Below are 72,089 nucleotides of genomic sequence, written 5' to 3'. Positions count from 1 at the left end.
GGTCCTGAAATATTCAGAACGTTATTAAAATAATTTAAAAAATATAAAAATAAAAAAAAAATACAAAACTCTAAAAATGGCAAAAAAAAAACATTAAAAAAAACACCAGAAATGATAGAACACAAAACCTCAAAAAAGGAGCCAAAATACCACTACGTTCTTGGGGTTGATTCTTAGTCACACTAAGAGCCAATTTTTCAATCTTCTAATAAACAGTCAGTTAACTGTTCGACGAATAAAGTTATTAGGCTCATAAACAATCAGATAAAAACATTGAATTTTTAAATCAAGAATAATTTATAATAATAATATAATAATAATAACAAAAAAAAATTGTCAAATTCAAAAATATTTAAAATTAAACGTCATTTTTATACATGATTGTTTTTGTTTTCTTGTTTTCCACTGTATTTTTTTCAAAATTCTTTCAAAACAGCTTTGACAACTGACACAATATTTTTATTGAGATTATTCCTTAGAATAATTTTATTCATCTCTGAAAGAAGCAGATAGATTTATTCTTAGGAATAAGCTATATCTGCCTGTTGAAAAATTGATTTTTTCTCTATCCTTAGGAATAAGTACTAACTGACTGTTTAACTGACTATTGAAAAATTGGCCCTAAGTGTGATTAGAACTTACAAATCTGTTGATTAAATAACCATTGTATAATTTTTTCTCTAGGAACAAATAAAACAAATATAATCTTTTTTTCCATTTTTGAAAAACTAGAATAGTTTTTTGCATTTATTTTTAAGGATTTGTTAAAGAACTAAGGGCCAATTTTTCAACAGTCAGTTAAACAGTCAGTTAGTACTTATTCTCCTGATAGAGAAAAAAATCATTTTTTCAACAGGCAGATATAGCTTATTCCCATGAATAAAACTATCTGCTTCTTTCAGAGACGAATAAAAATTATTCTAAGGAATAATATCAATAAAAATACTGTGTCAATTGTCAAAGCTGCTTTGAAATAATTTTGACAAAGAATACAGAGGAACACAAGAAAACAAAAACAATTATAAATAAAAAAGAAGTTTAGTTTTGAATATTATTGAATTTGACAATTTTTTTTTGTTATTCTGTAGAATAAATTATTTTTGATTGCAAAATTTAATGTTATTATCCGATTGTTTATGAGCCTAATAAATTTATTTGTCGAACAGTTAACTGACTGTTTATTAGAAGATGGAAAAATCGGCTCTAAATAGAACAGTCAATTTTGAAAAAAAAAACTTCAAATTAAAAAAAAAATTAACTTAAATACAAAAAATTATTTTCTTTTTTAATTTTGAATTTGAAATTAAATTTCTCAAAAACTATTTACTCAATTAACTTCAAATAAACATCAAATTCAAGGAGTTTATTTTAGCTTTCCAAAAAGGTATATTACATTATAATGTTCTTTTGTTTTTTGTTTAATTTTTTTCCCCCATTCTAAGTCAAATGTATATATACGTATAATGCCTGTAACTCAAAAAAGGGATCAGGTACGATTTTGAAATTTACAAATTTGGAATCCTGAGATCATATCGAACAAATCTGCAGCATTACTTTTGGGATCCATTTTTATAAAACCTGCCGCCTTTTCAAGACCACCGTGCTTTGTTTATATTTTCACAATTAACATAATTGTGAAAATTGATGTAAACACCGAAATTGAAAGTTTAGTAATTGATTTTTATAGTCAGTTTAACTTATTGCAACTTAATAATATACCAAACTTATTAAATCGTATATTGGATTTAGTATTCGTTGATAATGAATTAGAAGCAAAAATCGATAAAGTTGACTGTCCTGCAGTTGAAAATTCACAGCATCATTTTTGCCTACTAATAGAGTGTAAGATCTTAGTTTATATACCAACTAGTAAAGAAAATGTAAAGTTTTACGATTACAAGCATGGTAACTTTGATGCAATGAATGCTTATTTAAGCTCTATACCATGGGAAATTATTCTAAAGAGTCAAGATCTGACTCAAGCGTTTATGACTTTTAAATCTTACCTGAAACAGGCATCTGACATTTTTATTCCTAAGAAAATTAGCAAAAAGAATTCCAACCCACCATGGTTCAACAATAGGTTGTGTAATCTTAAAAATATGAAAAATAAGGCATATAAACGATATAAGAAAGATCCGAATAACTTAATACACAGTCAGAGCTATCTAAAAATTCAAAAATCGTTTGATGTTTTGAATAAATTTTTATATGATAAATTTGTAACAACTGCTGAATCTAAAGTCAAAAAAGATAGCAAGAGTTTTTGGAATTTTATCAACTCCAAAAGAAAATCGACTGGAATACCAAATTGTATGGAGTTTTCCGGTACGATATCTAGTGATTTGCCAACCATATGCAATCTTTTCGCTGATTATTTCGAATCGGTTTATTCAGCTACTGTTCCTATTAAGCTGCCTGATTTTTCTCCCACTAATGTGGTTGATTTAGGGATTATTCAGTTAAGTTTATCAGAAGTATTAGAAGCGTTGAATGAGATTGATGAAAATAAAGGTGTAGGCCCAGATTCCATATCTCCTAAGGTCATTCGTAAATGTGCAACATCCCTTGCGCTGCCCTTATGGTTCATTTTCAATACATCTTTAAGAACAGGTCAATTTATAGATGAGTGGAAAACATCTTACATAACTCCGATTTTCAAATCTGGACCAAAACAAAAAATTATTAACTATCGTCCGATATGTAAACTGTCCATTATTCCTAAAACATTTGAAAAAATTGTATGTGTTAAACTAAATTCTATCACCAAACAACTCATCTGTGATTATCAACATGGTTTTGTGTCGGGGAGATCTACGTCGACAAATCTCATTATCTTATGTGATTCAGTGCTCAGGGGATTTGAAAATGGGCTTCAGACCGATATCGTTTTTACAGATTTTGCCAAAGCATTCGATAGGGTCAATCATGAAATCCTGATATACAAACTGTCCAAGCTTGGTTTCCATTCCGCATTTTTGAATTGGATATGTTCCTATCTCACTAATCGGATCCAGTTTGTAAGGGTAAATGAATCTGTTTCAAAATCTATAAAAGTAACCTCGGGTGTGCCTCAAGGCAGCCATATCGGTCCTTTATTGTTCAACCTCTTCATTAATGATATTCCAGACATCTTTGAGTTTTCCAATTGCTTATTATATGCCGACGATATCAAAATATTCAAAACTATAAAATCTCCAATAGATTGTTACTTGTTGCAAGATGATTTATCTAGTCTAGCGTTATGGTGCAGTAATAATCTTCTTTTTTTGAATGTCTCTAAATGTCAAACCTTTATATGTACAAGAAAAAACGTTCCATTTGAATATGACTATGCTATAAATAATATTATATTAGAAAAAGTGTGTCAAAAAAAAGATTTGGGAATAATTTTAGATCAGCGGTTCTCATTTACTTATCACTTTGATTATATGGTAAACAAAGCGTATAAGATGTTGGGATTTTTGAAAAGAAACACTAAAGAGTTCTCGGATTCTTTTGCACTTAGATCTCTTTATATAGCCTTTGTTAGGTCAACTCTGGAGTACTGTTGCGTGGTTTGGAATCCATACTATGATTCTCATTCGCATAGGATTGAAAGAATTCAAAAAAGTTTTACTAGATACTGTTTTTATAAATTAAATTGGAATATTGTAAAGCCCCAATATAATGTTAGATGTCTGCTCTTTGGTATGCAATCGCTTGAGATCAGAAGGAGATATTTTTCAATTATGTTGGTAAAAGATTTAATCAATAGCCACATTAGCTGTCCCTATTTACTCGAGCGAATTAACTTTTACTTTCCTTGCAGGAGCCTTCGTGTAGGTTTTCACCTCACGGAGACCTTTTCAAGGTATAATTATGGAAGAAATGAACCAATTAATCGTTGCATCAGAGAAACCAATGTTGTTATTGATCTCATTGACATTTGTATGCAATGCTCTAGAGATACGTTTAAAAAGAATCTTATGTCGATATTAATGTTAAATTAGTTATTTGTTATATTTTATTTTTGTTTTTTTATTTTGATATTTTAATTGTTTGCTATTTATTATGTACCTATCTGTATATATTTTTTATTTCTTTACTCTAATCTTCTATATTATTATTATTTTAACTTAATGTAATCTAAAAGAGATATTCTCAAATTGATGAAAATAAACTAAACTAAAATGGTTTGAGTCATTTCTATAAACATAATTATCGATCTTTATTTGGTTCCAAACCAGAAATGATAAAATTACTTATAATTAACTTATTGTAAATTTAAATTTATCTTTATAATGCGACATCACCTTTGTTTTATTTGATTGTAAAAAGAAAATAGTTACACATCATCGGAATGCTCAATATCTTTTTCAGCATAAAAACTAATCTGAAAACTGAATTATTCCAAATTATTTCGACAAAGACCATTAAGATCAGAATAAGCTAAATATTACAACTATTCTGTTTCCGTTTTCAAAATATAAAGGAAGTCTTTTTTGTTCACCCATAATCAAGGCTAATCAAAAGTAATAATTTTTTTTACTTCAAGAAAGTTACCTAACAAACAAGGCAGAACCTATAAAGAAATCATAGGTGTAATTTTTCAAATCTTCACCTAAACGTTTCATATCAATCTTTTCAAATGTTTTTCTTTTTTGTTTTTTGTTTTGTATGTTCTAACAATTAGAATTAAAGTGCTGCCAGTAATCATCCTAACTAACTATAACCACGCTATTGCTAATAGAATTGTATCGTTTTATTTAAAACTCTATATAGCAAGACGCGCATTACAGTCCTGTGTAGAGTAACGATGGCGATGGAGTTCGCCCAAATGAATGCTCCACACATTCACATTTAGACATATAATAGATGCTGTCTAGCCGCCATAAGGTAGGTCTAGGTATCTGCGAGTCCCAAAGAGTGTACATCACTCCAAGAACGCGTACCTTACAAACATATTCACTGGTACATCGAGCAGCGAGCCAGTAATAAAAATGCTGATGGGTTAAATTAATCTTAACGTCTAGAATTTTATGAGACAGGCAAAAGTGGTCTTAACGATGATGATGATCGACTCTTGGCAAACATTACGTTTTTTTTTTGTTTTGTGTCGATGTTGTTTTTTTACTACAACTGCTGCTTTATATCCTTTCATTTTTGTTGGTATATCATTTTGTATAGCTCGCGTAGGGATTTCACGCAGCAGGACTGATTCTGTAGTTTTATTTATTTCGTGAATAGTTTAAGCCAGCATTCCGGCTAGCCGGCTGCTGCTGGCCAGGCCAGCCCTCCTCTTATTCATGTTCTAGAGTTTATTTGCTTTGGCGAAGTGCTGGCTGCACTTTTATATCCAATTACAGATATTTTTTTGCTGCTATTTGGTGAGTTTTGCACTGCGAAGCCCTAAAGTTACTAGACGAATAGGCCGAAACCTGCAAAGACAGACACATTCAGTTAAATAGCCTGCGAGCCGCTTTATGTTCGTCCTTCAGGGAGTTGCTGTATTTATTTTTTTTTTATTTTTTTCTTGGTTCTATCTGTCTGTCTGTCCATGATGGAATGATGATGATGATGATGATGGTGGCAAATACCGGCGAGAGACATAGCCGTTTTTCTGGCAAATACATACTACATATATATGCCTGCTAATAAAAATGGCATCATAGGACAAGCATATCAGCACAAGCTTGCGATCGCCTATTACTGGACTCGACTCTGTGAGATGCGTGGTTGGGACGGTTTTTTCGTTGTAAAATGCAGCACTGGCACCACCACCAGCGGCTTTCCAGAGGAGTCCGGCGGATCTTGAGTCAGAGTCTTGAGATGGTGCCGCAGATAATGAGCTGTTTGCAAAATGAGATTTTTATTGCAATGGCATTTTAAAGTGCTGTACTGTTTATGATCAGTCCATCACACTGGTGCGTCGCGTCGTCATCGTCATCATCGTCGTCATTGTCGGTCGCACCAAATACCTAGCAATAAGAATTATTCAATTAGGTATAATTCAGTGGAATTCACATCTTATATAAAATGGGCGGCTGCAGGTAATTGAATAGATTCGAAACGCGTTGCTTTATTAGAGGAGTTTTTCAATTCTGTATGGTAAACAATTTATAAACAATTATTGTTATGAGTTTTGTTTATGTTTTTGTAGTGATTGATTTTGAGTGATATGTGTATTATTATCACGCAATAAAATGGGTGTATATGAAATGAAAAGTTAAATTTTACTACTTAATTTATGTGTACTTTTCGATGTCATTCCCACGCTTTTGTTGGCTTAAATATATACAAATAGGCTTTAAAAATAAAAGCAACAATAGTTGGGACTATTTGCAATTTAAAGAAACTAATCTGCACTTTAATAATAAGACCACCTTTGTAAAGAGCACAAAATAATAAAAGTAAAACTAAAAATAAGGTTTTAACGTCAGCTCTTTTGTTTAAAGAATTATTTTAATAGTGAATGCATAGTTTTCATTTAAAAAAACAAAAACAAAGTAAAAAAGAAAGATTAAATTCATTTTTTATTATAATACATGAATTAGAGCAATGAACTTATGCCAAAACATCTTCGATTTTTATACATGACGAACCTAGACACAAAAGAACCTTCAACATTATTTCAAAGTTCTTATGGAGGATTTTGAAATAAAAAAAAAAAAATAAGTCGACATGTTCACCCCGACATAAATTTATCTTAATTAATTAAATAGAAACAAAGCGCGTTTAACTTAACCCACGACTGAAAGGGAAATAAATTAACGGAAATAAATGTTGAGATTATGTTAAACAAAAAAAAAGATTCTTTCTGATATTATACCACTGCGATTAATGTTGTTTTTCTATTTTCTGAAGATTATTTGATGTCGTTTTAATTAATTGTGGTTTATTAGTTGGTGGATTATTAAGTTTTAATTGTTGTTGCTAATCCATTTTATAAAACTATTGGGGCGTGTTCATGAATTAGATAATCTTTTCAAAAGACGTAGACGATTCATTAAGTTTGTTTAACTTAGTCTAAAAATTAACTATGCATGTTTTGCTCTTTTCTGATGGGAACTTTGAAGAAATCATGTATTTCATCTGACTTATGTCAAGTCTTTTAAAAAGTTTTGAAACGAATTTAGAAAAAGTGTCTATTTTTTTATTTGTTTTATAGTACAACAATAATATGTAAGAAATTTGTGTCCCTAGGCTAGGAAATTGGCTCTTTACAAAATGGTATTTTTTTTTTTTTAATTTGTTAGGTACAGAAATAGTTAAGGTTGACTTCTCGTTTTTTGCCATCTAAAAAAACGGGGAGAATATCGCCAGAACTTGACCATGAACAATAAGATTAAGAACATTAAATTTTTTTTTAAAAAATATCAAATTTGTATTTCATTTAATTATGACCATAGAAAATTTTTGATTTTACTGTTCTTCAAAAAATACTTTGTACCAGAACGAAAACGAATGACTGGACTGGCTTAAGATCTGGTTTAGGTAATTTTTTAAAGAAATTTGTTTTTAACATTTACATCTCTCAAGTAGCACAAAAGTCTAAAATACACCAAAATATTTGGGGTATTTTTTGCACTTTCGTGATATGCATTTTGAATATAAAAAATATATCTCGTATATAATAAACTCCGCTGGTTAAAAAATTAAACCGATTTTGGTATATAAATAGAGCTAGTGGTATAAAAAATGAACTGGTTTTTGGTGAAAAATTATTCCTTTGAAATTGAAAAATACACAATAAATCTATGGATAAAATACACCATTTAAATTATTCTGATTTATAATTTGAACCAAAGTTTATTTTTTAACTTAAATAGTTTGATGAATTAAAATGTACACTATTTCTTATGAAAAAAATGAAAATAAATTATTCTCTATCACAATACAATTAACTAATGATTAAATATGAATTTGAGTGCCTAATTTAAGAACGAAACAAATTCCATCTACTTATTTTAGACACTACCCCGTCTAAAAATCGAGCGTCTCAAAAATTTCAATGAATTAATGATTTTTTTTTTCGATTTTAAAAATCAGTTTTTCAAAAATAATAATTTTTTTGTTGTTTTTACATTTTCTTAGAAGCGTTCTCTTATTATAATATAAACGAATCGAAAAAAAGTAAGAATGCGGGATATTAGGCCGATATAGTACTATTAAAGTAAAATAACTAATCGCTGTTTTCATTATTTAAATGGCTGCCATGGAAAAATATGATGTCTCCCACTTATGCAGTCTGGTGAATTTTATGTTCACAGGGTGTACTTCCTACACCAAAGATAGTGTACAAAATATACCGTTTTGGTTCATTTGAGAATCGAATAATTTTATGCACCAATAATGGTGTATTATAAAAACAATTGAATATCGGCGTATTTTTTGCACGGAATCTTAAAAGAAATGTTGAAATTTTGCACAGAAAAGATGATGGTATAATTTTTATACCATCTTTTTTGATAAATACACCATTTTATTCAAATTTCTCAATTTTACACCAAAATTAATGAATTTACACCAATTTATGCACCAGTGTGCTACTTGAGCTGCTAATTAAACAGAAATATTTTTCTTTTCTTTTATTTTTTCCTCTTTTCTTTTGCAAAATGCCACTCAAATGTCTATGCAAAGTTTAAGCTTTGAGATCAAATAAATGTTACTTTCATGAAAATTTTGTTTCATCATAGGATTAAATCCTGAAAATGCAATACAACTCAATTCATACAATGCTTAGTTTTACTATTAAATGTTATAAAATTCCTTAGATTGCTTTCAACTCTAGACGCTGCACTAATAAATTTCTCCTATAGATAATTTATTTTAAGAAAAAAAAAAAAAAAATACATAAAATCAGTATTTAAAAAAAAATTGTTTTTAAACGTACATATACACAGTGTGTAGTACTACACACATACAAAATAAAAATAAAAAAAAATATTAAATATTTAAATATATTAAAAAATTTAGCGTGTATAATTTTCTCTTAATATTTTCTCATCTTTTTTGGTGTTTGGTATAGTATCTATTTAAAAATTTAATATTTGAAATCCCGAAAAAGACGTTTCAATTTTTCGAAATTTTAAAATATTTTGTGTGCTCAAAAACAGCCCCACCAACTTAAATATCGGCCGATAGAATGTCTGCAGTGTGTGGGGGCTCTAAATTATTATTTGTATTTGATAGTAAATTCAAAATATTTTAAAATTTCGATAAATTTGAAGAGACTTAAACATTAAATTTTAAAATATTACCAAACTCCAAAACAATAAAAGAAACTATTAAGAGAGAAGCTTAAGAAGCCGTAACTGGTTCATAGATTTAACAATAAGTTGAAAACTGCAAAGAAATAAGAAAAGACCCTAAGGCCACACGGAAATGGAAATAGATATCTTTTTAATAACTGCTTACAGATTTACTACTGTTAAAATTACAATTATGGTATCAAATCCTTACTAATACATGTCTCGTTTGACTAAGCTATGTTAAAATGCATATTTAGATGTGCATCAAACAATACATATTAATAATTCATTTAATTATTTTATTTTCTTAAAAGTTCTTGAAACTTATGAAATAAATCTAGGTATAGGCTTTATATCTGTGTTAAACGAATTATGTAAATGTTTTCCATTTTCAAACAAACGAAAAACTGTGTAAAGTGGTAGAATCAAAAAACAAGTTCAATTTACAAGTAAATAAAACTAATTAAAAATCATTTTCTCATCATTTCTGGTTTGAGTTCAGATAAAATTGAAGACCAACAATAATGTTGATTATGAAAACATAAACAAAGTCAAATTGACCATTTATTTCCAAAACAAATCTAATTTTGTTTTTATCTTTGACTATTAAATTCTTAAACGATGGAAATAAGCATAAATTTAAATGCTAACAATTTCATCATCTGTGTTGATATGATGGAAGCTATTTGAGAACATAATTCGTGTGTAAAGTCAAAACTAATCTTGAGAAAAATAAAAGAAAGAACAATATATTTAGAGTAAAAACATTACCACAAAACATTTAGATTTAATTTGAAACTATGTTAAGTGACTGACTGTAGCTCTGGGAAAGTTTATTTTGTTGTAAGTCTTTGATCAAGGTTCTCATAGAAAAGATGATTTGTATGAGATGAAATGCATTTTAAATACAAAATTATAAAAGATGTATCATTTGAAGCAAATTTTTTTAGTAATTGTAAGTTTATTCACAATTTGGATACTTACAAAAATATTCTACTGCTGAGTTCTACAGTTTGAGTTCGTTTTAATCCCATTCTTTGATTCCACACGTTACTTCAAGAAATCCCCCCCTAATTATAACATCGTGGGATAAGGATCCGCCTCCCTCATCCAACAAAACATTGATCCCGTCAATAATTTCCGACGCCTACCTTTATCATCACAAAACCAACCAGCACTTACACAAAGCAAGCATATACTTCTAACTTTAAATGAAAAAAAAAAAATTATAATACATCGTATCTAATACATTTTACTGTTATTTTAAAGATACAATAATACACACAGAATAGAGTCATATATACCTACTTTGTATCTAAAGCATTTAGGCTATTATACAACAACCACGCTTCGATCTGAAGAATTAAAAATTCGTCTTGCCTTCAACAAAACACCAAATCTAATTTCACTGGGAAAATTGCAGCATCACGTAGCAGTCATTGTGAGATGCATCTCGAGGAAATTAAATCAACTTTATTCAACAACATCGACCACAAGAGAGACAGAATTCTTAAAGAACATTATATTTTTTTTTATAAAAAAAAACGGGCCAACGCCAGTGTACTTGTCTATTTTTGTCTTTATAAGTTCTTAAGATAACACCATCATTTTGTCTTCATCGCGCAGCTTCATAAGAAAAAAAAAAAGATGTATTTTTGTTGCGGTACACTCTGGTATGAGAGAAGCATTGGAGGCAAATTCAAGATATTAGTATGATCTCTCTTGACCGCACGATCACGTTCTGCAGTTAATTGCTGCATCGAACATAGCCAAAGGTTGACATCGTCTCTCTTTTTCTATATAGCTTTTCATCGTGTTGGTGCAATGTGGGATTCATTCAGTTAGAACCACACCACCACCGCATTTGATTACTTGCTTTTCTGTGTGGAGAAGAAGGTTAAATGCGTTTCAACCCTGTCCCTCGAAGTTCAAAAAAATTTCAGTTTTAGATGGAATTTTTAAATAATTGAATATGCTTTAGGCTCTATACAATTTAGTCATGGTTAGCTATGGAAATATTAATATTAAGAATTACCAAGATGTTTTGACCCTATCAGGTTTATATAGCTCTACGGTGATGTTATAATAATCTTCGCAAAATGTTGGGAAACATTTTAGTAAATTGATTGCTTTAACAATTAAACTTAATTTAGACACTAACATTGGTGCAGAAATTTCTAATATTAGAGGTGTTGCAGTTAAGATGAACTGAACTGTGTTGATTTTTGGACAATGTTATTAATATAAAAATGATCAAGTCGCTTTATTGACCGCTTCGATTCCTAAATTTCCATATTTTCCGAGAGTTATTGTGGTGCCGTCAAATAACGCCTAATTTCGAAATTCGGTGGAGGTACAGAAGTTCAAGAAACTTTTGGTTTTCAGATCTTTCTTTTGATGTATCACTCGATGAATTTGGAGGACATTTTTGAAAATGCATTATTTTTAGGCAAGGGGTTAACCTTGATTTTTTCTTGAAAATCCTAAAAAATAAATTTGAAATTTTTTTACACAAATGGATAGGCATATTCATTGAGAGATCATCTCTGTAAACCAAAACTTGTTTTGAGACCTATGACATAGTGAAACAAGACCGATTTGGCATTATTTCATTTAATTTTTTTTTTAACACGTCAGAAAGCTAGTTTAATTCACATTAAACAATCAGTTAGGTACAGGAGGATTGCAGGGGTAATCATGGCGTCTCTTACCACCGGTTTTACATCTTAACCTTCATATTATGTTTCAATGCATAGAGCCTAACACCAAAATTTAATTTTTGGAATTTATGTTTCATGTGGGACATAACCCCCAAAACGAACTTTTGTATCATCGATACGTCCCCATCATCTCCAGCGAATGTGTGGTGGATCGGAGCCCTCTGCGTAAAAAAGGAAGTAGATTGGTGGCCCGTATGCAGATTGGAGGTACGTAGGTAATATAAATAGTTACCTAGGGACCCATCTAGAAGACTGAAAAGTATCTCTAATATCTATCAATCTAACTTTGTAGAATCACTAATTCAAAATGCATCGAATTCTTGCATTTATATCATTGCATTTATATCATTGCATTTATATCATTGATAAAATCCATTAAAAAAAAGAAGAAGATCATTATTTGAATCCGTCGTCAACCGAAAAATTGAACCATGTTAAAACCAAATTGATGAACTTTTTAAAAGCATCAAAGGACCTTTCTCCCAAAATTAGGCTTTGTTCTCAGTCCCTCTATTGATGCTTGAGGTGTGCCTCAAATCGGTGAACAGTGATCGCTTAGAAAGTTCAGAACTTTCATACGCGAAAAAGCACCCGATAACGCTTGTCCAATTACGATGCTTTCAATTCGAAGAGGAACCCTAAGTTTAAGAAGTGCTACCTAGCTCTGTTCGTTTGTTGTGTAACCAAAGCTATTCAAATAGAGCTTGTGGGTGATTTATCTTCAACCGTATATTTTTACTCGCATTGAATCGTTATGTATCGGGTCGTGGTAAGCCTTATAAAAGTTAGAGAAATAACAGCACACATTTTCGTGGTGCTTAACTCCTGCCAGACGAAATGCAAAAACTACTTTTGGACATCTGTACTTCATTTTAGAGGGTTATGAGATGCTGATGCACTGAACCAAATCCTTACGTAAATAAAACGAAAAAATTCGTTGAGCCAACGAAAATTTAATTAATTTTCAGCCGATGAAAAATTTAATTGGCTCAACGAAATGGGTTTCATACGTTAATGAAGAACTTCATCAATTAACGAAAACTTTCGTATTTTAATGAAATTTTTCATAAAAATTTTTGATCGAGAATTAATGAATTTATACATCACTTTACGAAATTTTTTCATCAATTAACATAAAATTTAATTAAAACTTTCGTAAGCCAACGAAGTTTTTCTTAAATTTTATGAATATTTTAATTAAATTACGAAAAAATATTCGTTAGCTAACGAAACTTTTCGTTGTATGTATTAATTTTTTTTTGTAGTAGATTATTCTTACATTCTTCTCGTAGAATTACGAATTTTTTCGTTAAGCTACGAATTTTTTCATTCATTTTTCTTTTTATATTTAATTGGACTTGTTAAATTATTTATTTAATTTAGTCCAAACAAAAAATTGGCGTTGACTTATCGTGAGTGTCTCACGACACCTTGTCAATACGCAAATATTGTTTATATTCGGCTCAACTTACATAGATTTTTAAACAAAAACCTAATGTGAACTATATCCAGCAAGATTAAGTTTTTCATCATTAAAACAGAAATGCACCCAAGTCTAGGTTTTTTTTTTTTTTTTTGTAAGCAACGATTTTTTTCGTTAACTGATGTATTTTTTCATAAGCCGATGAAGAATTTTTATAGGACAATTATTTATTTTCATAAACTTGTGAAGATTTTCGTTAGTTAATGTTGAATTTCATAAGTCAATGAATTTTTTCGTTATTTAATTAAACTTTGATAAAGTAAGGACAAAATTCTTATTTTTATTCTTTAAAATGAGTATGAAATTTTTCGTTAAGTGATGAATCTTTTCATTAAATTGGATTTTTTGGCACTAAATAGGGAGAAAAAAGTGTATGAAACGTTTTCATTAATTGATGAAGGTTTTCATATTACGAAAAATTACATATTTTCGTTGAGCCAACGAAAGTGTAGTGTATGAAACGATTTTCGTAATTTTACGAAATTTATTATTTTCAGTGTGTAGAATCAGTTAAACTGCATTTGAAACGGTTCATATGTGAATCTAAACTCACTTATGAAGAGATGTATACTCTTTGTATTTGTCAAAGATAGTCATTACTTAACTCTCGCCCTTTGTTAGTAACAGCTGACTCCGATACAATAACCCTTGTTATTTATTCCTAATTTAATTATTTCTATGACAACTAATTGGTCTCTCTTTAATACTTGTTTCAAGGTTAATGGATCATGATTCATGATTCAGAGCTCGCGCATTTAGGATGATCCCTTTCTTTCTGACCTAATATTGTACATTAAAATACCAGTTACAATTACAAAGTTTAAATAATAAACCTCAGTTAGAGCTTATTCCTAGGAATAAATGTTATTTTATATTGACATTTATTCTTCTGATAGTCTAACTGACGATTGAAAAATCAGGGCTAAAATACATTAATTAATACAAAGCACAATAAATTAAAGATGTCGTTAGTTTTATCGACAGACCAATACCTCTTTTTAGTTTATGCTATTTAACATCAACTAGAATTACTTAAGAACGGGTCAAATCTAACTGGCACCAGCAGCTATTTATTCGCTGATTAGCTGCAAAAAGTTTAACATGTTAAACGGTCTTCTAATGATAGTTGAGTATTTGGGGCATTTTAACCCTACTAGCATAGATTGTGGCTAGAACCTGTTTTCTCCATGTTTTTTAGATCAATGGTCTTATACATCTAATAGCTTTCCTCTTACCATATCACAATAACATTAGTAAAACCCAGTCTCTTCGCAGTAACCTCTTGTGGTTGTCTTCTTGATTGGTTTTGTTTGTTCAAATTTCTTATCTGTTGTTTTTTCCTCACTTCTTTATTCAGAACATCTTTTCCAGCTAGCTTTACTTACAGTTGACACAGAACGGCTTTTCGTATTCCTACATCCGGTCGTCTGTCAAATGATGACAACTGTCAAAATTGTCTTTATATCAGTTTTGATGGGGAAAAGTGACTGTGAACCGTAAAACAAAACAAAAAAACATAAGATTAAGTTTATCACTCAAGTTGCATTATGGCGCAAGCAAAAATGTTTAAGAAATTCAAATATCAAACTTAACTAGCAGTATATTTTAATAAAATTGTCAGGACTATTCAGTGCTTTCTTCAAAATTTTTGAAATAAAAAAAAAATGAATTAGCATGAAAGCAACAACAAAACTCTTAGATAAAGATTGCCCAAACAAATATGTATTCAAAAATTTTTTTGACCCTATTAGCATTCATTACTACAGGTTGAATTTTTATTTGACTGGATTAAAAGCATGGTATCTATTTTGAGGTTTGACAAGAATAGCCCGACGAGTTCATTGCTTTCAAAGTCATACATATATCGTCCAAAATTTTGCTAATACATCCTTTATTTATCAAGTCATGGGTGATCTATTATCCAAAACATTATTATTAAACCTATAAATAGCCTTGTATAACAACCCTGCTTACAAAAACCTGACGGTATGATGAATTATAATGCTCCCAGCTGCAAGAGGACATCTATCATTCATGATCAACAAACAATCTTCCACAAAAAATGCATTAAAAAAATTCATCTTTTCATTCATAAAATATATTAAACTCCGCCACGAGTACATCAAACAACAAAAAAAAAGAAGAAAAAACGATTAACTTTTTTTTTTGCAATATGCAATTATTATTAATGTAATTTCATGCTCACATCAGACTCAGGGCAAGTTTTTGTTGTTCGTTGTTGTTGTGACTTTTTCTCTGTAAACATTGTCACTCACTCTTTCTTTCAAAATACCCACATCAACTTTTGGTGACAGAGCGAGCTCCAAGAAACCAAAACCAAGCAAATCCCAATTCCAGGCAATCTTTCGAATCCGCAACCACAGAGGGAAACATGATGTTGTGGGTGTACACTAATGAAGCAATAATGGCACATCTTGACTGAATGACACCTTATTTCCTCCTACGCTTTATATATATATTTTTTTTTTTCGTTTTTTTGTAGCTTTGGCAGCATCTTTTGGAAGAAAAGATGAGGTGCAGCAAACTTTTACCAAGTAAATTGCCAACGATTATGATATATTGTAGGCAGAGGTATAAAGAGAAGACTCCAAGCACGCTCTTTCTTACCTCAAATTGGCTTTTAGCAAACGTATAATGGAATATGAATATTATCACATTTTAAGGATCGTTTGGTTTTTTGTCTTCCTTTCCTTCTTTTGTAAAATTTAGTCATGTTTATTACTTTGTAAATCCATTAATTCTACCGATTTTGATAAGTAGACAAAAAGAGGGTAATGTTAGAAAATGTCTCCTTTTTTTTACAGACCTTTTAAACCAACCTTTGCTTAAAGCCTTTATAAATCATTTGTCTAAATACTAATTCTCATTACTCTCGATTTAAATTGTTGACTTTCGTGCAAAATTAATGTTTCTAACAAGATTCTTCTACTCTTACAGATCTTCCTTTAACATTTTATTTAACGGTACCATGATGATGAATACGCACTTCATAGTTAAACTGAAACATTAAAAACGATAGCAAAAATAAATAACTCCCTATACCAAAAGCAATACTATAAGAAATTCCGGAAATCTGCAAAAAGACTCAATACAAAGCTTATAAATCAAAATCAGTTTAACAGTTTTCAATTAATGAAATGCATGATGTAATGCAAAATGCCTGTTAAATACCATCATGCGACAGCTATACAGTGCAAGAACCCAGATGACGATGACGAAGACGCCTCTCTTTGCTGCTGCTATATAGTTTCTTGCTGCACTCTAGTTTTAGGTTAACTTGAGCATCATCATGCTGCGATCAATTACCACTACGCGTCCACAACATATCCACTTCCAATTAAGCTTCACGCGTGCACGCAGTGCGTTTTGTTATTTATAGTTCAAAATTTAATGTTGTGGATACAAAATTTAGGTGAATCTTTAATATAAATGAAATTCAACAAAATCACCGCAACGCTGCCGAGCCACAAGGGCTTTTTGAGAGCCGAATTACCACCGCACCATAGTCAAACATTTGTATTCCGCGCACCACCCCCGCACCATAGCCGCATTACCGCCGCATGGCTTTTTAGAGCTGCTCCATGTTCAAAAATTACTATTCCGCCTCACCACCGCGGTGGTGCAACACCGCACCACAGCCACTTCATGATCAAAATTTTCTATTTCGCCGCCCAAACACCGAACTACAATCGCATTATGTTCAAAAATTACTATTCCGCCGCACCATGATCAAAAATTTCAATCACTGCAGCACCATATTCAAAAACTTCTATTCTGCCGCACCACCGCCGCCGGATCACAGCCATAACATGTTCAAAACTTTCTATTCCGCCGCACCACAGCCTCACCTTAGTCAAAAAATTGTATTCCGCTTCACCACCGCCGAACAAAAGCCACACCAAGTTGAAAAATTACTTTTCCGCCGCACCACCCCGCCAAAGTACAACAGCACGATGATCAAAAATTTCTATTCCGCCGCACCACCACCGAACGAAAGCCGCACCATGTTGAAAAATTTCTATTCCGCCGCACCACCGGCATCGGCGAGCCACAGCCGCCACATGATTAAAAATTTCAGCTGCCCATGATAAAAAAATACTATTCCGCCGCAGCACCGAAAGCTACACCATGTTTAAGAATTTCTATTCTGCCACACCACCGCCGAACCACAGCAGCCCCATAATAAAGAAATACTATTCCTCCACAGCACCGCCGAAATAAAGCCACACCATGATCAAAAATTTCTATTCCGCCGCACCATTTTTTCATTCAAAATTATTTATCATGGTGTTGCGAAATTTTCCTTATAAAATAAAAGGATGGTGCAAAAATTTCTGAAGGCAGCTTCTTGTCAGCAGAAATTTGGTATTTTCTGAATGAATTTTCTTTTTTTTTTTTCAAACTACAACTTTCCTATCCGAACTATTAATCCTTTATCAGCACCTTTTTTTTGCCAGGTCTCGTTTTTTCTAACTACTAAACCATGATTCTCATAAAATGCGTTAGTTGCCGTTAGAATCTGCCCTTCTGAATGATATGCAGTTAAACTAGTTTCCTGCAACAAAAAAAATAAATTTAATCCTTATGCACCCTGCCTTGTGAGTGAGTTAACTTTTTATCTGTTTTTTTTTTGTAATTTTTTTTTTAGAATTGAACTCGTCTCAGAAAATTCTAGCTAATCGCTTATAGGATTTGCGGATTTGCACTACACCGCACGGAATGCACTCGTGTATAAAGTTAAATAAAATCCGGCGAAGTGGTCAGCAGCAGCATGCATTATATGGAAATTTATTTATGTGTTAATGTTAATGAGTTTCATTCATAAAAAAGTCGTTAAAGTCACCGTTTTATATTTCCCTTTACCAATCAGGAGTTTTGTAATAGGTTAGGTACCTTACACACTATACATTTATCTTTATATATTCCTTTATAAGCTTGAGATGATGGGACTTAGTTGTCGTTAGTATACGTACCTTAACAAACCTGAAAATAGTAAATCAGAGGAACTCGAATTGTATCTTTTTGCAAATGGAACTTGATTATTTGTTGTTTGTTTTTTTTTTTTTTAGTATAAAAGCCAGTATTAGCTTAACTTGTTTGGTTCAATCTTGAGGCTTAGAGGGTTAAGTAAAAGGTTGAATGGATTAATGAAGAATTTTTTTTCATACATAACTCCGGTATTAAAGTTTAATTAAATAAATTGTATATTGAAACGTAATGAGAACTTTTCACGAGTCGATTTTAGCCGCACGATAGGATTTTTCTATGGGGAATGTCAATTTAGTCGCCTGCGACTTACGTTCACACGAGTCGAAAAGCTTCGCCGCACGGCAAAAATCGACTCGTGAAAATCCCCCATAAGCTTTCTTCAAAATCAGTAAAAAAAAAATTGAAAACAAAAAAAACATTTAAACAACCAAACCAAGCAAACTATAACGAAAATGTTATAACTTTATTTTAAATTCAGACAAAAAGAAGAAATATACGAAATAGAATCAATCGAAAATGAAAAAATCTTTTTTTACGGAAGGCCTTTTTATAGTCTAAAACTCCCAACATCTAACTTTTTAAGCAATATCTAGTTTTGCCGATGAAATCACAGTTAGTTTGTTGACATTTTTTTTGTCGTGATAACTTCTTATAAATCGATGAACCAGGACAGCATCCACGGAAGTGACGCCATTTTCTCTCGTTCCGGGTGAAATTTTTAGCAGTGTGGGATAAATTTGCAATCAAAAACTAAAAATAAAATGTATAATAAAAAAATTTCTATAGATTATTTGAAAGGTAGTAATTTAAAAGTGAATACTTATGAAGGATTTTTAAAAATTCAACCATTAAATAGGGTAAATAAGGGTAAAACAAAATTGCAAAAAAAGTGGCTATTTTCTAAACGCGGCGTTATAGAAACTTATTTTATTTTTAACCAATAGATAAATTTATTGTTAGGCTGACAAAGGTGTTGAACAAATTCTACAAAATTTCAAAACCAAGTTATGAACTGTTTTTTTTTTTTTTAACTAAATTACATATGTGGTAGACATTTGACAAATTGGTGAAATTTTTTTAAAGTTTGAAAAATCCCACTCAAAATATAATTTAAAAAAATTTGAGGTCAAATACGCATTTTTTAAGAGTCTACGTTTTGAAGTCTGAATTTTTGAAAAACACCTACATTTTTAGGGTTTTTTTTTATTTGTTTTTTATTTTTATCAATTTTTTGGAGCTTTGAAAATATTACAAAGTTATAGAACATAGGCAGTGGCGTATTGAGGGGGGGGGGCTCAGGGGGCTCAAGACCCCTCCAAGCCTTCAAGATTATGTTATTATTTAACTGATTTCATCATAATGTACATGATTAACTGAAATTTGTTCGTAAATCTTAGAGATTTTGAGGTAGCACAGATGCTCGAGCCCCCTCCAAATTCTGAAACGGCAGTTTGTGTTTGTTTGAGTAAGAGCGTTGAGAGTTGGGGTAATTTTTTCGGATTTTAGTCCAATTCCGAATTCTTCAGATCTTTTTTTTAGTATTTTGACGTCGAATTACATCACCGTTAAATTTTGCAAAATTTCTTATGCAATCTCAAAACGCCGTATTTGATCGTCTTAACCCTAGTTTACAAATTGGGGTTCGTGCGAACCCCAACGCATGTTTAAATGGTTATAACTTTTTTCTAAATCGTTTTTTCGACTTGGGATGAAAACTCAGTGAACGAAATTCATTTTTGTTTACGTTTTTTTGTCTTTTTTCCATAAAAGCGGTTTTATATTATTTTTTGGAATTTTTTTCTGAAAAAAAGTCACAAACCAAACTTGGGGTTCGTGCGAACCCCAACGCATGCTTAACTTTTTTCTAAATCGTTTTTTCGACCTGGGATGAAAACTCAGTGAACGAAATTCATTTTTGTTTACGTTTTTTGTCTTTTTTCCATAAAAGCGGTTTTATATAATTTTCTGGAATTTTTTTCTGAAAAAAAGTCACAAACCAAACTTGGGGTTCATGCGAACCCCAAGAATTTAAATGGACTATTTTCAACAATTTTTATTAAGTATATTTTGGCAAAAATATACCTGTTATATATACGTGTTATCATAAAAAGACACCGCAACTGTCACCTTAATCAATAACAGAAAGAGACAATGCATCAAATTGTTGATAATGAACAATTAGAGGTGCATAAAAGCTTTGGGGTTCGCGCGAACCCCCAAGTTTGGTTATTGCATTATTTTGCGTGCGGTAAACTAGGGTTAAGTATATTTATAGAAATAGAAATTTTTAATATCTCGAAAATCTAAGTGGTTTCTTTATGCAAATTCCAGTTTGCGTTTCTGATTTGATTGAAAAAGCAACATATTACGAAAAAACATATAGTAGGTATATTTCGGATTAAATTTTGTAGAATTTCATTCAAAATTAGTTTTTGAGACTTTCACATTCTGCATTTCACTTTTTGTGTATTCACTTGCCGAAAGTGAAATTAGGTGTTCTGCATTTTTCACTCATTTAGATTTTCTGATCGAATTCAATTCACTATGTTTCTGTTCGTGAATTTGGGGCCTTTTTCAATGAATCTGGAATTGAAAAAGCAACAGTAATTTTACTTTAGAAACAAAATAAAAATGGATCCTTCAGTTTTGACAGTTCGAAGCACTTTCGATGTTTTCGAAATCGATCGAAATGAAGAATATATTGATATTTCGGTCGAATTGTGGAACATGGGCGAATATATCGAAAATAGTGATGAGTTGAGTATAGCTCAAAAACTATAGACGTAATAGAAATAATCTTGTAAGCAGTTTTGGATTCAGCACATGACAAAGTTCGAACGAAATAAAGTGTTTTTTTAACCTTCTGCAGACACACCTCGTTTTTGAGAATTTGGTTTATACTTTTTCATGTCGCTAGAACTTTTTTCGGTCTCACTATTTTACTAAGAATCATACCTATATGAATATGATGTAGAATTTTCCGAGGAATTCGAATATATTCACAATTCCAAAAAAGTGCATTTTCACCCTTATAAAGACACTTTTTCGTGACCACTTTTTATTTTTGTCCTGCCAAATTCGCACCCGTGTGTTGACAGAGGGTTAAGGATGACACTAGGTACTTAAGGAGGAGACAGTAGTACGAATCTGTCGAGAGCAGTAAAATGGGACTATATCACTTTCAGAACCGCAGCACAGCGCTTCACTCTCGATCAAAGATGAATAAAAAGAGAGAACAATTTTTTGCACCATTTACCCTCTAAAAAATTTTTGAAAAATTTTCCAGCCCCCTCCAAATTTTTTTCTGGATACGCCACTGAACATAGGTATCAATAGGGACTGGCCATGCGCATGAACGTGCAAATTGGAAAATTAAAATGATTTTTGACTGAATAACGGGAAAAATAAGTTTTTTACCACAAGGTTTTTGGCCGTTTTTAACATTTTTTTTAGTTTTAAAAGCTTTTAAAAATTCATAGAAATTTAAAAAGTAGAAGTAAAGTAGAAGTATGCCATTCAAAAAACCAAGAAAACATTTCTATGACAGGTACCGTTAATAATGGTCCACTTTTCATTGGTCATATTACTGGTACATTTGACTTTAGTGATAAAAATAAAATTTCAATTTCCTCTACAGGGAACCAAATCGCTTCAGTAGTTTTGGCTTTTCACATGCTCTAGTATCGTAATTTCTGATTGTTTCCTCGAGTTTGATTCTTTTTTATGACTCCTTCTCCTTTCCATATAGTAGTATTGCAAGCAAGTATCGCACAGTACAGATCAATTATCATAGTTTTAACTTAAACGGTCACTGTGGTGACATTTTTTTTATTATTTATTTTTCGTAGAAGAAAAAGTTCCTTTTCCTCCATAGGTACATAGTAAAACCAGTTGAACTTTATTAATCATTTATCCCTTAGCAATATGTTGTGGTTAGTAGAAATTTTGTTTATTTGAACTTCTGAATTTTGTGGAATTCGGGGTTAGAACCATATTTATAAATATACAAGGGGCCGCGTAGTGACTTCTAGTTTGGTTTTTATTCTATGGTACCTACTTAAAACCCATTTGAATATTACGGGGTTTTGCGAAAAATATTTGTTTCATACATTTCAAATTAAAAAAGTAGTCGCGAAACTTATTGAATCCATGTAAATTTTGTAAAACCCTAAATAAATCTGTTTATAATAATGGCGTTAAATTCCTTTTGATATTGGGAAAGAGCCGACATTTCCGGTAAAATTTTGTTAAGTGAAAAATTTTTTTTATTTGAAAAAATAAAAATGCAGTTTTATTGCAATTGCTTTGAATATTACGTCTGCAAAGTTTAATCAAAATCGTTAGAGCATTTTGAATATCAATTATCTCTTGGTACTTTTTATTTTATTAATACAACCTAAAAAATCGTTAGCTGCTAAAATTTCGATGATTATTAACTGAACTCTATCTCCTTCACCCTCGCTGTTAGACTTACTAAAAATGTTAATGGATACAAAAATTGTTTACAAATCTGCTCTACAAGATTCAAAAGAAAATTTTTAGTGAGGATGTTGTCTGACCTACCAAAGTGACAAATTAAAAATAAAAATAAATAAAAACAAATATTTTATTTCAGGCTTTCATTTTATTTCAATTTAATTGTTTTTTTTTCATCTATTTTCTAACATTAATTAATGTAAATTCTTAAAATTATAGCACTATATTTACATAAATAAAATTTTTAATTTTTTTTATCTAAAATCTTAATGTAAAATCTTACATGCATTCGAACTAAATTACAATAAATTTGCAATTCTTATGTAAAGTACCTTAAAAATTAACAAAACATTGTAATTTACTTTAAAAAAATAAATTTTAAATGTCTACAACATTATTTATTTCTATGTACGTTAAAATCTAATTTAATTTTATTTTATTTAACCATAACGTATGTATAATAATATGAACAACACATTTTTAAGTCTATGAGAAAAGTCTTTTATGTTATTTGTTGTTTTTTTTTATTTATTTTTATAATTTTTTTTTTTTTGTTCTTAATATTTAACTAAAAATTAATTTATTTAATTTTTTTTTTATTTGAATAACATCTAATTTTTCATTTATACTCCCTAGGAGCGTTAAAATTATATAATTTAAGGTGAATTATTATTATTCCCTTTTTGATCACGATGCAAGGAATTTTACTTGCGCGATTTTTTTTTTTTTATTTAAAAATATATTTAGTTTTTTTTTAATATTTTTTTTTGTAAAGTATAATCTATTAATACATCATTCCTGGATGAACGCCTCCACTTCGTTGGAAATAAACATTAGGATTACTGCTTAATGTGGGTTCCAATGTGGTATATAAGTTGATCTCATCGGGTCGTATAAATAAGCCTGTAAAGATACATATAAAAATAATATTAATTTTAAGTTAAGGGAGTTTTTTTTTTTTTTTTTTGTGAAGTTAAGAGATGTTGGAAATTTATGAAGGAAAGTTTGGAAAATGGAGTAAAAGAAGAATAAGACTTTTGGATCGAATCTTAAAAGTAGGGCTTTGTTAAAATTTCGATCAAAGAAATTCTAATCAGATTGATAGATAAGGCTAATCGAAAATTTGTAGAAGATTTTATAGATTTTGATAGAATGTTAATTTAGTACATAAATTCTATTTGTTTTTTTTTTAAATAATATTTTGACTAAAGCATTATTTCGGAGAGTTATCAGAAGCTCTTTATCGTATGGAGAAAAAAGTTTTAAAGAAGTAAGGAGTAGTTTTTTGGTTATTTGGAATTTTTTTGACTCTGTTTTAATCAAGACTCTATGACTAAAGTTTTAGAGAGTGAGTCTTTGTCTTCTAATTAACTTATTTCTTGTTCCTAAATATGTAGTTCTTTAAAGTATATTTATTAACGGGAAAAAGGTACTTTTGTAGAAATAAAATAATTACTCCAAGGAAACTGATACTGAAAACCACCACAAAAAAATAAGTGTATGTATATGCAAGTCAATTAAAAACAATCAATAAATCCCAGTTTGAATTCCAAAACCAAAATAAAGAATACATTGCATATGTTAGTAATGATAGAGAATAAAAAAATTAATAAAATAATATTATTATATACAAATTATACATAGAAGGCATTGGGATATACAAACCTTACCTGGATACCTTAAGGTTTGTGCTAAATGTGCTGGTGTCATTGACGCTACTGAGCTGCCAAGTGCCTTAAGGGTCGGTGGTAATGGTGGATTTATTTGTGGCGGTGGTGGGGGTTGTGGATAAAAACAAAATGGGTGCGTCACATGTGCTGGAAAATAGTGGTACATACGTGTATAGCTTGGTGGAGCTGCTGCAACAAGTGCCACATGATCTGTGTGTGTATAATTCCATCCAAAACATAATTTTATATAACATCGAAGTAAATATTTATACATTTTTTTTATTTAATTTTTTTTTTTTTTTATTTTATAAAAATGATTTACGTTTAAAATGATATTTATTATTTTTTGTATAATAATGACCCCGTCACAATGTGTATGAGATGTATGATTGATTTGTATCCATATGTTTATGATTTTGTACATATTAATGAATATTGTATGTATGTATGTGTTTTAAATGTTGGTGATTTAATTCCATTTAGATGATTTTAAAAACATAGAAACAAAAAAAAACAAAAATTATATATTAGAATAAGTTATAAAAATAAAATAATAAAAGTAAAATTGAAAGCTGAAATTAAGTCACACCTCTTTGCTTTTGAGAAATTCTTTCCATTGAATAAAAAATTTTCTCAGAAATACTTCAATTATATAAAAATGTTGGACGAATTTAATTCTTTTTTTAAACACTCGAAAAAATTTTGTTGTTTTTTGTGTTTTTTTTTGAAAAAGAATATATATCAGCAGTTTCATTTTGTTTATATAGAGAAAATTTTTCATTTGTTATTATAACTAAGAGTCTAAAAAGTCTTGAGTGAAAGGGTTTCCCTTTTAAAAGAAAAAAAAAAATGAAATTCATAATAAGTACTAAAACAAAATTAAAACATTTTAGCAGGAGTTTAGAATATGGACTAATTTAAAAATCAAGTTTAAAAAGGGCTTCAATTCCATAATGTTAAATTTAGGGTTAGAAGCAATAATCAGAAGGTGCCATAAAACTCTTATAGATGAAAGGGTGTTATTTTTAGTGAGAGTGGGCCTTAAATTAAAATGTATTGTTTATGTTGATTCGGACTTTTTTGAATATGTATATTTATTTTAACTAGCATCTCTCTGATAAAAAATTAAATACCTAGTAAATTTTTTTGAACAAAACTCAATGGTTATTATGTAACGTAAGGAAAAATAAGAAACGAGTAAATGATATTCGCAGAAATATTTTGAGTGAGAGACATACACATTAGGTTTAAAATAAATAATAAACACAACAAACAAAAGAGCTGAGGTACGAACTTTTCCTTTTTGTATTTCCTTCTATGTACATATATACAAATAAAAATCTTTATTTCATACTTTTTAACTATGTTTTGTTAAAACTTGATATTTTAATTTTTTTTACACAATCACAATTTTTTTTTTTTAACTTACATGAAAATATTTTTTTGTTACATGTGTACATATGTATAATAATTGTAATTATTGACAAATAATTTAAAATTTTTGAATTTTCTTATAAAAAAAATAATTTATTGACATAAATAAATAATAATCATTTTTATCAAAAAAACAAAACCGACTTCTATGATTCAAAACGGGGTTTTATGGTTTTTTTTAATAGTTCCTATGGCTTTAACTGAACGAAATTAAAATGGGACTACACTGCAGCTACTAGCTTTCCAATACAAAAAGAATTATCAAAATTGATTGACTCTGTCCAAAGTTATGCGGTCACAAACATAAAAAAAAAAAAACAGACTAATTGAATACCTCCTCCTTTTTGGAAGTCGGTAAAAATATATAATGTTTAATAAAATAGTGAGAGGCGGCTTAGCAACAAAATCATGCATATTTGCATGATGTCTTTATCACAAACTGCACAATTATTGTTCATACTTTTACTTATGCACCCCACTCCTTTACATATTAATTTGTATGAAAATTAAATAAAAAATAAAAGGAATCTCTTAAAGTTTTTCATTAAAATATAACATTCATTGTAAATATGATTAATTTTTTTTTTAATTTTTGATTCTCATAGGATGTGTTTTTTCTCGCTAAAAAAAACACCCTTTGATCTAAAATTTTTTGATGGACATATTTTATTATTTTTTTCTATGGTATATGAGACGTCCACACAAAATTTTATCAGCCTACCACTTATTTCCAGCTAAGCCGCCTTACTAAAAATATACCGCCCTCTCTTAAGAAAAAACTAAATGAAAAACAATTTGAATTTAAATTTAATCACAAAATAACACCGCACACATTTGCAAGGGAAGAAATTTTTTTTTAAAAGAAGTTCAAAAAGAAGTTTAAAAAAAATTTTTTTTTTTTAAGTTTGTACCTCAGCTCTTTTGTTTGTTGTGTTTATTATTTATTTTAAACCTATGTATATTACTCTAAAAGTTTTTTGCGGATATTATTCACTCGTTTTTTATTTTTTGTTATTATACATAATAATCCTTGCTCAGGAAAATGACTACGTCTTTAATTTTTTTATGAGAGAGGTCCTAATAACTTTATTAATAATAAAATAAATATATTCAAGTTTTGGTAATGATATTATTGCGTATGGCATTGAGCTTTAAGCATATCGAACAATTATCAATATTATCGATACTACTGTCATGATGGCTTGAACGAAATAATTAGTCATAACCTGAAGCCATATACCAATTGGCAAACAAAAAAAAATGCTTAAAACCACAATGAAAATGTTAAAAAAAAAAAATCAAACTATAAAAAAATGACAACCACTTTTAAAGAATGTTTGTAAACGTAAACATTTCAACATCGCAATAAATCAAAACGTTCTTCTTATATATTATTCTTTGCATAGAAAATAACATTCTCAGCTTAATTAATAGAAACGGAAAAAAATCTACGTTTTGTGACCCCGATTATTATTTCATTGATCCCTCAGGTCGAAAAAAAAATATGAATCAATATTTAAAATTAACGACATAAAGAAGCAGAATTTAAAAATGTGATAAAACTGATTTCCCAGATTATGGCATCTGTTAATTAAAAAAAATACTACAAATGTTTATATTTTTTTTAATATCAACATTTAATTGGACCCAAAGCAAAAACCCCTAAGGCTAATTTTTAATTAAAATTCAAAAAAAACACTTGAGTAAGTTTTTTTTCTCGGTTTGTGTCTTTATTTGTAAGAAAACCATATTGGCCACTCAGAGTCAAGGTACCTGTATCTCATGAAACCAAACGATAATTGTTTTGAAACATCTTCTCGACCCCGAACCTTTTTTACCCTCAAAGCTTAATTTACACATCCAAGTGAAATGAATTTATAAGCACTCAACAATCAAAAGTCGATTTAATTACAACTTGCTCGTGTTATGAGTCTTGTAGGGAAAATGTTTTCTTATCAAACTCAGACTACAACAATTTTATAGACTTTGTAGACTCTGAAGTAACGAAAATCAAACAAAAAAAATGGTAATTACGAATATTTTTTTTTTTTTTTTTCAACTACGTCATGGCAAAGAGGTAACATCTTTTAAGCTGGAGATCTGAGCTGAACTATTAAAGACGAACGAAAAAAAGCTAAAGCAAAGAGAATAGCCCTAAATAATGGGTCTTGCTTCACAAGTAATACCGCACTCCATTATTGTTCCTAATTCAAGGTTTACCATTACAGTAAATGCACTTAGCTTGGCTCTATGAAGAGAGGAGTCTCAAAGTCAGGCCCATACGAATACGAACTGAACCGCACCGAACGCGAACGGTTGGTACACGATATGATCATCATGATCTTTAGGCTATCTTTGGGAGATCACTACTATGCCATGGTTGAGGTCTCTGTCTTTATCGTCATCGTCGTTGTCGAAGTTTAAGTTTGGAGTAGACTATAGACTGGATAGACGTAGACGTCGCCCAACCGTCGTCGTCGTTTCTATGAGACGCGACTACTTTTTGAACATTTTTTAAACGTCTCTTCGTCGTTTGCGCTGACTTTAGTTGTACTTATAGCACAGAGCGATCAAGTTTTGGTGTTGAAACAGTAAGCAGCAGAGACTGTGGCAGCGGCAACAGCACTGAAGAGAAGTTCAACGACGAGGTTGGAACAGGTATATATCTATGCCGCATGTCAGAAAATATAGATACTTTGCGCTGGAGGGGCGTGTAAAAGTACATGGAGAAGCGACACCTTGACTTTGGCAAGTTTTTTTTTTTTTTTTGTTTTTTTGTATGAGGTTTAACTAGCATGGATGTATTAGCTAGTAATTTTTATTTGCTCAGCGATATTATTATTAGTTTAAGTTGTTGTTGTTTTTGTAGTTTTTTTTAAGATTAAATAATAACAACAACAAAATCGAAACTTGAGAGCTATAAAGTAGACAGTAGATTATTACTTTTAGAGCTCGCTGATATATTATTACACACTCTGACTAGTTTGATATTAAAAAATCAAATTTAAATGTTACGATGTAGATTTTTAATAAGAAAATATTTTTAAAGGTTTAACTTTCAAATAGGGTGTGTAGCTTCCTAGATACATTACCTGTAATGGAATTTATAAATATGTAGTAGAAACAAAGGATAGTTCAAGGTGAGAATAACCTTCAGAAGTTTCTACAAGAGATTGCCCATTTTCTAAAACTTATGTACATAAACTTATAAATGTAGAGTTGTGAATAATTACAAAAACAAAACATAAAATAATCCTACGAAAAACAGCAATAAGTAATAAAAATTTTATATTATCCTCTAAAGTTTTTTTTGTCGATAGAAAAAAAAGTTACACATACACCACAGTGTCCCATCTTCAACATCACCCAAATTAAATACATAATTAGGGTCGTTTAGATAGAAACAAATAAACACCCTTCACCACCATGATTTTGGGTTTCTTATAAGTACAAAAAGTTCTCTTTCTCATTTTTTTTTAACTTTTTACCGCCCTTTTAGTCCAGTAATTTTAGGTTTTATCTGCGGAAAAATTCCTACTGGGCTCGATTTTGGTATAGACCTTCGTTACGGCGTTGTTATGAAGATGTGAAAAATCGACATTGATATCGTGTCCGCGTTAAGAGTTATAGGGGTCAAAAGGTCACAAAAACTGGTTTTTCACGATTTTCAGCAAAACGGTAAGTCTTATCAAAAAATTTTCAATGCAAGAATTGTAGACCAGATTATTATATATAAAAAGTGTCATGACACTTTTTTTCCTAAGACCCACCGTTTCTTAGGTATAACGATTCAAAAAGTTGAAGTTTAGTTGTAATCGTCATAATCCTATTCCTGAAAAAAAAACTCCTAACTGAAAAGTTCCTGAAATTTCATTATTTTTTTAGCTTGAATTTCGTTCCTCAACTGTTAAGAATATGGGGAAACCAAAAAAAAAAAATGGAAATTTTCGCCATTTTTCCGATTGGGGCCCTTCTCCCGAAACCATTTCCCTGGGAATTTTTGTTTAGAATATGTCTAAAAATATACAGGGTGTGCAATAGAGAATGGACAACCCTAAAACGGCTTATAGCTACACTTATGATTGTTCTAAAAACAGATAGAAAAAAGTTCTATCGCAACCAGTTCATAAAATATGGACTTTTTTTCGTTCAGTGTATTTTAAATTTTATCATCTTATGTTTTCGTTCACTACAACCACGAATGAATGAATTTTATTTATTTCTTTTTTTTATAATTTTCTACAATAATTGGATGAGTACATAAACACTTTAAAAATTTCATAGCTATTGCACATTTTCGTAAAAAAAATTTTGAAATCTGTTTTTTGATGCAAAATGTAAAAAAAGTATTTTATGAAAAATTTTAAACACCTGTGGTATAAAATAAATCTATAGAAACCTAGGTGGCCAACTTTCTTAAAAATATTCTGGTATAAGGAGAATATTTTTAAGAAAGTTGGCCACCTAGGTTTCTATAGATTTATTTAATACCACAGGTGTTTAAAATTTTTCATAAAATACTTTTTTTACATTTTGCATCAAAAAACAGATTTCAAAATTTTTTTTACGAAAATGTGCAATAGCTATGAAATTTTTAAAGTGTTTATGTACTCATCCAATTATTGTAGAAAATTATAAAAAAAAGAAATAAATAAAATTCATTCATTCGTGGTTGTAGTGAACGAAAACATAAGATGATAAAATTTAAAATACACTGAACGAAAAAAAGTCCATATTTTATGAACTGGTTGCGATAGAACTTTTTTCTATCTGTTTTTAGAACAATCATAAGTGTAGCTATAAGCCGTTTTAGGGTTGTCCATTCTCTATTGCACACCCTGTGTATTTTTAGACATATTCTAAACAAAAATTCCCAGGGAAATGGTTTCGGGAGAAGGGCCCCAATCGGAAAAATGGCGAAAATTTCCATTTTTTTTTTGGTTTCCCCATATTCTTAACAGTTGAGGAACGAAATTCAAGCTAAAAAAATAATGAAATTTCAGGAACTTTTCAGTTAGGAGTTTTTTTTTCAGGAATAGGATTATGACGATTACAACTAAACTTCAACTTTTTGAATCGTTATACCTAAGAAACGGTGGGTCTTAGGAAAAAAAGTGTCATGACACTTTTTATATATAATAATCTGGTCTACAATTCTTGCATTGAAAATTTTTTGATAAGACTTACCGTTTTGCTGAAAATCGTGAAAAACCAGTTTTTGTGACCTTTTGACCCCTATAACTCTTAACGCGGACACGATATCAATGTCGATTTTTCACATCTTCATAACAACGCCGTAACGAAGGTCTATACCAAAATCGAGCCCAGTAGGAATTTTTCCGCAGATTGGGTTAAAAAATGTCTAAAATTACTGGGCTATTTTATTTAAATGAAAGAAGAAAATTTTTCATTATTATACAACAAAAAGTCATAAATGTGCCAAAATGGATGATTTTTATATAATTCTGAAAGTTGTTTTTTTTTTATAACTCACTTAGTAAGTATACCTCCCATACAAATTTTTCAATTTTTACCAAATAACTCGAAGACGGCTTTAACGATTTTGATTAAACTTTGCAGACGTAATATTCAAAACGATTGCAGTAAAACTGCATTTTTATTTTTTCCAAAATATTCAAATATTTTTTTTTTTTTCATTTAAAAAATGTTGCCCTAAATTTCGGCTCTTCCCCAACATCAAAACGAAATTTCTTTTAAAATTTATATAGAGGCAGCTCTTAAAATCTACTGCAAAAGCAAGTACGTGCATTTTATTTATTTTCATTTTTCTTATTAATCATTCGAGGAATAATTGACAAAGTCTTCAAGAGTATCATTGTCATGGAAAAAGTGCACCAATTTTTAGCCGTTTGCACTCAGCGATACATTTTAGGTCCATTCCATTTTAGAAAATAAATTTCTTGTGCACAGAGTTGTAAAAAATCATTTTTTTTAATACATTTGCTTTCAGTTAAAAATTTCTAACAACTTTGGCTATTTGACCATACATAAGGTTCAATTTATTTTAGTTGAAATAGCTAATGCATGGTAAAAAAGCCAAAATTGTAAGACGAATTTAAAAAAAAAAATTAATGCACACAGTTTGCATTGAATTTTTTTTTGCATGTAGAAAATTTTTCATTTGCAATAATTTTTTTAATGCAAAATATTTTTGTTTGCAATAAATTGTTTTTTCAATGCAAATATTTTTCAGTTGCAATAATAATTTTTTTTACTGCAATTTTTTCTTATTTGCAAAACAATTTTTTTTTTATTTTCAATTGATATCAGTAAGCCTAGCTCCTTCATGCGGTGCCGTGTCTTATTTTTGTATATTTCTTTCACATGTTATAGTTATAGTTATTTTTTGCACCATAAAGAATATCCCACCATTCAAATTATTTTGAAACATTTTTTTTTTATTATTTTAATGGCTAATGATGTGTTGACACAAAATAATATCACTCCGACATTATTTCACAAAGCCATAACCGTTATAGTCTTTTAAGCTTGGTGAGGATTAAACGAGGTACCACGAAATTAAAGAGGAGTAATTTTTGTGATTAGTTAAGACTGTACATGCATTTAGTTTTAGTTTTGAAGCATGATATTTACTAGCTTACAAAAAAAAAAAAAAAAAAATAATCGGAACTAAATTTACACTCTTCTTCACCTTAAAAATAAGTAGCTTAATTCAGGATCCTATCGCATAGTCAAAAAGACGGGAGCCTATCGGAACCCCGCTTTTTAAAATCCCGTTTTTCGAAAATCCCGAAAAAAAAGTTTCAAAATCCCGTCTACTAAAATACCGATTTTTTAAATCCCGTCTTCTGAAATCCCGCATTTTAAAATCCCGTCAAATCCCAAAAATTCCGTTTTTTACATGCTTAATGCATAAATAACAAAAATCATAAGAAATAGACAAAAAATTAGTAAAACTAAAAAAGTAAAATATTAGTAAATATTAGTTTGTTAATTGATTTCTTTTTAATATTACATTGTTTACTTTTTTTATATGTCATATTTTTTTGTTAAAGCTTATAATTAGCTAAATGCGTTTTGAAAAATCTCTCATTTTTAATTTGTTTTAATTTTTCACTATCCCAATTTTGCAATCAAAACTTAGTTGTTTTATTTTAAAAAATCGTGCGATTATAAGAAACGGGATTATAAAAAGCGGGATTATGAAAAACGGTATTTTAAAAGCGGGATTTAAAAAACGGGAATATAAAAAGACGGGATATCGAAACCAACCCCAAAAAGACCTCAATTTTTATGTTTTCTAATATCAAGAAAATTATTGGAAATGAATGATGTCTCCAAGCTATTGTCTTTGGTAAAAAAACATATTCTAATATGATAAAGCAATATAGTGGAAAGTCCTAAATAAAGCATGTAACTTTATGTACATATGGAGGGTTTATTGACTTGGTGACAAAATATGGCCAAAAAATGGATTTAAAACGAACTTTCAATTTCCTTTAAGAACTGAAGCGAAGTTCTTTTAATTAAGAAAAGACTTCTATTCAATTTCGGATTAATTCTCCGGACACGAATTTCATATTTGATATTTTTTTCTAATTTGTTTATTATATCTTTATGGCCTATACATGCATAAACATTCATGCCAAAGAGCATAATTTTTCGTATAGAACATGAATACGGAAGACATAATTTTAAACACAGCTGTCAAAATGTTTTTATTTATTAATATTTAATTCTTCTCAACAAGGTCGTTGCGTTTTTATTCCACTTCCGTGTGCCACAATCTATCATCAACGTTTTTATAAATTTAACTTTATTAAGAAAATTATTTATTATTTCTGTTTTTTTTTTTGTGTATTTTTCTTTTCACACACAGAAAAAGTCGCCAATTTAACTGTTTTCACCCATGATGATGATGATGGGTGAAAACACAACACAACATAACTTCACTCAGGCTAGACATTTGGATAGAAAACAAAAAAGAACTGATGAATGGTTTGAACCTGACTGAGTTGGAACTCTTGCACAGAGGGAAAATACACGTGTTAGTTAAAGTATATCTAACATATAAACAGCAGGCAAGAAGAATGGCAAAAGACTGTGTAAAGGTATCTATTGCAGTCATGGGAGGCTTTTTGAATCGAATCCACACAATTGTTAGCTTGTGGTTTTTTTTTTGCCTCCACATAATAATTGGTAGCTTCATTCGCTTTTTGCTGGAGAAAAAGGTAAAAATATATAAAAGAAGACAACGAACAGAATGCGAAATGATACAGGAGAACTTAACCTAATTGGGCACGCTTCAGGGTTTCATCTTTCATGCGAGGAATACACGAAGCGTGACCATAACAAGGTGATCAAAAATATTTCTATACAACCTTCATAGTAAGCAAAAGGGTATAGGACGACGACAACGACGAAGACGACAACAAACGACGATGATGATGATGACGAAGTCGTCGTGGTTTTTCCCAACTCCCAACAAAGGTACCTTTTTTCATATTTATTTTTCCTTCTTTTTTTTAGGTTTTTTTTTTTGATAACATACCTTTTTCATAGGTGCATAGATTTCTTTTGTTAGTTTGTGGATCGATGTACTGAAAAAGGTAAAGAACTATATTCTTTTTTACCCAAAACTGAAAATTCAAACGGTATAAAAAATTGTAGCATACCAAAAAGTTTGAAGGAAAAATTCTATACTATGCAATTTATGTAACTTCCTTAAGGGGGATATCGAGAATAATCTCAGACCAAAGATGGTAAAAATGATTAAATTCGAATTGGAAAATAGGAGAAATAAGAAAAAAAACCCTACATGCACTATGACTCTGCTGCAAAAATAATCATGGATGCGGGATGCCTTTAAAAGTGCATATAGGTGATTTTTAATGAGGGCTTCGTTTCCATTTTCCATATAGTACCTAAGCTACTACTACACAACCTACACTCTTCTACACACTCTTGAAATGAATTAGGTCACATTCTAATCATGGTAAAAGATATGATGGTGGGTAAAATGGGGCACGATATAGGCACTCTATTTGTCTAGGGCATTAAGAATTATTCATAAGGTACAAAGTTAAAGGATAAAGAAGCAGTGCTGTCTTCCTTGTTGGATTGTAGTAGAAGTAGTTTCATTTCTTATACAAATATATTCTTCAAAGAAAACGAAATGGATAGTGTTCATAGTTGCTTGTGGTTCGAGCTCAACATGCAATTTAGGAAAAGTGTGTTCCACGAAAGAAAATGCTTTCGCCTTAGATTTTCAAATGACAACTTTTGACGCTTGGTTTTCATTCCAAATGGAATACATTAAATGAATTTCATGGGTATAGGAAGTTTTTTTTTAACTTATCACACAATCCTTAAAATGTTGGCCCAATTCATAAAAACTTGGCACTTAAGATTTTAAATTTTAGGTTAAATATACTATATTTTGTTTCTATTCTGATCCCAAGCCCAATTTTGTCCAACAAAATTATTACTTGAAAAGTTATCTTTTTTTTTTCAAAAATAAAGTTGCCAAAATTGTATGTCTTACCCATTTTGTGCACGACTAATGCTTTTTGCTAAAAAAAACTATAAAAAGACCTTTTTCTATATCCCGAATCACTAACTTTAGGGTGAAATAAAAAAAATCTCTGAAAAAAAGTTGGTGGTTTTTCAAGAAATGAACATTTGTATGGATTTTTCAAAGGCTTACTATTAAGATATAAAATATCTTTTGTAAAAAAAACCAAGTTGTTAACCAATATCAAGACTTTTTAAGTAATTTCTCATGATTGTTCCGAGAAATTTTATTGGAAAAATTCAAATTCGTGTTTGGCACCCAAAACACATTAAGTAATCAGCCAAAAAAAAATTACAATAGATTTGACCACTTTTATTTAAGTTTAAATTATTTAAAACAAAATTATAAAAAATCCTACAAAATAATTGTTTTCTTTTGTTTATGAACCGTTTTTGAAAGCGAGTATTTTGGCTCAGGATTTCTCAAAATTAGCTCTTGTGGTATAAAATATTCTGGCAACAATAGCATATTTTTCTGACGGTGTTTCAGTATAAATTCCAAATTCTTCTATTTAATTTAAAAACATTTTCTATGATTTTTTTTTATTTTCTTGATGAAATTCTTTATGTTAAATGGAGAAAGCTAGCATGGTCGTAAAATCAAAATTCTTGAATAGTAAAAGTTTAAAAAAAAAAATAAAATAAAATCTGAAATCAAATTGCAATCAAAATTATATGCATTTTTAGAAAAAAAAATTTCAAATTCGTTAGAGCCGTTTTTTTAAAAAACTAATTTTTTATAAATTATTTTTTGGAAAAAAAGTTTTAAAATAAAATCCGTATACCATTTTGTCGAAATCACTAATCAACATCTACAGTAAATTTCAAATAAATTCAATGTCTCGTTTTCGAAAATTTGATTTTTCAAAAAAAAATTTTCAAAATTTTTTTTTTAAATCCAAAAATTATTTTTTTGAAAATTTAATTTCAGAAATAACCAAATAAAACCAACTAATTTTAACATTTTTGTACATATTTGATTGGCAACAAAAAAAAAAAAAACGAAAGGGCTGAGTTTCGAACTTTAATTTAATTAAACATGAACCCTCCACATACCGACACATCAAGTGTTCCAAGCTATATTTTATTATGGTTTGCAACCATATTGTCGAAATAAAAATAAGCTATAAATTCAGGGTACCCATGAGTTTGAATTTGATTAATAAAATCGATATAGTATCTAATCTATGCAACTTTAAATGGAATTTGTCACAAGTTTAAAATTTTTCACAATTTTTAAATTTTGTTTTTCTACATGTTGGTTAACATAAAATATGACAAAAAGGAATAATGTTTTTGAACTATGAGGAGACAAGATACAAATTTTACCAGAGTGAATGTAATTTTGCTTTCTTATAAAATAGTTGCCTTTGCGCAGAGGCGTATCGTAACCAATGAAGTTCTTTAATCGTTAAAATAGAAAACAGACTATAACGAGTCTACTTGATTTTTATCGTTCCATATCTAAAGCCAACTGCTGGTAATTTTGCTTTAGCTTTGAACTTTTTTTTTTTTAACTTCGTGATTATTTGATATTGCTTTTTCGACAGGTTTCTAAGGGCAGGGTTTTTCCTTTCAGCATGACAGTACCAATTGGTCCGGTCGTGTTCTATTTTTTGAGAGATGATATTTATAGAGTTTGTATGCTTCAGCAGATCTTTTCGCATATTGTAGCTTTGTTACACGTCTTCATCTCTGCTGTTGGTAATTTATTTTAATACTTTCTGTACCTACCTACATTGTCCAACATTGTTAAAAACAACTGTTAAAAACAACACTACTTTATTTAAATAAAAGTCATTATTGGCATTGGCATGTGTGCAGTAGTAAATGAGCAGTATAAGTATGTCATCTTTTTGCGTTTTTTTTTTTTTCATAAACAAAAACTTGAAAATTCCAACAAATACAACTGTCACACTACGGCTTTATAAAACTTTTTAAGAAAAAAAAACAATTTTATCATAGAGGCTTAAACTTCGTTAATAGCTCCCTTCGTTTCAAGAAGTTGGTGAGTGTGTAGAAATTTTTAGACGAAGCTGGAATTAAAAAAAAAAAAAAAACTACTTTAACAACTTCCCACTAGCTTTATGGATATATTTTCGGTAGAACCTGCAAGATAAACTTAAGTCACAGCTTCGATTAATTTTCTTTTATTCCCTATAAGATCATAAAGATATTTATAACTTGTAAAATGCTGTACACATTTTCAAATGTGAAAACTTTGGTAATTTCTAGCAAGAGCCAGTACCACTGGATTTCAGGTCAGGATTCGAAACCATATCTTTGGCGTAGTAGCCTATCTTACTATCCATTGCGACAAGGGATAATGCAATTGAAAAGATTAAGCTATTAGTTTTCAAACGGTGAACTTGTTTTCCAAAAGGGTGAATTTGATTTACAAAACTTGTTTCATTTTATTTGTAAAATAATATATTTCATATCTAGATGAGTGAATTCAGCACTTTCCAAACCATTTAAACCAGGCTTAAAACTATCAAATATTTTCGTTTCATCTAGTTTGAACTGATTGTTTTAAAAAATTAGAAAAAAAATTCTTTTAAAAACTTAACTTTTTATTCAAAATATCTTAAGAATAACAGAATTTCCATACATTCATTGTATGAGTATATGAAAGAAATAGAGATAGGAAGTGATGAATTATTCTTGCCTAGTCCCCTCTTTCATAACCCACAGAGCCTCTTCTGTACTGAAAGTCAAAAACCCATCCATCATTCTATGATAATATTTCAACAATCAACTAAAAGCTCTAATTAGAATGTCATCAAAACAAATAGCCTTAATCAATTTTCTAAAAGTAGTATACTACGTTTGCGTGTTCTCTTCTAATTGATCTTGCCAAAGCATATATTTTACCTCTCTTGTTGATATCAAAACTGCACAAAAAAAAAAAAAACAAACATTAAAAAACCATTGCAAACAAGTTTTTTTTACCCGGAATTCAAGTCCCCATATTGTGCTCTCAATGTGGCTATAAGCATACGTATACTCTGCATTTTCTAGTTATAATAAACCACCGCTACGAATTTGTGTCTTTAACTTGTTAGATACCACTTTTCATCTAATGTATATACAGAGGATGGTTGGGTCGTTTAGAAGGAGGAACAGCTCCTACGCCCAAATGTCATCCATCTTACCACATAAATGTATGCTCACATAATTTCGTCTTTCTGTCTACACTGGTTGGGTTGTCGCAACCACAAGTCCGTGTCGTCTCTTGTTTGGCAAATAATCTAAAAAAAACAACAACAACAAGAAAAAAAGACACACAAAAATAAGACGAATGAAAACGCGAATTTACAACTATTACAGCTCGTTACAGAGCATGTTATTTCCTCATTACCATTTCTCTAGTCTTGAGCTGAAATCAGAGACTGCTTCTCCTCATAAATATAAACCTTCTTCTTGCGTTTGCAACCGAACTTGGCGCAAACTGAACCAAAACTGAACGAGTGACCAGACCAGACCAGATCTCTACCATCAACTATACGTAAGCTATATGAAGCCTCCCAGGCTTAAACCCGTCGGCCGGTATCACAACTGGTTGGCATGATGCAGTTGCCACAAGAATAAACTGCCTAACATACTCGTACATTTGCACAATTGAGATGCTACTCTAGGTCCAGATTCGCAGATTCAGGTTCAAGTTTGGAACTCTGATGGCTTTGGTCGAAACACAACCCAAAGAAGTAGCTAGTGCGTCCGTCGAGTCTTCATTTTCGAGAGATCGGAAAAAGGAAAAAAGTAAGATAGGCGCTCTTGGCATCTAATACCTCATACATTTCAAGGCTGATCACGTGAATTAGCGAGAAATTGAATTATTGACTACAAAGTGAGTGCGCACAACAGCAACACACACTCACGACTCAAGACTCACCTCATCCGTTGGGACCCACATATGGCAAAGCATAGATATAAGATCCCTCTAGCTGCAATGATCGGATCCATTTTAAGGCGATTATTAATTAAGCAACATACAAACACAGAGTCTTTGGAGTCTCTTCGGACCTCGGAGTCACTCTAGCTTGCCTTATGAAGTAATACCCAGCCCCATCAAGATAGAAAGATAGATAGATACGCGAGATGGTGATGGGGCATCTATAGCATCTATACGAGTATACGGATTATGTTGTTTTGGCCTTTTTCATGTGCTTAGCCAAAGCCAAAGCTGGAACTTCAGAGACCTCCTCTAATAAAATGCGCCAAGTTGAAATATATATTTTATTTAGCCATTTCCGAGGCATAGCGTTGCATTACGATTGTTACGTAATTTACGTAGGTTAAGTGCAAGTGGTATTTAAGCTTCTGTATGTGTTGTGGCAATTGCTGGATGCTTGGATGCTGGTCAATTCAATTTCAATTTCGTTTTCATTCAGAGTCAAGAGAGGCAGCACAACCATAAGTAGGAAGTTAGCGCGTAGTATAGTAGTAGCTACATCATAAGAGGCATTCAACATAATATGGTTGCAATGACTTCAAACTGACAACAAAAAAAATTGTTTGTATTGAGCAATCGGGCTATTGTTGTCGTATAACGCGTCGCATAATGGCCTTTAAGATTATAAAATAAATAGGTTTTTCTTTTTTCTTTTTTTGAGTGACACTAGAAAACTATCCATATGAGGATTAATTGCTTTTTTTGTTTTGATTTTTTGTTTTGTTTATATAAAAAAAAGGAAAGAAATGGAATTTATTTTGTTTCAATTTATGTATAAACTAATAATAATGGTGAAATAGAAAGTTTCAATTCTTTACCAACCAACTTGCCATCATGGTTCATTAGCAATTCGATATAGAGTGTATAAATCCATTGTTTGTGCAGAAAGCGATTAATCATTTATAAAAGTTTTGAATTTCCTTCTATTGGCTTTTAAATTGGGTGAAATTTTTTTTTTTGTAAAACATAAAAGTAACATGACGTTTTTATTTATGAAGTTGTTTTTTATTTTTGTTTATTGAATGATTTTTTAAAGACTTAGGTACATGTGTTATGTCATGTTATAGCCCTTTCGCTTTCTTTATTGGAAAATAATTGATTTATTGTGGTAAAATTTGTTTGTTTTTTTTTTAATGGTTCCATTGTTTTGAAGGAAAGAAAAATAAGAGTTTGAGATATATCAATGTAATGTAATTGTAATGAAAGAAATGTAAAAAATTACAGAAGCAACATTTTTAAAACTTGTGGCAACTCACAACTTTTTGGGCAGTATAGTGAAAAACATTCTTAATTAAGAACTTAACCTGTAACAGTTTTTTTTTTAGAAAAACTTTACGTTGTAATAATTTTTAAAAACAACAATTTTTGACGTGATAATGTCTTATAAATCGATGAACCATGGCAGCCACCACAAAAAAGTGACGCCATTTTCTAACGTTACACTCTCGCACTTTCGCAGTGCGGCAAAAAATTTCAATTCAAAATTAAAAATAAACAAAATTAAGAAAAAATTCTAAAAAATTTTGAAACTAAGCTATAAAGTTTTGTTTGAATGTTGTACACGTGTTGGGGCTATGACAAAATGATGATTTTGGGTAAAGGAAATTTTTTTTGACAATTCTAAAGGTACCAGGTGAAAGACGAGGAAAAAAAATTGGGCATCTGATACGAATTTTTTTCTAACACTCTGTGTTTCGAAATATGAATTTTTGAAAAATACCTTGTTTTTTAGGGGTATTTATGGGTAGTTTTTGATTTTTAGCTTTTTTTTGGAGATTTCAAAAAATTAAAATTAAACTTATAGGACAGTTAAGTTTTGGCTTTATGCATACATGTGCAAGAATTTGGAATCGTTTAGTGAGTTTTGACTGAATAACGGAAGAAACAAGGTTCTAAAAAACACGTTTTTTGACCGCTTTTAATGAATTTTTGTCGTTTTTTATTTTTATCTTTTTTTCTTTAATAGATACAGGAATAAAGTATGTGGAGTAATGATAGACCATGATTACGACTATATGTGTGCGAAGTTTCAATCATATTTGTAAACACAATTTTGAGATAATGGTAAAATAAAATTTTAGAATTCAACAGGTTATAACTTTTGACCAAGAGCAGATAGAAATTTGATTAAACAGTTATGAGCGTCCTGATACAATTACCTTTCATTTGGTATATCAAACATAACGGTAGACTAACTACAAGCTACACAATGTTAAATCAAGAAACTTGCGAAAAACCTCAAAACACCAGTGGAGATCTGTTGCCCCCCGAAGAGCCACCAGTATGGGAAGTATCGTAATCTCAGTCTGGAAATTCGACATGGTTGACTTTAAAAAATTCTTACTTCTCCTGTAGGCATCTATGAAATAAGATTGATACGTCATATGAAAGGTGAAATAATAAGCTTTCAAATGGTATAAAATTTTTATAGATTGTAAGGAAAAAAAATGGAATTAATGACATGAGAAGATAAAAATTCATGTTTTTTTTGCTTTTTTTTTATTAAAATGATGGTTTTCAATAAATTATTTTTATACTTTTTACGAATTGTAAAAATTTAAAAATGGTTTTATTTTAAGAAGAAATACTTGGCTTTTAAATTGCATAATTTTTTTTGTAAGCTTTTAAAATAATGATTGTTTGAAAAAAGTAAACGCTTCAATTGACTCATTTTAAACAAAAGCACACAACCTGTCTTTTGACGACGTTATCACGTAAAATCATCGTCCGTAAACCGGTTTTACAGACAACCTCTTTTTTTCAAAAGGCTATGATTTTGATGATGAAATTGTGGTTATCTATATGAATTGTAATTTTTTTTTCAAAATCGTATAAAATTTGTCAGAATTTGAATGAAATAATAAATTTTAGTTTAGATTTTGAAAAATTCAGTTTTAAGGAGAAATACAATTTTAAGAAGGATTCAAATTGATTTTGAGGGTAAAAAGTAGTACAGTACTCGTATAACTAGTAATCTAATAAAAGTTAAAGTATTTAAAAATTTATTTCTCCACTATAAAATTTATCAAAATTTTTTATACAAAAGCATTTATATAGTTTTAGTATAAATCAAAAATAAAATTAGAAGAAATTTTGAAGAAATTATCATGTTTTTTTTTTTTTTGAAAAAACTAATTTTTGAAAACGATTCATTACATTTTTTTGATATTTTGGTTATTTATTATTAATTATTATTACAATATATTTTTAACATTTGTAGGGTTTAAGAAATTGCCGCTCAGAAAGTGACCTACTCGTCGCTCGAAATTTCCGTTCAGGATTCTGCTGCTCAAATGCTCAACCGCTCAGGAGGTGGCCGTAGCCTAAGAGTCCGTAATAGATTTGTATCATAAATTATGATACATAGTGAATAGCCTGCCGCTTAAATAGTTTTTTTTAATCCTAATTCAAAAAGTCTGTTTTTGAAAAATTAACATGTTTTCATCCGTCCGAAATATCCACTCCAACACTGAGAGAAAAAATAAGTTGAAACGTCGTTGTTTCAAAGATGAACTACTTTGATTTATGTGACTTTAAGATACGAAACCATAAAAAATTAACATTTTTTCTACGTTGATTTTAAAATGTTCATCTTCCACGCAAAATCATTCCGAAAAATAGTTAAATCAATGTGGTTTTCATTAATTTTACGTTGTTTTATGGTGGCTTTTAACTCAGTGAAGTATATGAGCTTTCGAGTACACCTTAAGGTTAAACTGAAAAGCTGAGCAATTCACTCAAAGAATTTCATATCGCTTCAATTTTGTTTTTATGAACAGGGTGATTTTTATAAGAAGGGACAAAAAACTAGGGCATGTAGGTTGGGCAATCTCAAAACAAGTGAAATAGTCAATTTAGTCAAATTAAATAGAATTAGAAACCAATTATTTTAAGAATCGAAGATCACTCCAAAAATAAAGGAAATATATTCAAATTCTAATTAAATATGATAATGTTGAGTTTTAACTTAAAAAAAAAATTGATTTTTGTTAAAATTCATAACTTTGTCTGGGTTAAGTGCATGTTAATATTACGTTATGTATATTTTCTTTCATAAGAAAAAAAAATTTGTTAAATGCGTGCTTAAACTTCATAAAAGAAAAATTAAATTTCTCAGACAACGCGTGCGTTATAAAATGCAATTAGTGACTTTCATATATAAACTTAACAAATTATTAATTTTTATGTTTAAATATATAGTAGCTATATAAAAAAAAAAAAACTAATAAGAAAAACAAAACAAAATCAACAAAAAATGGTAATGATGTATGAAATGCAATAGAAAAAATAGAGGCAAAAAAAATAAAATTTTGTTAGCAACTCCAACTACCTACTACCTATAAACTATTACATTTTCTCTTCATCAAAGTTTCATTGAACTCATCACCTAAAGCTAAATTTTGTATACATATACATATATTGAAAGAGTTAAAATTCTACCAGCATTATTTAATGCTAATTACAAGAAGTGCAGTCTATGCATGCACAATGTATGTACTTGGCATATTTTATAGCAAAACAACCAACCACAAAACAACGACCGACTATGACTACAGAAGTGAGTACATTCATACCTCGAGGCAATCATTAATAAATGTTATGGCATGAAAATAGCAGTTACCAACTACTTTTTTCTTAGCTGTATGCTTCTTCTTCTAATATTACTCTCGTACACACATTTGTTCTTCTTTCTATCTATTCTTTAGTTTTTTTTTTTAATTTTATTATTACTTTTTTTTTTTATTTTGCTAACAAAAACCACTGACATAAAAATCATGCTCAAGAAAGTTGCACTCTATATATAAACTAACGGGTATTGGTATAGAAGATTCTTAAAGAATACACCGCATGTCCCGTGATTTTGTGTTGTGTATAGTAGAGTAATTGCAAGTACGAGTAAAATAGTAAAACAGTGTTGTTCTACTCTCGTTTTCTGTCTCGCTAATGAGACAATCACCAGTTAGGCTTTCACTAGTCATGTTAAGTGCATCAGTGTCTTCTTTTTAACATATACAGGCTTTGAATGAAGGTGGAAGTTGTTTTGTGAGAATTGAAAAGAATATTTGTTGGAACTTTATTTTGTAGTTAATTAAAGGAAAAATGATTATCAAATTAATGTGGTTTATTTGAAAGTTCCTGGACATTTAACTGAAAAGTAAGCACATGAAATATGTAAAATAATTCCCTTTTAATGATTTACTAAAAGATGAAAACGCTGCGTAGGAAATTTTGTCTTATAAATATAGTTTTCAAAAAAAAAAAGTTCGAACGTCAACTCTTTCGTTTGTGAAAACAACAACGCTGAACATTTGCAAAAACACATAAAATCAGAAAATTTTGAATGTAAAATTGAAGAAAATTTTAATTTAGAAAGATTTTGAATATTTTTCCATCCCTCCTGCTCCACTTTACCCACTTCTTCTTGAAAATAAGAAAATAATGAAGAAAAAAAAAGAGATTAACTAAATTTTTTTCACTTCATTTGTTTTTCGATTTTTGCAAAAAAAATATGAATGACTAATTTCTTAATTAAGTATGAATGAAAACGCGTTGCCATTAATATATTATCTGTGGATTGGAATCATCAATTTAACTTAATCTTTATAACTCTTCGACTTCGTTTGTTTTTTTGTATCGTGGTTTGCTTCTTATAAATCACATTAAAAGGATTGATTCTTAATTCTAATAACTCTATTCACAAATTATCAAACCGCAACAGTTTTTTTTTTTTTGTATCATTATTATTCTTAACAGAACTCAATTCATTTGAAAAGCCAAGAACATCAATCATTTTATCATAATTTAATTCAAGAATAAAATAAAAGCAAAAGATTGATACACAAACGAAAAAAAATAAAAGAATTCAATCGGTCATTCTCATAAAACCCCAAAGCAGCAAATGATGACCAATACAATTGCATAACAAAATAAAATAAACAAAAAAAAAAATATTCTTATAAGAAAAAAAGAAAAAGAAAAAAAAAAACGTGTTGAGTATTTTTCCTTCTTCATTTTTTGTAAGTTTTTTTCTTTTCTTCTTCTCTGTTTTTTTTTTTCTTATTTTTTTTATAGTTTTTTGTATTCATAATTTTTTTTTACAGCTATTAAAGAATATACAAAAAAACCTAGAAACCAGATAAACTCATAACCTACTTCAATAGCATGGTTCTCTTTGTGTTTGATGCAAGATCGATGGATTCATTTAGCAATATTATAATACGAAAAAAATTCCAATCAAATCTCTCAGTTCGGTCATTTGTATTGTATTTGCATATCAATAAACAAAAAAAAAGACACTCCAACAACATACACATTTATTTATATGTTGACCATAAAACGGTACTGTTGCGAATCGAATATGGACACTTTAAATTAATTACTATAACATTTTTTTCTTATATTCAAATCTTAGCCTAATTTTTTTTGTGAAATTAAGATCAAGTTTGTGTAGTTTATAGCCAATGGTTTTGTTCTATATAAAGAATGGTTATTTTGACTCTTGTTTGTTGGATTGTTCTTGGAGTTTTTTGAGATTTCAGAATTTTCAGAAGGGTTAAGAATTCAGAAAAAAATATTTTAAACCTTTGTTTCTTTTATTGACCAACAATACTTCTCTTCTAAGTCATTGGGGACAATTTTCATATAGCAAACATTTACTACACAACCAACTAACAAATTTGTGCATTTTATTTGCACATTCATAGTGAAACTGATATTGATGCAGTTTTCTTGGTTATCATTTGAATGAAGTTGGAATATCAGCTGATCCAAGTTTAAGATAAAAAAGAATTGATACAAAAAATTGATGCCGGCTGGTTTTGATGTTGACGAATCTAGTTTTGAAGACTTTCTTCAACGCCAAGAAAAATTTAATAAATATTTTATAGAGTTTATCCATCAGAAACTTGCACCAGAGGTATAATAAGATCTTAAACTTTATGTTTGCAATGAAAAGTTTTGATTTAAGTAATATATTTTCTGGTTTTTAGTTTTCTAGTAAATGTGTAGTGTATTTTATTGATTATCTTGCCAAACTATACAAACTAATGAAAAAGAAATGCCAGACTTTTTTCAGTGGGTATACCTAGAGAATTTCTTTCTGAGAATTTCGAGTTGTAAGTTTTTAATCAGATGAAACGTGACCTTCGTACTACATTTTTTTCAAAATGAATATAATTTTTTATCCGTTAAGCGAAAAATTATCAAAGGACATGATCCATTTTTGGGCCCAATGCGTACACTGACAAGACTAGTATTAAATAAAAGCTTATATTGAGCTCTATTAGTCAGCCAAATATTTTCAAAATTGGTTTTATTGATTTCAAGATATTTGAGTCTGAAGTTGGGGACGAAAAAATCAGAAAAACCGGATTTTTTTTTAAAACAAATCTTAATAGTATCCGAAGTATAGAACCCAGAAAAACAATTTTGGTGCCAAATGAAAGGTTAAAGTAATACCTTTCAACTGATACTTATATCTTTTACATATGCTCAGTATTTTTGTATCGTTATATGGTTCTTAGATTTTTTTTTGAAAAAAATTCCTTAAGACTGATTTCTACGACTGATATCTCGAAAAAATATGTTATGACAAAAACTTTTTTTTTACACCAATGATATCTTCAATTGATAACCTTTTATTTTATATACATAAAAGTTACATTACTTTAAACAAAACTATATTTTAAACAAAAAAAAACTAAAAACTAAAAAAATTCAAAAAAAATGAATATAATTTTTTTCGACTTTATTCAAAACTTAATTAATAGGTAGTTGATAATAAAGAATATTTTATTCAGCATATTTTGGCAGTTCATTTGGTAGGTTCTATACTTCGAATGTTATGAAGATTTGTTTCGAAAAAATCCGATTTTTCTGATTTTTTCGTCCCCAACTTCAGACTCAAATATCTCGAAATTCCCAAAACCAATTTTTAAAATATTTGGCTGACTAATAGAGCTCAATATAAGCTTTAATTTGACACTAGTCTCGTTGGTGTACGCCCTGGGCCCAGGCTCCATAGAAAAATGGGTCATCTCCTTCATGACATAGCTATTCAAAGGAATTAGTTTTGGGGAGCAGAATTTTTGTATAGCTGATGCTGAGAATAATTTTTTTTATATTTTAAATAATTCCAGTGGCTAACAACGCTTGGCAATCAAGCTTTCAATAACACTAAGGACTGATAGTTTTTATACCAGGATAATATTTATTTAAAATTACCCATTTCAATGAATAAGTTTTTTTTGGAAAATGGAAGATTGGAAGAAACTCTGTTTTTAAATTTATAACAAGGTTAATCCTATTTTTTCAAAAATAAATTGATCGCAATTTATACTTTTTCAAAATTTGGTTGTATACTCAAAAAGGAAAGAAAAAATCTTCATCTTAAAAAAAAAAATTGAAAAAAAAAAATTAATTTTACAAAATAAAAATGTAAAATGACGTATTTATAAAACATAATTACCTCCAGTCCTCGATATAATTCAGCCAATTAAAATTTCAGAGATCTTAGAGTGCTCAGTAGTTCTAAGCACCTGAACGCTATTCTTGAGTTGAATGGGTTAATTTTGGCTTACAATAAATTAATACAAACATTTTTTTCTCAGCACAAATTTCTCTGAATTTCTCCCCTTGTCAAAAAGAAAAAGTAATTTATTTCATTTTCAAAACTACATAATTTGGGGATCAAAGAATAATGATTTTTTAATCAATATTTTGAAAAACAGTGCATTTAAATTTTTTTTAACATTGATTTTGTATTATTAAATTGGTACCAACTTTTTTTTATTTAATTTCAAAATGGGTCTAAATTTTTTTTCAAAGTATCTTGCCATAAAAGTTTTTAAAAATATGTTTTTTTCGAATTGATTTTTTAAACATGTCATGAGTTTTAACTGACCGCTGCTATCCAAACAAATTTCTTTGGAGTTTTGGTAGTACTTCTTCAAAAAGAAATACTATTTCAAAAGTGAAGAGTGAAACAGAATTTTTATTTCTCAACTTGGATTTCAAAATTTTAAAACATAAAAATTATCGTCAATATATGCTTATGAAGAATACATATTTAATAAATTCTTAAAATGCTAATATACCGAGCCGAATTTTTCATTTGATAATACTTTTACAAAGACCAATTTTTGGAATATTTATTTCTTTTTTTTTAATAATTTTTTAAAATTGTTTGGATCTGTTTTTATTTTTAAATAAATTGTTGACCGTCGCATACCTAAACATAAATAAAAAATATCACAAATCCGTTTTTTTAAATATTTGATTTCTCACAAATTAATTCGGTATTTTTTTTAAAAGATACAATTTTTTTTTAATTTGCATGGTTTTCATATTACGGCTACTCAAACGGTTACCTACGTTAGAAAAAAATGAAATCTTGTTATGACAGATACCATTAATATTGGTTCAATTTAAAAAGCACACAGATTTTTTTATTTTCCATTGTGACTGTTTTCTAAATATCCAAAAAATACTGACTAATAACTAAAATCAAATTTCAAAAATGGTAAAATGTTGAATTTTGATATTTTGACAAAATTGTAAAGTTTTTTTTTTTTTTTATTTTCTTTTCTGTTGAATGTGATCAAATAAATCCAAATTTAAGCTAAATAGTGGATTAACTAAAGCTCAAAAATTGGCAATATTAGGGAACCCGGCCGAACAGCTTAGATTTTGATGATCTTTTTTTTCAAACGTCGGTAATTAAATATACTTTAAAGTCTATAGATTAAAAATTGCCGGTGTTGCCGTTTTGATTTTTTAAATTTAATTGAAGATTTTTGTGAACAAAAACAAATTTTTTTCAAAAATTTTTCTTAAATTTCATAAATTAATTGATGCCAAAAGATTGTTTAGGAAATTCAAGGAAAAAAAATATACGGGAGTGAGGGACAATCTTCCATAGTTCAAGCGATAGATGCAATTTTCTTAAATAATTGACTTCAAACACAAAAAAAAATATTTGAACACAACGGCAACACCTACAATATTAAAATAAACATTTTTTAAAAGCTAGAAGCTTAGTCATATATGTAAAATTAAAATTAAGTTAATTGAATGAACGGCTTTTGAAAGAATGGTAATTGAACTCAGATTTTTGAAAAAAAAAAAATTATTGAAAAAATTTTAACATGTCGTTTTTTAAACTTGGTCGTAATATAAAATGCATTTATTTTCAAATTTTTTTGGCCGCATTTATTATGATTTCAAATTATACAAGAAAATGTCAATATGTGTAAGTTTGTTGCCATCTATCAGACAAACTTAATCACCATTATGATTACTTTGCCTTTTCAATACTTTGCTAAAACACTTACGATATTCATATCTAATACTTATTTACTTACTTTTCAAATATTGATATTTTGTTATTTTAAATTATTTTTCAATTGCTGTTTAATTATTTAATAAGCTGGGTCACAGATCCCAAAGCCGACATAATTGTTGATTTAGGTAATTTAATAATGTTTAATTTTGTTAATTTGTTTTATTTAATTGTTATTAAATATTTAGTTCCTTTACTACATCAACTTGTGTCTCAATCCGAATAATTGGACTTAATTTTATATAATCGTCAAAGTTTCAAGCCAAACGGTTGAAACTTACAAATCAACAATTAAGATGGAAGATATTAAAGTTAAATTCTGTTTATCTTCCGAAGCTTGGGAAAACAAAACTACAGTAATGGTAAAATCCATTGAAATTTTGGGCCGAGAAGAAATTTTTTCTTTTCCAATTGAAAGTCAACCAATACAAAAACACACGGAGTTGACGAAACTGTCTATAATAAAGGGAGCAGTGAAGAGCCTTAATACAAGAGGAAAAATTAGAAATATTACAATTACACTAAAAAAAGAATTGCAAAAATCATATTTTGATGAGGAAGGTAATGTAGTCTTTGGTGATTATTATTTAGAGGCAATCTATTTCTCCCCCCAACCCACTACCAATACCCCTTTACCTACTATTGAAAATCCCATCAGGTCTTTTTCAAATAATATGATGCTAGAAAAATTTTCAAGTAAAAATCAAAATGCAAAGTCATGGTTAAATTTGTTTTTGCTCGAATGTCAAAGATTAAAATTGAATGAAAAACAATATCCAGAATCTCTAAAACTTTACTTGGAAGGACCTGCTTTAGACTGGTTTTCATCCTTATACAAAAATTGTTCTATGAATAAACCTTGGGATTATTGGGAGACATCTTTTCTAAGTACATTTGGAGAGAAATCATGGAGTGAAATTGATTACGCTTATTCTTTTCATTGGTTAAATGGTCCATTCTTAGATTTTGCTTTAAAAAAGATAAATCTTCTTATTGATGTCGATCCAGATCTAAGCATAAGCTCTCAGATCAATTTTATTGTTTTAGCTTTACCAAAGTTTGTAAGATCGCGTATAAATAAGAAAGAAATAGTAACGATCGAAAATCTAATGTCTAGCTTGCGACAACTTGATCCAATATCAAACAATAATACACATGTAAGTAAATATGAATTTGATATAAATAGACAAAAACGAAGCTTCATACCATGTCAGATCTGTGAGAAAGCTGGCTACACGAATAGATTTCATTCAGAAAGTGTATGCAGAAACAAAATAAGACCAGCTTATATAAAATTCTCAGAATCAAAAAACTGAGTACGATCCCGCTTATAAAGCTTAATGTTCTAATCAATAATGAAATTGCCAATGCACTTTATGATTCTGGAGCAAATGTGTCATTAATTAACTACAATTTTTTTAAGAAATTACAATTGATTAACAATTTAAGCGGGATCCAAACTATAAAAACAATGAGTGGTCTCACAGATGTGTATGGTGAAGTAACTGTCTCTTTGAAAATATTAAATATACAAAAACAATTTTCATTTTTAATTATGAAAAGTGATTTGTTTGAAGAAGATTTGATTATCGGGCTCAATTGCATTAAAGAGTTTCGATTATGCCAAAACGAAAATTTAGAAATTACTCAAATTTTGAGTCCCATTCTCGAGAATGACGAATTAAAATGCAATCATAGCTTAATTTCAGAGCTTGAAAACAATGATAATGTTTTGAATGATCTTCTAAAAAAATATGATCTCCTTTTTGCTAAAGAAAAATTTGATATTGGTACGGTTAAAAATTTTGAAGCTACGATTAGATTAACTGAAAATAAATATATATCTAGAAAACCATATAAATGTTCCATTCCGGATAAAATAGAAATCGAATCTCAAATAAAAAAATTATTAAAAGCAGGACTTATTGAAGAGTCATATAGTCCATATGCCTCTCCTGTTACTTTAGTATATAAGAAGGAAGAGGGAAAAAAATCACGGTTGTGTATTGACTATCGTGAGCTTAATAAAATAGTTGTCCCCGAAGGTCAACCATTCCCTCGAATTGATGATCTTGTTGTTCGTGTTGGAAAGTGTGTTTACTTTTCCAAACTAGACATTAATTCAGCCTTTTGGTCTATACCTCTGCGTGCTAAAGATAAATACAAAACGGCTTTTGTTACACACCATGGTCACTGGCAATGGGCATGTTTACCTTTCGGTTTAAAATCAGCTCCTGCTATATTCCAAAGAATTTTATCAAGTATAATAAGAAATAATAACCTAGATTCTTTTGCTATAAACTATATAGATGATATATTAATTTTTTCAAATAGCTATTCTGATCATTTAAAACACATTAAAAGAACATTACAGGTTTTACAAGAACAAGGTTTAAAGTTAAATACAAACAAATGTTGTTTTGCACAAAAAGAAGTAACTTATTTAGGACATCAAATATCAAATAATAGTATTAAACCTATTAATGATAATTTAGTATCTTTAAGGGATTTCCCTGAACCAAAAACTAAAAAAAATATAAGACAGTTTCTGGGCAAAGTGAATTTTTATTTAAAATACATTCCCAGATCTGCAATGACTCTAGAACCTTTACATAACCTCTTGCGAAAAAATGTAAAATTTGTATGGTCAGAAGAATGTAAATACAGCTTTGAAAAAGTAAAAAAATATTTATGTACAACGCCTGTCTTAGCTATATTCGATCCAAATAAACCAATATACATTTATACGGATGCTAGCTTAGAAGGTGTTGGTGCAATTTTGAAACAACCTCAAGAAGACGAATCTGTTAAACCGGTGTTTTATTTCTCACGAAAACTTAATGAATCTCAAAAAACTAAAAGAGCCATATATATTGAATGTTTAGCAATAAAAGAAGCTATATTATACTGGCAATATTATTTAATAGGCCAAAAATTTATAGTATTTACTGATCATGAACCATTACGAAATTTAAATATTAAGAACTGCAAAGACATTGAATTAAATCACATCATAAATTTCATCTTACAATTCGATTGCAAAGTTCAATATAATCCGGGTAAAAGCAATTCAGAAGCTGATTGTCTTTCGAGAAATCCAGTCCTACCCGAAAAAAATGATAGCTATAATTCACAAATAAAAATCGTGAATTTCTTAACAGTACAAAATATATTGGAAAATCAAAAGCAATTAACATGTGATAAATATTGTAAAATAAAAAATAAAATTATGTACAAAACTTTAAATAAAAGAGAGAAAGTATGGTTAACAGAGGACTACGGTATCTCATTACTCAAAAAAATACATGATTCGCAAGGTCATATTGGTGTTAAGCAAATGATACTAACAATTGCACCAACCTTTTATTTCAAGAATATACACAAACACATAAAAATCATTTGTAGGACTTGTGAAACATGTATTAAGAATAAAACAAGATTCGGTAATTTTAAAGCTCCGTTGTCACAATTAGGTCCAGCATCCATGCCATTAGAGATAGTATCACTAGATACAATAGGAGGTTTCACGGGAAATAGATCACCAAAAAAGTATTTACATTTGATGGTAGATCAATTAACTCGATACGCTTTTATTTCTACGTCGAAAACACAAACAGCGAGAGATTTTATTAATCTGGTAAAAACAATTGAGAAAAAAGGCAACATTAAGACGATTTTTACTGATCAATATCCTGGAATTAATTCTTTGGAGTTCAAAAACTATTTAAAGAATAAAGATATAAAATTGATTTTCACAGCAGTAGACTGTGCATTTTCTAATGGACAGAATGAGCGAACCAATCAAACTTTAGTAAATAGAATTCGTTGCAAAATATATGAAAATAAAAATAAGCCCTGGTCAGTGATTGCTGAACAGTGTATTTCCGAATATAACAATACCATTCACACTTCAACGGGTTTCTCTCCCAATTATTTATTAACAGGTGAGGATGTCTCAATTATCCCAATGGAGTTAAATAGTAATACGTTAGACAATTTAGATTTTAATAGATCTGTAGCAATACAAAATGCAAACAGATCGCATAATATAAACAAAAAGTATTATGATAAGAATTCTAAAGAAATTGAATATGAAGAAAATGACTTAGTTTATATTCAAAATGGTAACAAACTCAATAGAAACAAATTAGATCCTGTTCGAATGGGTCCTTTCAAGATTAAGAGAAAGATATCTAATTCGATTTACGAGATAGATCTTGGCAGTAAAAAGAAAGACTTGAACATTTTTCATAAAAGCAAGATGATTCCCTATTCTTTTTATCCTGATGAATCCTCTCGGGGAAGGGGGGATGTAAGTTTGTTGCCATCTATCAGACAAACTTAATCACCATTATGATTACTTTGCCTTTTCAATACTTTGCTAAAACACTTACGATATTCATATCTAATACTTATTTACTTACTTTTCAAATATTGATATTTTGTTATTTTAAATTATTTTTCAATTGCTGTTTAATTATTTAATAAGCTGGGTCACAGATCCCAAAGCCGACATAATTGTTGATTTAGGTAATTTAATAATGTTTAATTTTGTTAATTTGTTTTATTTAATTGTTATTAAATATTTAGTTCCTTTACTACATCAACTTGTGTCTCAATCCGAATAATTGGACTTAATTTTATATAATCGTCAAAGTTTCAAGCCAAACGGTTGAAACTTACATATGTATTACGGTTTATGGAAAAAATTAGAAAGTATTTCATTATCGAAGAACTTTTTTTAATAAAAGTTTTGAAAAAAAAATGTAACTTATTTTTTTTTTAAAGTTCAACATCTAAACATAAAATTATTTTTTATTCATTTAATAACCCTAACTGTTGAAAGTTAAACAACAAAAATTTAAAGTTCCTATTTACCACAGTCTTTGAGAAAATTAATTATTTCAATGCAAAAATTCAGTTTTGTTAAAAAAAAAACCATTGAAATTGAAGTAATTTTTCATTTTTTTTTTCAAAAGTGTGATATATTTTACCTTTTTTGCTTCGAAATTCAACTGATAATATTTATGGCTAAAAATTTTTTTTTAAATAAATTCATATTTTATTAGAAAAAGTTTGGAAAAAAGTCATTTTAAATTTTTCTAATAACATTTTTTTTTTAATTCTGAGTTTGAGGACCATTTTTTCAAAAAGTCTTGATTAAATTTAGTGGATTTAAATTTAAGAGATAAGAATGAGCTTCTGGCTTTTTTAAAATGTATTTTAAAATATTGTAGGTGTTACCGTTGTTTTCAAAATATTTTTTTTGTGTTTGAGGCCAGAATGTTAGAAAATTGCATTTATCGCTTAAACGATGGAAGATTGTCCCTTACTGCCTTTTATATATTTTCCTTAAATTACCTAGAGAATCTTTTGCTATCATTTGTTTTATGAAATTTAAGCAAAAAAAAATGGTTTTGTAAAAAAAAAATTAATTTTAATTTTAAAAAACAATACGGCAACACCGGCAATTTTTAATCTATAGACTTTAAAGTATTTTTAATTACCTACGTTTGAAAAAAAAATCCTCAAAATCAGAGCTGTTCGGCCGGGTTCCCTAATAATTTGCTTAAGTTACTCTACTAAAATCACAAAAAAAGGCACATATTTTCTTTTATTTTTTTATAATTAAATTTTCCATTACCCAAAAACATATCAATCACTTTTATAATTGAATGGAAATTTTTAAAACCCGACTTCATTAAACTCATTTACCACAAAAAAATCACTACAATGTTTATTTTCTTATTTAATTATTTTTTTCCATTAAGCTTATAACAGAACTAAAAATAGGTTATCATAATCAGTGCATTGTGAAGGAAAAAAAAAATAAAAAATTATTCCTCCCGTCCCGTTCTCATAAAACCCATCCCAACTCATACCCACGCATATGACAATCAGCGAACCGTTAAATGATGATGCTTCTCCTCACAGAATATAACCGAAACCAAACCTTTCAATTAGCTCTATCATGAATAAAGTACCTATACTATACATCAGTGTCAGAGCTTTTAGACAAACATAGGTAAAGGTAGGCTTTAGACAGAAAGTCAATTACGGTGACTATACGCGCGTTCATTATATTTTCACTTCACTCTCTTCAATCTTCACACTGAAATGTCAACCAATAAATCTTTCTCTCACTTTTAAGCAGCAAAAAGGTGTGACTTGTGCTTTATTTTCAAACTTCTCTCATCTAAGATAATAAATAGACAATAGCTAAGAGCTGTATTTTTTGACACACTCGAGTGGTTTTCAATCCCAAACAAAAAAAAAAAAAATAAATAAATAAATCACAAACTCAAGTGCGTCAACCTCTTTTTTTAACGAAAAAAAAAATTAAACCAAAAAAAAACTTAACGAAAGAAAAACAGCAAAAAGACACAAAAAACTTACCACCACCATTCATAGTTGCCGTTGTATGTTTCGTACTATTGCCATTGCCCATATTCGATGTTGAATTCGGCACCGGACCCATCACTCCATACTTGATCGGCTTAAAGTGAAAAAACGACGGCGAATAACCCGACCCAGCCCGACTCAACGAACTAAACTGCTCCTCACGATCCTCCACATACAACCCCTCCTTGCCCATCGCTGCCAATTGCCTACCCTTTGGCATAAACATTACCAAAAAAACTGTCGCCGATGTTGCAACTAATCCAAATGCAATGCATGCATCCTTGTGCCGATCGGCGACAGCCAAACCGCACAACATCCAACCTAACCAAATTGGTATCGCACCACCAATCGCTAGACCAATGTATGTAGACTCTCGATAATTATCACGAATGCCGCGCGATTTGATCGCGAGAACCGCCACGAACACGATCAGGAAGACAATGTAAATTAAGGACAACAAGAGTTCGGAGAATTGCGTCTTGCAAAGGGGTATCATCATCGTGCTACCGTGTTGCTGCAAACGTGTGATATCACTTGAAGTGATCAGCATTGAGGATAGTTTGTTGTTGTTGTTGTTGTTGGTGGAACTAGTGCCCGCACTAGCACCAAATGGAACTGTCATTGTATAAATATCTGGCGGCTGGTTCAGCAGCCATTGGGCCCCAATGGCCACTTGAATGAGTACGGCGAACAACAGTAGCAATCCCTGATACGGTGCCGGTAGGTAAACACCGCCGTTCAAACTAATGAGGAACACGCACTTAACGAGCAGTGCCGCAAATACCAAGGCATAAGCAACGCCCGCTCCGAAACGTATCGCGCCACAACTTAGAACGGTCGGCTGTGCCGTGATTATTGCACCAAGTCCGGCGCAAGCAAATAGGCCTAGCAATAGCATTTGGCCCAAAAATAGATGCCGGCGTGACGGTGAGGTACGCCAGGCCTTGAATAGAACGAAAATCTCAAAGGCAGCCATCATGATCATGGTTAGGGAGGCTAGGACGAGGACGGGCACGACCCAGGGTTCCTTGCGCAGTCCGTTAGGCAGACGTGTGCTAACTATGGTCGGTGGAGTTACCACCGATGATGTGTTACCATGTGACGGATTCTTGGGAGCCAGTATTAGCACCGGTCTGGGTTGGATGTGGTTGTTTTTGTGTTGACCCGTCGAGTCAACCGCTGATCGAAATTTCGATGTTGTCGAAGGAATGGCTGGTTTTTCGGTCGTCGTTGATGTTGGGACGATAAAGAACTCTGTCGACATTTCGATCAGTCTGTCCGCCTTCGAGACGTTCAGATAGTCTCGAGATGGAGCGACTTCGTTATTGTCGCTAAGAGTGTCCAAGGCGGATACGACGCTGGCGACTTCTTCGATGTCATTGTCATTGTCGTTGCGTCTTCGTTGAGGTTGTAAATGATCTTCAGTTGATTCCTCTTCCGTTGTCGACGGAGATGACGAAGAGATGTTACGATTTCGACCGTTATCACTGTTTGTTCGAATTTCTACCACTTCACTGCCCGCTCTAATATAAACCGGGCCAAAATGATTCAACTCACTACTACTACTTTTAGTTACACTATTTGTAGTTGTATTGAAAGTACTAGCTATATGTCTATTTCGTGGTAATAAGCGATCACCGAATTTTGGTTGCGTTACGGGTGCGTTACCACCACCATTATCTAAATTAGATTGAGCCCAACTTATTTCAATAAGTATGGTCAATGCCAAAGTTACAATTAGGGGTAAAAAACGCGACGACGATTGAGGGTAAATTGTTGTTGTTATTCGCGATTTCGATTTTTTCGTCAGCACTAAAGCCGACCGTCTTGGCTGACGGGCCATGCCTAACTAAAACGTTCATTGGAATCGCAAACAGCGTAACTATGTGTGAAGACACATATAGCAGCTAGACTAGACCCAGACCGTTCGTGTGGGCCATGGTTATAAATCGGATTTGGTACTTTTTTTTTTTTTGTATTTTGAAGGAAGGATCGAAAAAACACGACTTATCTGTTCGACGGAACGATGCGGTGTGCCACCAGGTGAACAAGAATAATGCTGGTTGAGTGAGGTGGTTACGGACTTGGTCTGAGGGTCTTCGATGGTTATAAGCCTAAGTCTAAGCAGTCTAACATTTTTCTTGTTTGTTTGTTTCTTTTCTTATTCTTCTTTGAAGTCGAAGGTTGCGTGTGGTTGTTCAAACCAAGTTGCAACGAATAAGTTGAAGACGTTCGAAATTCGAATTCGAAAAATGTTCTCTTAAGATTGAATTCTCTGTTTGTGGTTTTTTGGTAGGTTTTTATTTTTTAATTTATTTTGTTGACTCTTTTTTTTTATTGTTGACGTTTTGTAAACAAACCATGTAGCAGGTTGTTTACCTTTTGATGGAAATTTGCAACTTCAGGGTATTTTATGTATTGTTTATCACCTAATTTATATTGTAGGCCTTTTTTTAACAACAACTTAGTGTATCATTTATGTTAGTTGTTGTTTAGTGAATGGAAGAGTTAAGTGGTTTAAGTTATGTTTTCCAAAAAAAAATTATTTGCGGAAATGAAAGGAAGTTATTATATGAGGACCATAAACAGCGACTATTTCTCAAATTTAATATAAATTGGAAGAAGTTAGTTTTATTTTTTCATCATCAATGTCTTGTTATGATTTGTTGCTTTTATGACTTGAGGGGTTTTTGTTATAATTACGAGTAAGTTTTATTTTTGTTTGCAAATAATTCAGCAACCCGAAATCCAACAAACTTTTGGTTTTCAGTTATAAATAGAGTATAAAGAGTCCTTTCTTTTGATGTCACATTCGATGGATTTGGAGAAATTTTTTGAAAATTCCGAATTTTTAGACAAGAGGTACCCCTTGGATAATTTTCGAAAATCTTCGAAAAAAAATAATTGTAATTTTTGTAGCTCGATGCATAGGATCTTATATCTGTAAACCAAAACTACATAGGAGGCAACGCTAAAAAAAAAAATATTTAAATCCAATACTGTTACGAGAATTCTCTACGGAGCTTCAGAAATCGAAAAGAGTGGACAAAAAAATGAAAGGAAATTAAATTATTTGGACTTAAAACAAGTTTTATTGTTGAAGGCCCTGGTTCCCGACAGAATTTATTTAATTTTTTAGAACTCCCTCAACAAATAAAAATGGCTTCTCTCTTCGTTTGCGTTTTTAATACATTTTCATTTAAATTCAATATTCTTGTAATAAAAAAAGTTCACGAGTATTTAATTTCATCTCCTTACCAAGATTAGGAGTAAGTTTTTATAATTCAAATTTCATATATAATACTTTTTTGTATTCAAAATATACTTTTAAATATAAAAATACTTGAAACTACATGATATAACGGTACCTGTCATATACAAATTTCGGAAGACTTAATTTACTCGAAAACGACTCCAACGATTTAAAAAAAAAATAAAATGTTAGTTTTAAGGCAAAGTCTATCTTTTGATAAGAACATTTTATTTTCAAAAATCATTATTAACAGCACCTGTTACAGAACCGTTTTTTTTTTTTTTTTCTTTTCAAATCGGATTTTCTGTCAAACTACAAATTCAACTTTAACGAAATTTTTTATAAATTTATATAATTTCAATATGAATTTAAAAAATTAAATTTAGTTAAAATTAAAAAAAAAAAATAATTTTTGAATGTTTAAAAATACCTACATATTTTTGATTTTTTTTTTTTTTTTTTTTTGAAAAATCAAATTTTCGAAAACGGGCCATTGGATTTTTTTGAATTTTTGGTTTTAGATATTGATAAATAATTTCTAAAAACGGCATACCAATTTGATTTTACATTTTTTTTTCCAAAAGTTTATTTATAAAAATGCATTTTAATAAAACAAATCAAATTGCATAAATGTTTTGGAGCTCAATTTGATCTTAGATGCAGGATTATTTCTTTGAAAAACGAATTTTATGTTTTTTATAAACCTACATTTAACAAATATCTATATCGACATCGAGTCGAGTTACTAAGCTCACAAGGTACGGGGTTCAAACTGTTGTCAAATGAAAGATATGTTAATACAGAAAATAAAAAAAATAGGGTTACCGCTTTTAAAATTGGAAGTTCTAGGCAACCATATTTTAAAAGAAAACATGGCATATAACATATCTTTGTAGTATGATCAAATAAGAACATTTTTGAACTGTCAAACAAAAGCCTAAATAGTGGAAAAAAATTAATAAAATAATATTACGAATGTAGGCCTTCATATATGGCAACCCTATTCAAATTAACAAAAATTAAAGATCTTTTTTGAACAACAGAGAACAATTTTGTATGCACTAAAAGGCTAAACTATACACCAATCTTTAGCTGACAAACATGCAGGAAAGTACTCGGCAACCTAACGCAAACGCTACGAAACACTGAAGATATTATTTTTACAGCCAAAATGTGTGTAAGTAATTAACCCTCTGTCGGCACACGGGTGCGAATTTGGCTGGACAAAAATGAAAAGTGGTCACAGAAAATTGTCTTTAAAAGGGTGAAAATACATTTTTTATAATACAGTATTCGAATTCCTCGGAAAATTCTACATCAATTTCATATATGATTCTACATAAAATAGTGAGATCGAAAAAAGTTCTAGCGCCATGAAAAAGTATATAATTCGCAAAAAAGAGGTGTGCCTACGGAGGGTTAAGTAATCCATTCATTGATTTTATAAAGTAGGTAATTACATGATTATTATAAAAATGTGTGATATAATAATGTTCTTTTGCCCATTAACTCTGACAAATAATATAAATTTTTTTTGTGGAAAAATAGTTTGTTTCTTAGCATTTGCGTAGGGTTTTTGAGTACTGGCCTGTATTTTTGTCAGCTAACCAATTATTCAAAAAATCATTTAATAATCTCGCATTTAAAAGGAGCAAATTTTTTCAAAGCCTCGAGTGACAAACCTTACAATTGCTTTAGATTGCATCCAAGGTTCACTTTTGCAAATATGTAGTGTAGGTACTTAATCTAACACCTCTTAAATTTAAACAGAACCCCAGGTAGTAAAAAAAAATAATAAAACAAAAAAAAAATACATAATAAAATCTCCAGACTCCTGCGAAGGTGTCGATTGCAAAAAAAAAAAAAGGAAACAAAAATAAATAACCTTCTTTCTGCCTTCTCTATATCTCTAACAAAGTCCAAAGGCTTATTTTTCTTTTATTCTTTCGTTTTTCTCAATTTCTATTCCCCACTTCACGGTCTTGTAATAAATTTCCAGATCTGTCAATTATGCGACCATTGTAAATCATTCATGTTGATACAATCTACCACAATAGATCACACCTTCAAGACAAAAGGAGGAAAAGCCAAAGAGCAAAAAAAAAACAAAAAAAAAAAACATAAAAACAAAAGGTCTACACAAGTGGATCCGGCAGACACACTCTATTTGAGAGTCTCGGACGCCCAGGTCCAGCCAGGAGGCAGGTTGTGTTATAGATATAACAACACTATACCACCATCGAAAAACAACAACAACAACAAACTTGCAGACTTGCACAGCAAAAAGTCTGTGGCAGGTAATAATAATAATTCACAAATAATTATTATTTTTCCATTCTATACGCGATCTCTTGAACGGCTAAAGCTGAAGCCCGATTAGAACATTCCCTCTCTCAAGAAGTTGCCACAATAATCGTCGTTCTTGTCGACGACCGACTTAACGACGCTCTTGGCTGCTGTTGGAAAAAGACACTTGTGCCACAGGATATTCCTACTTGCGCCTGCGCAACTTTTGTCTACTGTGCCAAAGATTACCCTGTCCCTAACGGAAATTAGATCAATGTGCACAGCTCTCGTTGAGTAATAAATTTCAATTTGCAGTATCGGGAAAACGGTGTGAACACACTTCCAAAAGCAAAACATTGTGTTTGCGGACTTGGGGATTGGGCCCCGACCATTCGATGTGATCTTCAAAGGAAGTCGCTTTGAGGAGAGTTCTTCCTTAAACGGACGCGCCAAAGTCTTATCGGCGGATTAATCCGAAACAACCTTATGGATGGCTAGTCAATTAGTGTTGCGATTCAAATGACCTACGTGTTTGCCCCATAAGCACTTTTGTCTTTTTCTTGTTGTCTTGTCTTGGGTCTTTGAAAGTTTTTTAACTCAAGGCTTGGATCTGTAAAAAAAAAAGCGTGTAGGATGGTTAGCTATCTGTCAATCAGTGTGTCTGTCGCTGCTCCGCATGATCGTCATGGATGCTGAGCTGCGCTGTGCATAGCTTCGAATGAGATTTTGTAGATTTATGTCCACGTGAATAACCTTTGATCTGTGCATAGCCAAAGACAGAGTCCAAGCTTGAGTCAGGGTTAGCCAGACAAGAAGTAGGCATACCTTCGACTATCTCTCTCTCTCTTTGACATCATGGAATGTGTTTAGAGCCTTCTTGTGTAGGAGAAGAAATGATGACCAAGTACGGTCAACCGTTACCTGTTGGATACCATTATTTGTCGAAGCAGTACTAATAAATCAGTCAGAGGTTCATCAAGCTCTCTGGGAACTGTACAGTGTACACAGATTCCCCCTCATCTAGAATATCGTCTGTCAAGATGATTCTTTTTCCCTTCTTTTTCTTCTTGATCCTCCAAGGAACATTCAGCCCAAAAGAATGGACAGAGTGACCATGTCGACAAGGAGATATTGTCTCTTCTAAAATTGTAGTTTATTTATTCATAAATTTCATAATCACGAGAGAGAGAAAGAAAGACATTGCGGACAGAGCCTAACTAAGTTGTTTGATGGTTGTTCGCGGGGTTCATCTATACGGATCCGTGAATGTTTTGCATCGTGCGTTTGCATCGTCATCGTCATGTCGTTTCATATTTACCTACTTAAATGCACAAAGAAGGGAATATTATTAATGCCCAAGAGGAACCATTCGGACTCTCGACTTGCTGAAGCTGAAAAGATGGAGCTGGAGTAACCGACTACCGACGTTAGGTATATTCCCAATGTGATTTATGGGAATATGTTGATCGTCAATCTGTCTGGTGACTCCCCGATTTGGATTAGCATATATGCACAGGACTTGGATATATAGGTACTATCTCTGTAGTCTCTGTGGTTGTCTCTATGATGTAAATGTGCGCACTCTGACGGAGAGGACACAGACAGACAGAGTGACAGACTAGATTTTTAGAACTTGACTCCACAAATGTGCAGTTGAAGTTCATTTGTTATGCTGTTTACAAACTGAGAAATTGTCTAACGATTCGCGAAAGAGAGAAAGAAAATATATATAAGATAAATTGATTGAGGTCTAGTACTGAAGTTGCAATCAACTGTAAAATTGGTCGAGTTGGTCTCTAGAACGTGCATTTATTTTGTTCCAAATAAAATTGATTTGATTTGGAGAAAAAATAACAAGATTTTTTTAAGATAACGGACAAAATTGACTTTTGTTTTGGTCAATACCTAACCATTTTTGTGATAACTTTTAAAATCGACATAATATTTCATCTCAAAAAAAATATTACCTTAGGGGCCCCAACAAATTAAATTACATACATATATATTGTCTTAGGGAACCAAAAAAAATGTTACTTGAATAATCTTAGCGACCAACAAATGATACATCAGGAGCCCCCCAAAAAAAATTAAGGCGTATACGTACTATTTTATTTGTTTTTATTTTCTATATCTAAGCAGTCCCAAACCAGAGATTAGAAATAAATCTCAACCTTTTGAAAGGTTCCTTAATAACTCTTATTTATCGCCATTTTCAATAAAGGTCATAAAATAACCTTTATTTTTAAAAAAGAAAAATTTCGGTCAAGGTCTTAGAGAAACCTTTATTTTGTATTTTTTTTATGTTTTGGTCAACCAGTGAGATTTATCGCTGAGAGAAAAAAATAAATCTCATCTGCAATGTATCAATTCATAGAGACATAAGGGGTGCCATATGAAAGCTTATATTCTCAGCTACCCGATAGTGGTATAATCGGGTTTTTGGATTTTTTTTTTCAAAATTCCGAGAAAGTCGCGTTTGAAAGTTAGGGTAAAATTTTTTTTCGAAAAATCATAGAATCTTTGAATGCTCCTGGAAGCTAAACCGCTTGAGAGCAATTTTTACGAGTGATGCCAAATGATAGCTTGTGTCATGGGCCTACGCTTTACACATTGTCAGATTTTTAAAAAATCATCTTCCATGTTAAACCGCCACATCATGCCTATTTTTTCAGAATCGGGCTTATCTTTTTGTTTACCTTTAAGTTCTCCCGGTTTGAGAACGCGTGGACCTACAGAGATGTGAGTTGTACCCAAATGTAGGTTAGAGTCCCCTCTACCTTTTGGCATCAAAAATTCCGAGATATAGCCGTTTGCAGTTGGCCGGGCGAAAACGCTTCTGGAAGCTGAACGCTTTGACCTAGATATTAGAACATCGGTCTCCTGAAATATTCGATATTGCATTGGTTATGCTTGTCGTCCCAGCGACTCAAATCACAGTGGAAACACACATTTTCGTCTTTAGATTTTACTTTAAACGAAAAGAGATATAATCTTAGGTCCAAAGAACTTTGAGAGTCTATTTAGTTCATACATTATTAAATACATAAACTTAGAAAAAACATACTTTTCATATTTATTTTTGCAATATATAAAGACATTCTTGAATTGACCACTTTTGATTTATTTTCAGCGAAAACGGTTAAAGGTTGACCTTTTCCATTTATTTTGTTGTTAAAATCTCAACAATTTAGAGATATTTAAAAAAATAAAAAATACTCAACCAATAACCTTTTTTTTTGATTTTTTAAAATAAATCTCAAACTTTCACCGAAACTATTTAAAGTAATGTGGTAACTCTCAGAGAGAAACCGATTGAAAATAAAGGTTGACTATTATTTCTGGTCTCTGCTTTAAACTCTATTCATAGCTGAAAACCAAAACTTTCCTTGATTTTTGGTGGCTGAGTTATCTGCATCCAAACATTATTACTTGCTCTATAGGGCAAGTTTTGGTTACGTGTATTAAAAAAAAAATCGAGAATTTAATCAAAATCAACACCTTTAACGATTTCGATTAAATTTGGTGTAAGTACTCAAGTAGAACACTGGTGTATAAATTGGTGTAAATTCATTAATTTTGGTGTAAAATTGAGGAAATTGAAAAAATATGGTGTATTTCTCAAAATCATTGGTATAAAAATTATACCACTGTCTTTTCTGTAAAAAATTTAAACATTTTTTTAAGATTCAGTGCAAAAAATACTCCTATTTTCAGTTGTTTTTATAATATACCATTAATGGTGAATAAAATTATTCGATTCTGAAATCAACCAAAACGGTATATTTTGTACACTCTCTTTGGTGTACGAAGTACACCCTGTGGACAAAAAATTCACTAGAATGCAAAAGTGGGAGACGACATATTTTTCAATGGCCGCCATTTAAAAAAAGAAGACAGCGATTAATTATTTTACTATAATACACCGAAAAAAAAATTTGATAATAACAGCTATCAAATTAACATTTTTCAGTGACAAAAGTCGTCCAACAATTAAAATATCAATTTTGATATTTTATCATATCATTTTGACATTTTTTAATTTCAGGTGGGACAGTGAAAATTTCACTTTGACAATTAAAATATCATTTTGACATTTTTTTAAGTTAAAGTGGATAGTGAAAATTTCACTTTGACAATTAAAATATCAATGTTGACTAGATTTTACGTTTTAGTTTATTATAATGAAACCTATTTCTTTCCTTTTCATTTTTATTATTTTTATTATTTTAAGAATTTTCTTTCTTTTTTCAAAACATTACTGAAAGGGAATATTCTTTACAAAATAATGGTGATAGTATTTTTCCTATTATAGGTGATATAATTGTTTTGTTATTTTCTCCCAAACTATGTGAAGTAAAATCGTAGTGCCGATCAAATTTTCTCAGTAAATCATACATTTTACTTCGAAAAAACACAAAGCGCCTTTAATATTTTTCAATAATTTGGAATGAGAAATTGATATGAAAAAATGATAATAAAATATCAAAAAAAATTTCCAAAATGTGACATTTAAATATCATCCTGATAATAAAAATGTTGTTTTAACATTTTAAATATCATAAAACACATTTTATAGAGCATTTTTGGCTGATATTTAAAAAATGTTAAATTGATATTGGTTTTTTTTTTCGGTGTAGTATATTTATCGACCTAATTATCCCGCATTCTTAGTTCTTCGATTCGGTATATTATATTATAAAGAACTCTTCTAAAAAAATGTAAAAACAACAAAAAAATTATAATTTTTGAAAAAATGATTTTTAAAATCGGGGTTGGGGTCAAAATACTGTATGCCAAAATACTGTATGTCAAAATTCTGTATATGCAAAATGCTGTAGGAACAAAATTCTGAAAGTCAAAATTCTGTATAGCAAAATTCTGGTTGGTCAAAATACTGTATTTCAAAATTCTGTACATCAAAATTCTGTAAATCAAAATTCTGTAAAAATGCTGTAAAAAAATATCGCTTTCATAATGTAAAAAAGTGCGCGCGCACTTTTTTACATTATCAAAACGATATTTTTTTACAGCATTTTTACAGAATTTTGATATACAGTATTTTGCCGTACAGAATTTTACAAAACAGAATTTTGCATGTCAGTATTTTGTTGATACAGTATTTTGACGTACAGAATTTTGTATTTACAGTATAATGACGTACAGAATTATGGTATTACAGTATTTTGACCCCACAGAATTTTGTCGTACAGAATTTTGACAAGCAGAATTATGACCCGCTCCCTTAAAATCGAAAAAAAAAAAATCATTAATTCACTGACATTTTTGAGGCGCTCGATTTTTAGAGGGGGTAGTACCTAAAATTAGTAGACAGAATGTGTTTCGCTTTAAAATTTGGCAAACAAATTCATATTTAACCATTAGTTTCTTATGGCAATATTATGAAAGTGAATAAAAATTCATTTTCATTTATTTCATAAGAAATGGTGTGAATTAGAATTAATCAAACTGTTTGAGGTAAAAAATAAGCTTTGGCTCAAATTTTAAATCAGAATAATTTAAATGGTGTATTTTATCCATAGATTTACTGTGTATATTTAAATTTCAAAGGGATAATTTTAACCAAAAACCAGATCATTTAATATACCACTAGCGCCATTTATACACCAAAAATCGGTATATTTTTTTAAACACCGGTTTTTATTATATACGAGCAAATGGTGTATTTTTTATAATAAAAATGTATATCACGAAAGTGCAAAAAATACACCAAATATTTTGGTGTATTTTAGACTTTTGTGCTACTTGAGTAATAATCTTATTGATTCTAACAAAACTGCATTTTCAGTTTTTCTTAGGTTCGTATATTATTTCATCAACGCATAAAACAATTTTAATAACAGACAGGTATTTCTTATCATTTTGAATTGTAAAATGTAAAATAAAACTTTTTAAGCTTAAAAAAAAAATTTTATATTTTTTTAAATTTTCTTTCTCGGAAATAAACAGATAAAGATACCAAAGTTTCGAAACAAGTTTTGGTTTATTGATATGAAATCACAGTGAACAAGCCAATGCATTTAGGTAGGTAAAAAAAAATTACAAATTTATTTTTTTCAGATTTTCCAAAAAGTTGCAAAGGGTACCTCTTAGCAAAAAAATGCATTTTTAAAACAAATTCTTCCAAATCCACCAAGTGATATTACAAAAGGAATTTCTTTTTAAGTTCTATTCATAGCTGAAATGTAAAATATTTGAAAAAAAAAAATTATTTTCAATCCAATTATTTTTCAATTGCAATAAACATTTTTTTTTAATGCAAATTTTTTTTTAATTTGCAGTAAATATTTTGTTTTAAAACAATGATTTATTGCAACCCTGTCTATAGTTCGATGGAATGCAAATAATTCATAAATTCAAACTCTCCAATAAGCAATTATTTTAAGAACTAAATAACTTAACTAAACCTAAATTATTCAAACAATTTAATCTTTTAACTCAAATAAATACCGGCTTTATTTTCTTTGATGTATGAAACACCAAATTTTATCATATGGAAGTAACGTTCATAAACCATAAGCATAAGTAATAAGCTAAAATAAAAATAATAATTATTCTTTAAAGAACAGTTGAATCCCAAATTCAATTTAAAACTAACTGCACAATAGCTAAAAATGAAAATTATGAATAAATTAACGCGCCATATATTTCTGCCTATCACGTAACAATAAACCAAGTTAAATAATTGAAAAAAAAAAATGTTTAAAATAAATATATTAAGTAACCGGTAACCGCATTTTGTTTGTATTTTTTTTTTTTTTTTTCATTTACCAAAGGCATTGCACTTCCTGAGAAGTCTTTAAGTTATGCCTTCTGAATACTTAAAAAAAATAATACTTAACAAAAAAAAAAATAGTTATAACTTCTTTGACGGTCTAAAGACGGCTAAAATTATATATAATGCTGTTGCTATTTAATTGATTGGTATAAGTTGGTGTTGGAAGATAATTAAATGCGGAAAAACGATACGCATTACGGGTGGTAAAGCGGCACGCGGAAACATTTACATTGGGCCGATTCTCTTGGGTGGTAACTGGTAAACAACACATAAACATTGAACGCGCATGCGTCCAAGAGTAATTTAAGACAACGAGAAGGGAATGAAAATGGAAAATAAATTTAAATTGTGGTATTAGGTATTAAAACTAAGCCCCCTCGAGGAACGCACTCAAGCGATTTGAATGGAATTTTTTTTTAGTAAACTGACAGGCATAATGAAAATCAAGCTTTAATATCAACTTCGTGTCTTGAAACTGATTTAAGGCTCTAATTTCAGGCCTTTTGAATTGTTTTAATTTGAACTTGATTGCATGTCATGTAAAGATTAAAAGATTGAGTTTTTATAAGTTTTTATAATGCATTTTGGAATGTGTCAAAATTATTAAGTTTTTTTTTAACCCTGCTTTAAATTTATTTAATTTATTTTTTTCTGGAGGCCTAACTTTTTTTCCCTAAATTTACATCTTTTAACACTTTCAATGCTTCTCAAAGTTAGACTTGCCTTAAGGTATTTTTTGTAGCATAACTTAGAAACTCTCAACTTCATAGTAAAATGACTGCACTAACAACAATTATTTGATACATCAATTACATCTTCTCTTGTAAATACCAAACATCAAACTCTATTAATTCATGTGAGACTAAAACCTATAATAATTCATTCATTGTTTTTAATTTTAATTTAAATCAACTTTTAAGTTATCCATAAATAATAATTATTATCACAGCTTTATAAAAGTGTAAATGACTAACTTTAATAACCGTTACACAGCTTCCATAGTCACGAAAATCACTAGTCTATGGCGAGGTCATCATGCAATATTATTATAGTGATGATGGAGTAGGAGTTAAAAAAAACAAAATATTTCAAGGGAAACGCAATGCAATTAAAATCAATCCAGCATATCTGTGTGCATTGTTGCAGCAATAAAATTTAAAGAAAGTGATTTTTTTTTTGCTTGTATAAACTTTTACTCAAACTTAAATAATTGCAAGTTATTTGATTTATTTGTTTTCAATTTTGTTTTCGATATTATTTAATTAATAAATAAACTTTAATACCTTACCCAGATTCATAATTAGAATTCAGTACTTTTGATGTAAATTCAAATTTTTTGATCAACCGCTTTCTGAGTAATGTACAAAAAATTTTATCGAAATTTAACAATTATTATTTTTGAAAAAATCTTCTGAAGAGATTCTTGTAGAAAAAAAGTGAAAATCTTTTTTGTAACTAATAACATAACCTATTATTACAAACATCTTTTTACTTGCGATCTAGGTTCATATTTTTTAAGGAGGAGTTAAGAATTCTAAAAAAAAGTAAAACTCGAGATAACAATCACACATGACATTAGGATGATAGAAAATGCCAAAAAAGTTGATTTCACAGCTCTGTCTTTCTGTCTGTCGCTATTGCTAGCTGTTGTTCAAACTACTGCAGGAATTTGCTTAAAAACTGTTATCAAGAGTTTTTTTTCTGAATCCTTAGAGAAAAAATTAAAGAATATAGGACCAAAACTACTGCTTACCATTTGACCAAAATAGGAAAACTCAAACGATTTTAATTAACGAACTTATGTGCACCTACTGGGAAATAAAAAATAATAGTTGTTGAATCTTTATTAAAGGAATTCAAATTTATATAGGTAGTTAAAATTAAGTTAAATTTAAGAACGTTATTCAAAAACAAAAAATTTGTTTTAGATTTAAATACCTAAAAGGAAAACGAAAAAGTGACGCATTCTCGCGTTACGCCTGATCTATTTACCAGTGTCGTATAGAGTGCAATTAAAAATTAAAAATAAAATATTAGAAATACAAAAATCTGTTATAGCTTATTTGAAAGGTTATAACTTGAAGGTGAATACTAATAAAGGATTTTTAAATAGGGTTAATCGGGGTAAAAGGAGATGTTATAAAAAAAAAAAAAATTCAAACGGTATGCTTTATAGAGAGCCGATATAGGTAGATAAATTTAATAGAATCTACCTATACAGGGTGTCCCAAAAGTAAACGTCGAAACGAAAACGGTAGATAGGGTAGGTGGTGACAGTATATATACATATATTTTCAAAAATTTTAACTCAGCTGCATCAGTTTTAAAGCAAAAATTACTTTTTTGCCAGGCTAAGTACTAAAAATTTTTACATGGCTCTAATTCAATGAACCGTAGTGTAAAAAAAAATACACTACGATGTTTCGGCAAGTTACCTTAAAAGTTGGAGTGTTCTATTCTCTTTTCAAAAAGGTATAACATTGTTGCGAATATCCCATAAATAACCGAGAAAAAAATTTTTTTCTTAAGAAATCCGACTTTCTTATGAGGTAATTTTTCCATATTATTTAAGTTTTTGTATTCTGAAAGGTTCTGAAAGGGACATGAATAGGGCTACAAAACAAGTTAGAAAAATGTTAATCATGATATAAACTTTTTTCGAAATGTGTTTTTTAACAACAAGAATTTGACTTTGAATGGCTGCCATTTTGTATTTACTCACTCAAATACAACGAAATTACATACAACGATAGAAAATATTATAAGCAAGAGAATGTATGTTTATTTTTTGGTCTAAGATAATCTGGAGCAAAGATATTAGCTTACAAGTAAAATATCCCAAAAAATGCATTTTTGTGAATAACTCCGCTAAAAAGAATGATCAGGTGGTGAGAAATTGGATTTAAGCCTTTTAAATATACCCCTATCGATATATGAAATAAAAACTGACAGTGCCTCTGTGCGCAAGGTTAGGCCCTTCTTTCCGACGCTTTGACTGGAGTATTATAGTTGTATGCTAAATAATTTGTTTGGTCAAATTTAGATTACTGACTTGCTTGTGGTAACACAGTAAATGAATATAAACAAGAAACGAGAATGCAAGAAAATTGCAATTTATTTTACATTGATATTTAATAAAAATTAATTATTTGAGGTGAATTGAGTTAAATATTTAGCCAAGGATATGGACACTATAGAGGTGAAAAGACAAAATTTCAGCTGCTAAAGACTTATCCTGTTCTGGGTGCAGGTTAAATTTGTATCTTTAGAGAATACATTTTTCATAATACATTATACATTTCTCATAAAGCCTAGAACCCAGCTGAAGAGAAACGAAAAATGTTCAAGTCTCTAAAGTCGACAACGAAAATGCTAATGAAAAAATATCATCGAGTATTGTGTCAAAGTCAAATTAAAAAAATCCAAATTAATTAAAAATCAAGAAAAAACAACAGAAAATAATTTTTAACACAAGCA

General features: G+C 30.0%; 1 protein-coding gene across 3 annotated transcripts; it reads right to left on the bottom strand.

Annotated features, from left to right (window-relative positions):
* Positions 1-23,699: 23,699 nt before the first annotated feature.
* LOC129918249 (uncharacterized) lies at positions 23,700-58,423 on the bottom strand. 3 transcript variants are annotated; one of them, XM_055998677.1, is made up of 3 exons: positions 56,272-58,423; positions 24,588-24,802; positions 23,700-23,825 (listed from the first exon to the last, which is right to left on the bottom strand). In XM_055998677.1, exons 1-3 carry the CDS (start codon positions 58,118-58,120, stop codon positions 23,769-23,771), a joined length of 2,121 nt encoding a protein of 706 aa, XP_055854652.1. In that variant the 5' UTR covers positions 58,121-58,423; the 3' UTR covers positions 23,700-23,768. The 3 variants fall into 3 exon arrangements, with proteins under 3 accessions (XP_055854652.1, XP_055854651.1, XP_055854653.1); XM_055998676.1 differs by having other exon boundaries at positions 24,593-24,802; XM_055998678.1 differs by lacking the exon at positions 24,588-24,802.
* Positions 58,424-72,089: the final 13,666 nt, after the last annotated feature.

This window comes from Episyrphus balteatus, chromosome 4, assembly GCF_945859705.1.
Source record: "Episyrphus balteatus chromosome 4, idEpiBalt1.1, whole genome shotgun sequence".
Classification (NCBI taxonomy): Eukaryota; Metazoa; Arthropoda; class Insecta; order Diptera; family Syrphidae; genus Episyrphus; species Episyrphus balteatus.
Note: the sequence above shows the minus strand (reverse complement) of the source record. Positions and strands in the feature narration are given on the sequence as shown.

Excerpts from the sequence above, each read along its gene's own strand:
- LOC129918249 (XM_055998676.1), bottom strand. The coding sequence starts at position 58,120 with ATGGCCCGTCAGCCAAGACGGTCGGCTTTAGTGCTGACGAAAAAATCG. Across the intron at positions 24,803-56,271 it reads GGCAACTATGAATGGTGGTG|ATCATGTGGCACTTGTTGCA; the intron begins GTAAGTTTTTTG and ends ATACACACACAG. Across the intron at positions 23,826-24,592 it reads ACAAACCTTAAGGTATCCAG|GCTTATTTATACGACCCGAT; the intron begins GTAAGGTTTGTA and ends GTATCTTTACAG.